Raw genomic sequence first — 72,089 nt, 5'->3', positions numbered from 1 at the left:
TGTTCCACAGAGGGAGTTGGAACCAACCTCTCTGTGCCTGGGAGGTACTGACCAACTGGTCCCTAAGTGGGTCTGGGGTTTCTCGGTGAACACTGAAAGTCTTGTATCCCAGGATAGCCCCCAGTCCCGGCCAACAGAGATGCTAACCATCCTGCCTTGGGAACGGGAACGTGGGAAACGCAGGGGTTCGATGGGATGGACCTACCTGTCTGGTTTCTTTTCCTTGGTCTTTTGATTCTTTTTGGCTTTGTAGCCCAAGCTGGCCTCAGACTCGCAGTCCCCCTGCCTCAGTTACCTGCGTGCTAGGCATGTGCTACCGTCTCATGCCATCTCTGCCAGAGCAGAGCAGTTGGAACCCTAGTTCCTGTCAGGAGGATATTGTGCCGAGTGCACAGGAAGGTGGGATGCCTACATGTACACGTTAAAATGTTCTCTGGCTGCCCTGATGCATTAGAATAAATATAACCACACAAGTCCAACGTGGTCGCTGCAGAACATTTTAAAATAGAGATGACAAGAAGGAAGTCAAAACTACTCATAATCTTACAATGCCGCTAAACCATTTTGAGACTTCAAGATTTTAATATAATCATACGCCTAAGAGCTATCTTGCTAGTCTTTTCCAGAAAAAGAATGTAGAATGAGGCTTGGAAGCAATTTTTTTTTCACTGAACGATATGAGACTGAATCCATGTCAACAAGAATACTTTTATGACATCATCATCTTAATGAGCACCACAGGATATTCCACACCACACATACAGCATGGTTTACAAAACCTACATGAAGTAGGACATTTCTGCTGCTTTGAATACTTCCGTGTTACAGATAGTGCTGAAGGGCTGGCGGTTTAGCATGGTGGCCGAGCCTTTGGCTATAGCGTGGCTCTTGAGTTTAACCTCAGTGAATATACAGGGGGCAAGCTTCAGGAACGTGCTGCTGAGTCAGCTCCCAGAAGCTTCCCACAGAACCAAGAGCAGAGCCATGTTTTATTTATTCACCAGGCACAAGAGCCAGGCAGTCTTATGATGGGGGTGTGACCTCCAAAACTCAAGTCCCACGTGCCAATTGTGCAGGGTAAGGGAAGCTGGGAGATGCAGATCGGGGCCTTTTTGCTTTGGCAAGGCCGATAACCAGTGAGCTGTAAGAACAGGAACACCATTTAAAAGATTTCTAGCCCTGTCATCCTAGACTTCTGTTGTGGAGAGCAGGAGGGTAGAGCGAGGATGAGAAAGACACCGAGCCATAACTCTCCGGCTCTCTGGGCTCTGTTCCAAAATAATGGAGTTGGGATGGATGGATGGGATGATGTAGACAGGGTGGTGTTGATTAGGAGCTGGTAACTACTGAGGCTGGGTGCACAGACACACATTGTACTATCCTTTCTCTAGCACAAACTACAAGTTTTCTTGAACAAAAGCAGTACGTTTTTAAAAGGCAGTGAAAGTGTAGAGTGTGGCTATAGTATAAAACCCTAATGCTGTAGGCATTTGTAGCTAGAGGTTTTTTTTTTTTTTTTTTTTTTTGGATTTTCGAGACAGGGTTTCTCTGTGTAGCTTTGCGCCTTTCCTGGAGCTCACTTGGTAGCCCAGGCTGGCCTCGAACTCACAGAGATCCGCCTGCCTCTGCCTCCCGAGTGCTGGGATTAAAGGCGTGCGCCACCAACGCCCGGCGCTAGAGGTTTTTTGCCTTGTCCACAGTCAGGACAAATCTCTATCACCTGCCAGTCCCACAGCCGCTCAGACCTGACCAAGTAAACATAGAGACTTATATTGCTTACAAACTGTATGGCTGTGGCAGGCTTCTTGTTAACTGTTCTTATATCTTAAATTAATCCATTTTTATAAATCTATACCTTGTCACGTGGCTTGTGGCTTACCGGCGTCTTCACATGCTGCTTGTCATGGTGGCGGCTGGCAGTGACTCCTTTTTGTCTTTTTTTTCTTTTCTGTTAGTCCTGCCTATACGTTTTGCCTAGCCACTGGCCAATCAGTATTTTATTTATTGACCATTCAGAGCAACACACTTGCCATACAGAACATCCCATAGCAGGCATTCTCTACAGATCACAGCCCAATGATGAAAGACTTTTAGCTAGGAATTATTTTCCATTTGCAACCACTGTTTTTCCCAACATTCCCCAAGGAAGGAAAGAAGTGATTATTTTTTCACTTAAAGTGGGTCAGAATAAGGCAACATTACTACACTCATAGTGTTCACTATACCCAAAAACTGTTCCATGGCCACCTACCATACTTAGTGTCTCAATAGATAGGTCATTACAGTGATTGGCTTTTCAGGGGTCACCAACAAGTGAAAACCATATAACTCCTGAGAAATAGCAAATATGTATTTTGATATGTGTGCCCTATGCAACATGTAGGGCATATTTTTGCTAAAAAAAAAAATGTTATTGATCTGAAATTCCAATGTAAGTGGGCATCCCATATTTTGTCTGGCTCCTTGACTCCAGCAGCTTATAAAATTCAGGAGATCCTGCCCGGAGGTCCCACCCTTCTCTACCTCATGCCCCATCTCTACTCACCCCAAACTGACCAGACTAGAGTCATGCAATCATGAGTCTCTGTATGTCATCACCATCTTACCTGGTCTTCCTGGAAAGGGATTCTCCCACAGCAAGATGGCTTTGAGGTGAGTGTTCTACCTGGCCCCTAGTCAGGTCTCTAAGAGGAGGCATCCCACAAATCCCTCTCACCATTCACCCACACCCAACAGAGCTGAGGTTAAGACCCTCACGATGCACAGACCGTTTCTGCCATCACAGAGTCTACATATACAGATAGGTGCTGTAGAACGTGCTCTTCCAAGGCAGCAGAGAGCGATTGCAGGCTGGAGAGCAGGAGAGAGCTGGCATCCAACTTCACTCTGGCAACTGTCTCCACCTGTCACTATCGGTTCCAGATTATTAAAGCTACGATGATGGAGCTTCTCCAGCTAGAAAGCCGTCCATTTTCCCTGCCTATCACTTGACAACTCATTAGCATCCCGACTGGAAGTGAGCCAGAGGAAGGAAGTGATAAACCACCGTGAGTCAACATGTTTCTTGCCAGAAGTTCTCGTAAAAGGAGCAAGATGCTTGAAAGGGAGAGAAATCAGTTCAAAAAAAAGTTTTAGGGGCTGTGGGGATTTCACATTGTCCTCTAAATCAGAGATAAACAAGACTTATCTCTTATAGTTGACGTCTCCAGATGGAATGTTCTAGAAAGACACTCAATTCTGTTGCCTGGAACCATAAGAAATGTCCACCATTCATTCTGTTCTACTATGAGGTTAAACAAAGATTAGTGTTAAAGGGGTAGTGGGCAAATAGAGTGACTTTTAAACTGGGTGTAAGATCCAGGTGGACCAGGATGAAGGTAACATTCTTCAGGGGACAACCACTTGGTTCACAAATTCAGTGTCAATGGGTTTGTTTGATAAGAGCAGAATATGGTCACACACACACACACACACACACACACACACACACACACACACACACACACCCCTGCCTCTGCTGTAAACTGCTAAGTCTAGCCAAAGAATGACATCATTTGCTGTACATAAAAAGAGCTGTTTGCTTTTCTTGGCTTGTCATAGTGTTTGCCTGAGGTGGGAAAGACAGTCATGGGGAAGGGTGAATCTGCTCAAAGTGTACCGATGTGCAGGCATGAAAATGTTATAGCAAAGCTGGGTGGTGGTGGCGGCGCACGTCTTTAATCCCAGCACTTGGGAGGCAGGGGCAGGCGGATCTCTGTGAGTTCAAGGCCACCCTGGTCTACAGAGCGAGATCCAGGACCAAAACTACACAGAGAAACCCTGTTTTGAAAAACAACAACCAAAAAAAAAAAAAAAAGAGGAAAATGTTATAGTGAAGCTAACTAAAAAATTAATTGAAAAATTGTAAGTAAGGAGCGTAGGGATTCAGTGGTTCCAAATAGGGGAAAGCTGAAAGAAATGAGGATCGGGGAAGGAGGAGAGCTAAGCAAACACCTCAGAGAGAAAGGTGGCCAGAGAGAAACTGCCCAAACCAGGGACAGCCCCGGAATTCTAAAATAGCAATTGCAGTGGCCATTTAAAAATTATTTATTATGGTAATTTTCAGTCCTATTCAAAAGTAAACAGACTGGTATAATGAACCTAGTATGCCATTTTGAGCTTCAACAATTATTAACTCAAAGCCTCATTTAATCAAATTCTCTGCCCACTCGCCCTTCCAGCATGGGTCATTCTGAAGGAAATCCCACACATTGTATTTCATCAATAAATATTTCAGCATGGCATTAAGATTTAACTAGCCAATTCTCAACTGCTTCTCCAAAATTAGCCAGTTTCTGCACGATCTGTTCCTACAGGAGCCTGCAGGAGGGGGCAGCATGAAGAGGAAGCCATGTTTTTCTGTATGGTTGGAGACTCCATATTCACAATCCTGAAGTGTTCGAGGCCCCCAAAATGCATAGAAACCAGTTGACTGTGGCCTACAAGGCAAGAGGAGGACAGCATAGGAGAGTGTGACCCCACCAACAGCTTCAGGAGACCAGAGGAAGACTCTGGCTCCTACAAAGTGCTGTGGTTGATCCGGAACATTCTCTCAAAACATCGAATACAGGTTGACCACCACAGCTCCTAGAGACATGCAGGACACGGCCGTCGAGTGAGACTATTGAGGCTACACGATCAGTCAAACTTCCAGCAAGTTCTTTTGTGCTAGTTAATGCTAGGCACATGTCAAACAAGAGTGTCACAGTTTGAACGTGCTCCCAAAGGCCATGTATTGTATCTGTAATTCCCAGCGACACTGTGGAGAGGTGATTAGGGCCTGAGGTTTCTGTCCTCGTGCGTGGATTAATGCCATTAATGTGGGGACAAGTTAGCTACCCTGACGGTGGACAACTGGAAGCCAGTTCAACCCTTTCTGGCTCCCTCATCTGTCGACTTCCTACCACTGAATGATGTAGCCCCGAAGGCTTTGCCAGCGTCTAGCACCCTCCCGGCCTCTGGAACTCTGGGAGATAAATTTGCCAAGAAATTATCCCAGTCTGTGATACTCTGCTGTGCAATACAGTGCAGACGAGGAGAGAAACCACCACCATTTCCCCTTATTCAAAACAAGAAACCAGGAGTGCTTTCTGTGTATTTGCTTCCTTCCTGAGAACCAACAATCCACTCTTGTACGGGGATCTATAACCATCCACAGCTAAACTCTTGCTAAACGAAATGGCCCCAGGTTCTTGGGTCAGAGTGCTTCTCCAGAAACAGGGGGTTAACTGTGCTCCCTTCCAGGGTGTACTCCATAATCCTCTACAGTGCTCCACCTCTTCTGCAAAGATCCGCTGTCAGCACTTTTCAACCAAGATCCCTTACGATTTTTTTTAAATGTCATTTCGTTCCCAAATTAAAATTCCATAATAAATCTTCGCCCCCCTCCCCGTGAGCGTTTCTGACACCCATGAAGAATTTCCCTTTCAAAGATCTGTCTTCTTACACTCTCCCTGAGAGCTCCTCTGACACCTTCCCCCCAGGTAAGACCACACCCCTTAGCTCCTCATCTTGCCCGTGGAGCCTTTAAGGTATTTTTAAAACTATGTATCCCGATAAAAATCTGTGCTCACTCAGCACTATCATAAGCTGCCGTCTTCCCTGAGAACTGGGGTTTGTATACTTGCTAATGTCTCTGTAGTGGCTGAAAGACATGGCCCCACAGACAAAGAGATAATCCTCACCAAGCGCTTCTCAGGCTCCAGGATTGAGTATACCTAAAAGGCCTGTTGGGACAAAGGCGCCAGGGTGGGGTCACCGAGTAAGACCTGCTAGGCTGGGCCTGAGAATGTGCATTGGTGTACATTTGTGAAACTCATTGACCCCTAGAAGGTTGGTAGGGCAGGTTGACATGGTAGGTTATTCATACAAGTTCTGACCAGCATTGTGCTCAAAATTAAACCAACACAGAGTCTTGGGGTACACAGGAAGGCGGAAGAGCTGGAGAAGGGAGGTTTAAAGACCCATTTCACTTCAGCTTTTACAGGTTTAGACTTCACGTCTTAAATCTTCGGCTTCAAACACCAGGCACTTGTAGCCATACTTTCTGGAACATTCTGTAAGAACACAGTCTCTCTTCCTCTTAACCTTCCTGGTCCTAATTCAGGTTTTTCTTCTTATTCAATGTGTTCCTCACCCCCCTTTCAGACATTTTTCATTTAAGAGTGTTTTTTTTTTCTTTCTGCCATACTTGTCACTTTTGAGTATAATTTAGTTTTTTTTTTTTTCCCACAGAAGAGAAGCACTTGGCATTAGCAAAGGCACTTGGATAATTTAAACAAACAAACTCTTGATGGGAGGATCAGAACTTAATTCCCCCCTGCCTCTTTCCTTACGGAGAACTTCACTGCCAAGGCTTCAGAAGCGTCGAGGGCAAGGTCTACGTGAATACTTGCACGTCTGTGCAGTCCTGTACCTCTTGGCACTCGGGCAGAGCTTAAGCCCATCATCTTATGATTTGAGTTTGCTCTGCTTTAGAATGCTCTCTAGGTCACCCATATTTCACTTAAAGAATTTATGAGGGTCATTTCAGTCATTTACACCCCCTTCTCTGGGCCTTGAGCCATGTCAGAGTTTTCCGGCATTTCTCAAGACTTTCCCCCAGTGATCCGCAAAGAAAACCAGCCTTTCCTTATGTTATCATTCCCTCCCTTCCTTCCCATTCTCCCCAAGCCTAAAAGGTGAGCTTGCCTGTGGCTAATGTGTGCACATCTACAAGATTGTTCTACAATCTTGTGCACATCTACAAGAATGGCTTTACACCATTTCCCAAATCTCTTTAGGAACAACAGACTAAAAGGGCCTCCCTCACTCCTCATCACATACTAAGACAGCACTCAGTCTGTTCTGTTAATAATCACCATCGCCTACTGCTCATGCAGACACACCCTCAAAGTAAAGCACCTTTCATTATTACTTCATTGCTAGTGTTCACAAAACTTGCGATCTTAGCCTCAGTTCCTGAGCTCTGCAGATATTTTTTCCAGTATGTGTCTCCTTCACTTCCTCACGGTGGACGAGACAGGAACCCAGGGGCTGAGGGCAGCTTGGGTCGTCTCTCCAGGTGCAGCAGTGGAGGGTCACTCTGAGCCTGCCTGATGACATAAGGCATTCGATCTGATAAGGCTTGCTTTGCACTGTAGGTCGCTGCCTGCCTTGTGTTAGAAGGCTACTCAGGGTCATTTGTGAAGCAAATTTTATTGACTCTGACTCATTGGAAAGAATGGCATGTGCTGGCATTGTGTCGCTGAACAGAGTCTTTGCCATTTAGGGCTCCCGGCTCAGATGAGAGTCAGGGAGGAAAAGTGGACATCCATGGGGAAACTGAGAAAACAAACACACAGAAGCACATGGTACCCTCTGACATGCTTCCGGTCACTTCCTGGGTTGCCTTCAAGACTCTGAAGAGGAAGACCACACTAGACAACACGGCTTCTCTCCAACAAGGGCTGGAATCATCGTTGAGAGCTATGTACTCTAGTAATGATGGCTTAGGGGTGATTTTTCTTTCAAGGTACTATTACAAGAAGTACCCAGCTATATACAGGTACAAGTACTGTATTTACTGAATCATGGCATTTCACCAGGTACCTCAAGATTGGGCCCTCTCATGAAGAGAAATGTTAATGAGCAAAAGACCCTAAAATAAAGGCTTATATAGCACGTTGTTCCTATCAGTAGAGCTCTGGTTGCATCAGTCAGGGACAGTAGAGGTGTGAATCTGCCTATTTAAGAAATAAGAGGCTTTCTTCTAACGCCACACATTTTTCACGTCCTAAGAATATAATCATTCAGCAGCATTTTTAAAAGCCTCCTAACCTGCATCTTTAGAACAAAGTTTGAGTGTGGAGGTTAAAGCCTTGCAATCACGTAAACAAACTAACACAGAATTAAACGGGGGTGGGGGTGGTGGACTGGAGAGATGGCTTTGCAGTTAAAAGCATGTGCTCTTGCAGAGGACTGGAGTTCAGACTCCAGTATCCATGTTGGGAAGCTGGGGAAAAAAATGCCTGGGCAGTAACTCCAGCTCAAAAGGATCCAATACCCTTTTCTGGCTTCTATGGGCATCTGCACACACGTGAACACATACAGACACACACAATTAAAAAAAAAAATTTTTTTTAAATCTTGTTTTAAGCTTTAATCTAGAAAGCCAAAAGCAGATTCAAAGTATTCTACTTGTTGTCTTATGAAGAACCAAGTACACGACCTTCTCCACAGTGTTCTCTGAGAACCCACCAGCAAGGCTCAAGACACCCTTCCTTCCCCTTGAAATGCTTCCAAGTCCCTCCTTCTGTGTTTACCCTTCTTGGAAACAACTGGGACCCAAAGCTGAGACTCTTTCCTAGAGAGGGCGTGTCTCAGGTCCCCATGATGCCAGTGCCTCGCATCACTGGGATGAATTGATACATGAGATGGTTAAGATTACTGCCTTTGGCAAAGATAAATAATATTGATTCTTGGTGATCCCCAAACCAAGGACCCAGTTGGAGAAATAAGGTCTGGAAATGAAATTTACGGCTGAGATGGCAACCGACATTCAAACTCACTGACAGCAGAAGCCAGAAGGAGCACTATGCATTTGTTACTTGTTGAGACTAGTGAATAAAAATGAAAACTCTGAAGGTCAGACAGGCGGGTGTAAATTCCAGTTAGCACAGAGGGAAGGTGGGAAGCTGGTTATCAAGGCCATCTTATACCTGAGAAGAGGCAGGAAGGTAAGGTTGTAGGTGGATCTTAATGCAAAGGCCAGTGCTGTGGGATCTTTCTGTATGCTGTGAATATATGTTGTTTCCATTGGTTAATAAATAAGCTGCATTGGCCTATGGCAGGACAGAATGGAGCCAGCTGGGAAATCCAAGAGGGATAGAGAGAGAAGAAAGGCAGGGTCAGAGAAGATGCCAGCTTGCCGCCTAAGGAGCAACAAGATGTCCTCAGACTGGTAACATCACCACCACTTGGCAACACATAGATGAATAGAAATGGGTTAATTTAAGATGAAAGAGCTAGCTATCAAGAAGCCTGAGCCATAGACCATACAGTTTGTAATTAATATGTCTCTGTGTGTTTACTTGGGACCAAGCGGCTACAGGACCCGGTGAGTCACAGGAAAATTTCCAACTACAGGCCAGGGATTTCTTCTCCAAAGACCAAATCAAGATTTGTGCTCCCAAAGAAGACCGCACAGAATCTAGCCAGGTGATTCTAACTCAACCTTCCTAATGCTGTGACCCTTTAATGTAGTTACTCATGTTGTGGTGATCCCCCAACTACAAAATTATTTCATGGCTACTTCCTAACTGTAATTTTGCTACTGACATGAATCATAATGTAAATATCTGATATGCAGGAGAGCTGACATGCAACCCCCAGGTTGAGAACCACTGCTCTAACCCCAGTTTTTTACGGCTGCTGCTTTATCATTGGGCTTTCTGTGCCTTGGCACACTGGTTCTGAAGAACACAGGACAAGCTGAAGTTCTGGGGAAGAACTGACCAAGAAATGCTGGGAGAGTGGATAGAGATTCCTATCAAAATGCTAATTCAGGAAGCTTCTGGGAGTTTCATTTCTTCATAGGAGGCAAAAATCTCACTATGCCACCCAGGCTGAACTCAAACTCCAGGGCTCAAGGAATCGTTTCGCCTCAGCCTTCCAAGTAACTGAGTGTACAGCACTACGCCTGGGCTGCCTGGTGTGTGTGTGTGTGTGTGTGTGTGTGTGTGTGTGTGTGTGTGTGTCTGTGTTGTGTCTGTGTCTCTGTGTGTGTTTCCTTTAAAGAAAGTAGATTAGTGGTTAGGAATAGAGAGGATTGGAATAGAGAGACAATAATATTTTCTTGAGGGAATGGAAATGCCTTAAAATTGACTGTAGTATTGGTTGCACGTAGTGCATATGAATTATGTATTAAAAAGTTGGGTCTTCTGCCTGAACAAATTATACTTTAATGAGACAACTGTATTAGTATTTCATGTAGGACCAAACATTTTCAGCATAATAGAAGGTTTTGAGATCTAAGAGGGTTGGATTTAGGAGAGAGTGATGTAGCCTTCAAATGAAAATTCTCTCTTTAAAAAAATAAGTCTGTAAATAATTAGCTATCACGTTCTATTATTGAGTTGTTTTATCTTGTAATTTCCTGGGAGGCAATTTTATTTTCCAATGCGAAACCACAGTAAAGTCACTTGTCTGTCAAGAAAGAAGCATTGGGTCTTTTCAGGGGCTTTGTTGTTTGCTTTGCTTTAGCCTCCGGCCGCTGGAGGGAAGGGTGGGTGTGTACTATGAGGAGCTTTAACACGGTAGCCTCACAGAGCCAAGAGATAAAGAGATCAGTGATGCTCAGAAGGAAAGACATCACTGGAACCTGAAGAAACAGAGATGGGGGGAAGTCACTGCTGCAGCCTGGATCCCACATCTAAAGCCTCTGTCATCCTCTGTCATCTCCGCAGTTATGTGATTTTTGTCCTGCGCAGCGCACAAAGGGGCGGTGGCATGAGTGTGTGGCTGCGCACATATCCTAGGAAGATACTGGCCGCCTTCGTGCTCTGGAGAATGGAAGGACCAATTAAGAAGAGTCAATCAGACTCCTTTCCTTCTGACAAATGCGTTCCCGCGAATGGATCGGGAACTGAATACCAGGGATTTTTCTATTCCTTTGTATAATTAGGGCACCACTGACTAGACTCCTAATTCTCAGGCATCCCTCAGATTTTGCACATGAAGCCAGCATTCTCGGGGACTTCACAAGTACCCGTTGCCTTTAATTATGTGGAATTCCAAAGAGGGAGCTTAAAAAGTTGTGCATTTGGTGACAGATGTACATTTGATTTCCAATGTAATAATTAGAATAAATACCAGAAAAAGGAAAGGTGTTTCTCAAAGACCGAAGCTTCATTGAGTGATGACTGTGCCGAATCCACTGATTATTATTCATTTAATTAAGATGGCTAAGAAACATTAACATAGCAGAGGGATCTTCTGCTGAGAACAATGCCCTGTATCATACTGTGTAAATGCAAGGACTTTCCCTTGTGAGTCCAATACTCTTAGCAACAGTTCCCTTTCCAAACATGCCAAGAAAGATATGTTGCTTTGGGTTACAGACTCTGGAAAATCAACAGACCAAAACACCCAGGAGAACTGGGCAGAGAAAGGGTTGAGCCTGGTTACCCTACAGTCCCTGGGGAGCTGCAGAGTGACAGAGCACACAGGGGCACCCTAGCAAGGCTCCCTCCACACTCCCAGCCCTGCTGCCCTGATCACCAGGCTCCCCTGCCCAGCCTTTCACACTAGTCCACCAACGTGTTAAGAGGATCTCAGCTCCAAGTTAGAAACATAGCTACAGAACCACAGCAATGTTTTAAAAATTGACTTTGGTCCACAGACGTGCCACCGGAGCCAGATTCTTCCAGATGTCAAGCGTTCACTTCTGCGTTCATTTGCAAGGATGAAACACACTGATTAAGTGGGTTAATTGGTCTCTTGTGTGCTCATTATGAATGCTCTCTCAGTAAAGAAGTGGTCGAATAAAGAGCCAACTGATTTCTTCCTCTGTGTCCCTTATTGGGAGTTCTGAACACTGCCAACATCTCGCTTGTCCTCTTAAGGCATCACACAACTAACTGTGTGTGAGTCCTCTGCACAGACTGGTTGGGTAAACCACTGTTGTATTTCTCACTCCCATATTGAGTCAAATAAATTGTGGCTGCATGACTTGCTCACACCAGTCAAAATACTTTCATACGTGTGTGATCCCTCACACCCCGAAGATGCTGACCTCCGGATCTTCACTCTCTCTGGAATTCTCAGGGAACACGACAAAGGAATGCATTTCAGGTGATCCGTGTCTTCCCAGCCACTTAAGTTCATGCGCTACGTCACCACTAATCCAAAGATTTTCACTAAAACACACCACAACAAGGAAATATAAGTTAAAATAAGAACTAATTTAGAATATGACATTTTTTTAAATTAATATTTTTGTGTATATGGGTATTTTGCTTGCATACATGTCTGTGCACCATGTGTGTGCATGCTTGGTCCCCATGGAAACCAAGAGAGGGCATCAGATACCCTGGACCCAGAGTTGTAAAAAGTTGTTCACACCCATTGTGGGTGTGGAGAGTCAAACCCAGGTCCTCTGGAAGAACCAGTGCTTTTAATCGACAAGCCATCTCTCTGGCTTACATAACAAAGTATTTTAAGTTAAACTATTATACCCAGGTTCGGAAAAGATGTACATGACATTCTGGTATTTGGGGAGGCGGATTTTTAATTTTTACTTTATTATTATTGCTATCATCATCATCATCATCATCATCCAGTCAGTTCTTTCCTGTCACCATGTAGGTCCTAGGGATCAAACTCACATGGTCAGGCTCAGCAGCGAGTACCTTTACCCCCTGAGCCATCTCACTGGCCCATGATGCCCAAACTTTCTTGAATTAGAAGTCACTCCATAGTGACCAACCAGAGGCTTCCCTGTCAGCTCTTCAGGGTCACACTTTAGTCTCTGCAGTGGGATCTGTGAGACCCTTTCTTTTGTTTTATTTTAGATCCTAGACTGAGAGAAAGAGAGAGAGAGAGAGAGAGAGAGAGAGAGAGAGAGAGAGAGAGAGAGAGAGAGAGCACATACAGTGCGAAAGCTGTGAATACCATTCATCACTGGACACTTGGCCTAACAAAATGGTAGGCTACGTCTACCCCAAGTAACCCTGCTGCTGTCTGCCTGCTGATGCCGCGCCTCGCAGCATCCCCAACAGCCCAAGCTCAGTGTGAAGGCTGAATCAGTTCACTGCAAGGGTGGGCAAACTGTAAAAAACACTGGGTACAAATCCTCTGCGAGCCCCACAGCCTTTGCCAAGACAGCAAATACTTTCTTAAACTACTAAGTAAAACTGGACAGCCATGAAGGCTGTGGACCAAATGCCACGATCAGTTGTTTTTATCTGTCATTCTTAAAATGGATAAAAGTACTGCCTTTGCGTGTGGTTGGTTTTGGGGTGTGTGTGTGTGTGTGTGTGTGTGTGTGTGTGTGTGTGTGTGTGTGTGTGTGTTATGTGGTATATGTTGGGGTATGTGTTTGCTGGGGCTCCCTGTACCCAGGGTCTGTACAGGGTAGCTAAGTGCTCTACCACTGAGCTACATCTCCAGCTTGATATCCCTTCTGCATTCTCATGGGTAAAGTTGATTCTGATTTTAAGTCTAGATCTGTTCAGATACATTAATTAGGGACCATTGTGTATGGAGTAATATGAGGTCTTAAAAAAAAATCGGTCCTTCCACACCCAAGACATGCCAGCATGGATGGCCAGGGAGTGCTTACCAGGCCTCGGTCCTACACAGGGAGCTACAGGCAGCTAAGGAAAGCTGAGAGCAGGAGCAATTGTCTTCCCCAGGGAAGAGCGTGCCAACTGGTTCTCCAAATACCAAACTGTCAACCCTGAACACATACATGTGAGTAACAGTATACAGACTGAGCAGGTGGTATACATATATTTTATACATATTGATTATATATACACAATTAATAATTTGAAAGACAGCAAAAAGGGATATATGGGAGGACTGGAGGGGAAGGGAAGGTGGAAAGTATGTAATTATATTATAATCTAAAAACAAGTAATTGTTAAAAAGGACAATTAAAAAACTGAAGGAGAAAAGAAAGCAAGGGAGAAAAAAATCTTCCTGGATCCCCCGACTCTCCTGCCTCACACCACCCCCCTCAGAGAATCTCAAGGACCTTACAGGGACCCTGGGCTTTCTCACTCACCACCTCTAGCAGTGAGTATTTAGAGCATTCTATCTACCCTGCCCGCCCTGTCCTTGACCCTTCTGTGGTCTCTTTATGATGCAGCAGGTGACCAGGAGGCTCTCTGAAAACACGAGACAGGTCTTGCCACACTGGGGCTACCCCCATCTCACTTTGAGGAAGTCCCAAATTCTTACTGTGCTGTCAGTGACCCTACACAGTCCCCATCTGACCTCTCTGAACTCTTCTTCCTGCGTGTATGAGTCGGTCTGTGTCTGCCACCCTGGTTTCTTTGTTCCTCTTCTTACCTCAGAAACCTTTCCCCGGCCAGTACCTCCTCTGGACCCATCCACCCAGGCCTTACTGGGCACAGTCTCCCATCTCTCAGGGCTCTGATCAAATGTCCCCTTCTCACTAAGGTGCCCTCTGACCTCGCCATTTAAATCCACAGTCTCTTTCCTCCCTGGGGCCCTCTGGCCTCCTTACTCAGCTTTCCTCTCCTCCCCAGGACCTCCATCTTTTAATTCACTAGCTAGCAAGCATATTCTGGTCACTTCCTTCCTCTCCTCGAGAGGTGGGATGCTTCACAAAGGGGACATGTTTTGTGTGCTGTTTTTCACGTTTCCGGAGACGGGACCGGTGGACAATGATTGTTGAGTGGTTGAGTATAAACAGATGCCAGAAAGCAGATGGCAGGTCTGATCTTTAAGCTGAGATACTGTTACTGTATTTCCAATATATACGGAAGGTGATATGTGACTACAAATGTTTCTTCAAATCTCTTCCTCGGTATGGTGGTGGCCTCCTTTCCAGTTAGCAGCTGTGATGGTAAGGGTCTGGAGAGAGCCAAGGCTGTAATGAAATAAGCACCAACGGGCACTTGGAGAGTGAATCTGTGAAGTGGGTGTCAAAGTGGCAAGGTGACCTTCAACCATGAAGCTGGCCAAGGCTTCACATGATTGTAACAGCCAGTGTCGACAAAAGAACCGAGAAAAGTAGGCAGTCAGCAAATGCTACCCTTGTGGAAAATTACTTAACCAAGTCAAAAGCTTTAAAATATTCAAGAATTAATTTGTGGGAATGTACCTTACATGTGGAAATAAAAACGGAATAGCTAAATGGATAAAGATTTTCTTTCATTTGTGCTTATTAGAGCAAAACTTGGAGTTGGGAGTGGTGGCCCACATGTGGAATCCCAGCACTTCAGAGGCAGAGTTCAAGGCCACCCTTGACTACCTAGGAGGCCAGCCTGGGCTACATCTTTCTTCGTGTGTGTGTGTGTGTGTGTGTGTGTAGGTGGGGGAAATCCACAAAAATCAAAGACAGTGCAAGACTTGAAAACAACTTGGGTAATTGACAATAGGAACATGATTAATCAAACCAAGTTTCATCAACTTGATCTGTTTTAATGACTCGTTAATAGAGTAGCAACATGGAGAATTCTAATGTGATGCTATATAACAATTCTTTGCCTATGACTTTAGGGAAAAGGGTGGGAAGGAAGTAGGTCAAACACAAACAGATGCACCCAGGCCCAGAGCTGAGAACTCATCTGTAGCTAGAGTTTTCCTGCCTTGCCCACAGTCAGGACAAATCTTTGTCACCCGCCAGTCCCACAGCCGCTCAGACCCAACCAAGTAAACACAGAGACTTATATTGCTTACAAACTGTATGGCTGTGGCAGGCTTCTTGCTAACTGTTCTTATAGCTTAAATTAGTCCATTTCCATAAATCTATACCTTGCTACGTGGCTGGTGGCCCACCGGCATCTTCACATGCTGCTTGTCCTGGCGGCATCTGGCAGTCAGTCCTTCTGCCTTCCTGTCCTTTTATTTCTCCTCTCTGTTAGTCCTGCCTATCCTTCCTGCCTAGCCACAGCCGATCAGGTTTTATTTATTGATCAATCAGAACAACTTGACATACAGACCATCCCCCAGCACAGCCAAGTGCAGACCATCTCAGACACCTGCACTCAGGCCCATGGTCCTAATCATCCTCTATACGGACCTGCTGGGTAACGCCACAAAGAACCCAAGAAGGGCTCCCACAGGACATACAGAACATCCCACAGCACTCATATGCTTGGCTTTCTGACTAGAAGGAGTGCATATTTCTGATGTCAAATTCCCAGGAATCCTAAGTATACAGGCACCCAGTGACCTCCCCTGACACCCCAGAGCCTCGGAGAACACTTATAAACTAGGCACCCAAGGGACCCTCACACCAATCACCTAGAACATGAATAGAAACAAAAATGTTAAAGTGGAGCTTAGAGGAGAGGGCGGAGGCATGAGAAGGTACCGTGAGAATCCCAGGGGGCAGCACCCACAACTCCCAGGTTCCCCGAGAAGCCTTGGCCCTGAGCTGGGAGTCGGGCAGACTCGGCAGATGAGCTGCAGTGGAGGCTATCAGGGTCCAGGTCCCGAAAGACAACCAAAAGAGCCAAGGGAGAACGGGAAGGCCAGGGGGAGCGCCGAAGAGACTCTCTCCAAAGGATGAGGCTAGCTGGCGCACATGGGCGGAGCCGCCGTGATGCGCTGTAGAGGCCACAGCACAGACACAGCAGAGGGATGGGAGGGGGCTCAGTGGCTAAAGGCATTTGCCTTGCAAACCTGGAAACCTGAGTTCGAAACCCCCATAAAGGTGGAAGGAGAGAACCAATTCCACAAGACGTTGTCCTCTGTGTACCAGGCTTTTTCTTTTGGGCCACCAAGCAGCTTCCAAATCATGACACAGAGACTTTTTATTAGTTATGAATGCTCGGCCTTAGCTTAGGCTTGTTTCTGGCTAGCTCTTTTAACTTAAATTAGCCTGTTTCCCTTTATCTACCTTTTGCCTCAGAGCTTTTTACATTTTCTTTCTGTATGCCCTCCTCTGTGTCTACTGGAGGCTGCCTGGCTGGCCCTGGGGCAGCTCCCTCTCTTTCTTCCTCTTCCTCTCCTCTCTTCTTTCTTCTCTTCTCTCGTTTCTCTATTTATTCTCTCTGCCTGCCAGCCCTGCCTATCGTTTTCCTGCCTAGCTATTAGCCATTCTGTTTTTTTATTAAACCAATCAGGTGCCTTAGGCAGATAAAGTACAATAGCAACACATCTTTACATAATTAAACAAATGCAGCAGAAACAAATGTAACACACCTTTACATCATTAACAATGACAGCAGACACAAATGCAACACATCTTTACACAGTTAAAGTAACACCCAGCCGGGAGGTGGTGGCGCACGCCTTTAATCCCAGCACTCGGGAGGCAGAGGCAGGCGAATCTCTGTGAGTTCGAGGCCAGCCTGGGCTACCAAGTGAGTTCCAGGAAAGGCGCAAAGCTACACAGAGAAACCCTGTCTCGAAAAACCAAAAATAAAATAAAATAAAATAAAAATAAAGTAACACTCTGCAGCATAAACAAGTGTAACACATCTTTGCCCAGTTAAAATACTTCACAACACCTCTGACCTCCACACACTCTCTTATGTGCAAGTAATGCGTGATGTGCTTACACACACACACACACACACACACACACACACACACACACACACACACACATTTTTTGCTTTGAAAGAAAGAAACAGCAGCAATTCTCTCAAAGCTCCTACCATACTACTGGTCTTTGACCAAGGAAAACAAAGGATTTTGTCAATGTAAATGACCTAACAAATGCCTTCTCTGGGTTGTGATTCAGTGTTTGCTCAATCAAATTCAGCTGATGGTGATGACTGCAGGGCATTTTATGGGTCTTCAAAGATCTGCACACATGCTTCAGTCTATTCAAGCATAAAATCCGGAAAACATCTCTCTGCAGACCAACATGCAGTCCCCTGCTCTGTGTGCTGAAATGGAATATAAGGGCTTCACACATGTGAGGTAAGCCGTCTACCACGGGGCCACATGTCACATCCCCAGCCCAAACCATGCTGAGGAACTATATTGAGTTTCCTTGGCTCCTGTGACTTGTCAAAAATAAAATTGTTTGCTTGATCTTATAGTCTTATCAGCACATGAAAGTATAATGTGCAAACATAGAGATTTCAAAACCAAAAATGGCCCAAAGGCTCACTTTTACAGCTAAGCGTCTCCAGGAGGGCACATTTTGAAGCTTTTCATGACTAGCTATCATGTATTCTATTTTTATTTACTTGTTTACGCATGCTTGTTTCTTTGTGATAAATGGCCCTAGATAGCCCAAGCTGATCCCAAACCTAGGATTCTCTTGCCCCCATCTTCTAAGTACTCAGATTGCAGGCATGAACTTCTATGCCCAGCCTGTCATATATTCTTTATTAAATCAAATAGAATTCTACCGTGTGATTTGTATACAGCTATAGGTTTGATCTTCATTGAGTCTAAGAAGATAAAAGGCTTATTTCTGTATTTTGCTTCTGTAACATTTCAGAGAAATAGGATGACCTGGGTTTTGGTTATAAAATTGTGGGAAGTTAGTGTTGAGGCCTCTGCCTTGTTTACTTATTAGTTTAAAAATAGAACCATGGAGGCTTCTGCCCTTGGGTCTCTCTAATGAGCTCTGATTTCATTTTTCTTGTCTTGAACCATCAAGGGGAATTTTATGGTTTTGTTTTAACCTTCAGTGGTGAAATCAAGCACACACAAAAGGGAATATACAAAATAAATGTACAGTGCAGTAATGAACATGAGAAATATATAATCACAACAAAGGCCAATAATAAAAGTTGCCAGCACCCCAAAAGTCTTATCACCCCTCATCGCCAACACCATACATCCTCTCCTCTCACTACCCACCCCAGCAGTGTGACTTCCAGGCCAGACACTGCTTTTACCCCAATTATCACTTCTTAGGGTAGCCTTCCAACATCATGGCTTAGCATTGATGTCCTTATTTTAACTGTGACATAACTAGAAATATGTAATATGTAGTCTTTGGTAACTGGTTAATTTCACAAGAGCACATTTAGACATGTACAGTCCATGTGATTGCATTTTCAGTTCATGGACTTTTCACACCTGAATAGTTGATCCGCGACTACATCACACTTTGGCAATTCTTCTCCTCAAGGGCATCATGTTTTTCTATTTTATTTTACTTTCCTTGATTAAAAATGTGGTTGTGCCCGTCAACGAAGAATGGATGAAAAAAATGTGGTACATATACACAATGGAATACTACTCAGCAGAGAAAAACAATGAAAGCATGAAATTTGCAGGCAAATGGATGGAACTAGAAAAAATCATCCTGAGTGAGGTAACCCAAACCCAGAAAGACAGTCATGGTATGTACTCACTCATAAGTGGATTCTAGATATAAAATAAAGAACAATCAGACCACAACCCATAGAACCATGGAGGCTATATATATATAGCATGGAGGTCCCTAGGACGACTGTGGCTTATAATAAATTTCAGATTTACTCAATTATTGAAAAAAAAATAGCCAAACGAATGGAAACACATGAACTATGAACCAATGGCTGAGGGGCCCCCAGCTGGATCAGGCCCTCTGAATAGGTGAGACAGTTGATTGGCTTGATCTGTTTGGGAGGCAACTAGGCAGTGGTACCGGGTCCTGTGCTCATTGCATGAGTTGGCTGTTTGAAACCTGGGACTTATGCAGGGACGCTTGGCTCAGTCTGGGAGGAGGGGACTGGACCTGCCTGGACTGAGTCTACCAGGTTGATCTCAGTCCTCAGGGGAGGCTTTGCCCTGGAGGAGGTGGGAATGGGGAGTGGGCTGGGGGTAAGGGAAGGGGGTGGGAGGGGGGAGAACAGGGGAACCCGTGGCTGATATGTAGAACTGAATGGTATTGTAAAATAAAATAAAAGGAAAAAAAGAAAAAAAATGTGGTTGTGTGTCTTTTCACATACTATGGGCTGTCTGGAAATCTTTAGGAACTATGGTTTTTTCTTTTTGTTGTTAGTGGTGTTCTTTGACACAAAGTCTCACTATGTAGCCCAGGCTATCCTCAAACTCATTATCCTCCCACTTCTATCTCCCTAGTGCCAGGAATCCACGTTTGTGCCAACCAGAAATACTTCTAACCATCTTTTTTTTTTTTTAACTTATTTTTTTAAAACATAAAGTCGTACTATTTAGCCCAGGCTGGCCTCAAACTCATTATTCTCCCACATAGCCCAGGCTGGCCTCAAACCCTCCCTGCTCCTCCTGCTTCTACCCCCACCCCCCGAGTGGTGGAACTAGAGGCTTGTGCCTCCATACCGACTACCTTGTCACAAAGAGCACAAATGTAAAAAAAAAATTTTTTTTCTTTAAATACCCATTTTGTTATTTTTGAAATGGTACACTTACAAACACTAATTTCCAACTCAAAACAGGAATCAGATGCTCACACTCTTTGGGCATTCTTCATTTCAAAACACTTTTCTGTGTTTCCCAAATTCATACATCAACATCAGAGTGTCTGAAATAGAGAGGTTTTCATAGTGAATCAGTGCAGGAGGATTTATCAGCTTCCATTTTATATCATGTTTTCCAGCTGCATCGAGGTATAATGAGAAGAAAACCGCACATATTTAGAGTGTACAGCATGATGTTTTCATTGGTAACACAAGCGGCCACGATCAAGTTACTCAGCACATGTCCTCTCACGTGGCTGTTCTTCGCTCTGTATGTGAACATTTACAGTCTACCCCACCAAATTTCAAGCATACAGTGCGGTTATTTAGGACTGCCACGACGTGATAAGCTGGCTCTGTAAAAAACCCAACCTATGATGCATCCTGCGCCCTCTAACATTTCTCATTTCCCCATTCTCCTATCTCACCTCCTCCCCATCCTCCTCCTCTCTGGTTCCATGACTATGGCTCCTTTAGATTCCTTCTGGAGGTGAGCCTGTGTCTTATTCCACTTAGCACCACAGTTTCCAGGTTCACCCACCCTCTTGCAACTGAGGGATTTCTGCTTCGTTGTTCTGTTTTCCGCTCGGGAAGGGTCTTGCTATTCTATACCGCCCAGATTGGCCTACAACTCAAGACCTTCATACTCCACTCTCCCAGGTGATGGATTATAGGCAACAATTTCTTTTTTTCTTTTTAAAGCTAAACAAGTTATTTCCTTCTATTAGGCCTTTGGATGAAAGAATCATAAATTTAATTTTTTTCAGTTAACAATTTCAAATATGTATTTGTGTAAACTGTGGATGGACTGATGTTCACTTCTACGGGAGAAACTGTACAGAGGGGATCTTGGATATTGTTTTGTGATTTTAACTTTTTTTTAAGATCTATTTATTTTATGTGATGAGCATTTTGCTCCCAAGTATGTCTACACAGCACATGTGTACCTGGTGCCTGCAGAGGCCAAAAGAACATGTCAGATCCCCTGGAACCAGACTGATGGATGGCTGGGAAGCCGCCATGTGGGTCCCGGGAACTGAATCCCGGTCTTCCCCAAGAGCAGCAGGTGCTCTTAACCCCGGAGCCATCTCTCCAGCTCCTTAGTTTATGATTTTATAAAGAGGAACTAACTGGGATGGAAACGCTGCTCCTCTAATGCCATCCTAAGAATAAGCCATACTTCCAGGTCCAGGACAACGACCTGTGCACAGTGAAAATCATGGCCCTCCTGTTTATATTCCAAAGAGCCTACATCAGTAGCTGAGCCATAACAACTAGATAAATCTTTCCACATGGGTCACAATGTCACACGCCCTCTGACCTGTCATCCTCAATCAGCTAGCCGAACAAGTCCACATTCTGATAGTCCAGCACTTCACAGCTACCTCTGTTGCTCTTCTAAACAGGTATCATTTAGAATTGTTTTTATGCAGCTGAGTCTAGGGGTCTCACGTATAATACCAGCACTCAAAAGGCTGAGGGAAGAAGCTTATTAGTTCAAGGCCAGCCTGGGCTTCCTGGCGAGATCTTGACTCTAATTGAGCAAACAAACAAACAAAATACTCTTTAAATGACAGAGGTAGTAATCATTTAATCTTGTAAGAATAATTTGGCTTAAATAAATAGTACAAATAGCGGAATGTTAGTGATACCCATCAAATATTCACTAAATGAAAACTTCCCTCTATAATTTATGAAGTCTGATTGCTGGCCATCCATCACAGGCTCAGTACAGCAAAATGGCGGAGATGTCTGTAGCAGGAATCTTAGAGAGTCTTAATGGTAAAATCAAACCTGCGGCCAGTTATTGGGGTGAATGCTGAAAGATCAGAGAAACAGAGCAAGCCACAGCTACCTCACTTCACCAGTTCCTCAGCTGGTCCTATTTCCTCAGACTGGATGCCTCTGAGTCCTCATCCAGAATGAAGCTCAGCTGAACTGTGCTGCTCGAAAGCCTGAAAGTTTAACCAGCCAAATGCTTCTAGTTCCCAGTTTTCACGCCTTATATACCTTTCTGCTTTCTGACATCACTTCCTGGGATTAAAGGCTCACTTCCTGGGATTAAAGGCGTGAGTCACCATGCCTGGCTGTTTCCAATGTGGCTTTGAACTCACAGAGATCCCAGATGGATTTCTGCCTCTGGAATGCTAGGATTAAAGGTGTGAGTGCCACCATTTTCTAGCCTTTGTATCTGGCTTTTTTGTCTCTGACCCCAGATAAGTTTATTAGGATGCACAATATTTTGGGGAACACAATACCACCACAGATGTCTGTAGCTGCAATGGAGGAGAGCATGGATAGGGGAAGAAGGGGGGTGCTTGGTGCAAGGAAGCAAGAGGAAGAGCCTTCCTGGAAGGGGCCGTCTGTGTTCTCCCTCTCACCATCTCAAAAAGGAAGAAAGCGAGGCAGCACAGCACAGTCAGAGACAAATCAGTGCCAAGGAGTGTAGCAGGCGGTAGTTCGAACCCTTAAGAGAATGTCCTCCAGACAAGCTCCAAATCTGCTCCCGGACAGAGGTCAGTACAATAAAAGCCAGCACAATGGCGGCTGATGCAGTAGAAGTGCACACTTACTGGGTGGTTGCTATTCATTAGGCACCGTTTTGAGTCCTTTATAAACATGAATCCTTCACTTCTCACTCTAACCCTCTCAGATGAAGGCTGTTGCGTCCCTGTGTAGCAGAAGGCCATTTATTTAGCGAGCCTGGGCTCTCCATCACTGCGGCACTTGCTCTCTCAATGGCCAGAAACTGATTGCAGTTACGGCTAGAATCCTGAGCAATTACAGTAAAATAGGTTGAAAATTCTCACGATCTACTACATCCATCTTGAAAGCAAGAAGTGATCATTCAAACACACACAGAGAGCCTCTGTAGCTGAACAGAACACTCAAAAAGAAAAATCTAATCAGGTACACAAACTGAAGGACTCCAGGCAGAACCAAGAGGGAGATTTGCCTTAGACAGGAAGGTCACAGCGTTCCGCACTCCCTGTGGAAGGGAATAGTGTTCACACCAGAACTACCATCTTGCTATCCCATGCACTTGAAGTAACCATTCAACCAGAAACATACAGTTCCTTCCAAAGCCCTCGCGGGTTAGCATCAGCAGAAAGGTCTGCCATTCTAAAGCCCCACGAAAAGAAGTCGCATGTAAAAAGTATTCAAGTGCAGTATCAGAACCAAGTGAACCAGGCCTGACGTGGAAGTGGGGCGGCTGAAGGAACGGTACCTTCACCCAGCCTGTCTCCAGTGTGCCGCTTCCTCCAGCGTAGGAGATTCCCACGGGGCAGCTCTGACTCGCACTTGGGGAGGAAGACAGAAGCAGCTCAGACGTGTAAGGACAATACCTGAGTGCACACAGCAACCAGTCCCACAGCTGAGAATCCAGGCCTTTCTTCCTTCTGGAACCCCAACCTGCTTGAATGACAACTTCTCCCAGGTATGATAAGCAACATAATTGACTGGTTTGCCCTATCCTCTGGGAGTTGGAAAGTTAGCTGGGTCAGGTTCCAAGCATGAGCAGATAAGGAGACAAGGCTTTTAGAAGCTGGAGAAGTAAGAATAGCTGTATTTTTTGAGCACCCAGGGTATACCAGGAATACACCACCAATCTATCCATCTATCTATCATCTCTCTATTCACCATCTATTGCCTGCCAACAAACTATCTCTCATCTATCTCTTATCTCTCATCTATCTTCCACCTATTTATTGTCTGTCTTTACTTCCTGGTCCGTTTATCTTTAAAACATCCTTGTGAGGGACACCCTGGGAGCTCTATTTTACTAATGAGAACCATGGGAGGTTAAGCAGGTTACCAAGGTAACAGTGAGTGATCCTGCATGAAAGCAGGTCCAGAACTCACCCCAGCCACATGAATCCGCCAACACTGGCATTTCACACGCCGCCGTTTGATGACACATGCTGAGGATGGCCTACCTCTCCTCCTGTCTTCTCCTGCCAACTCTCAACACCTCAGTTATCTCTCTGTTGAAATCTCCCTTTTGATGCAGGAAACCCAATCGGCCTTTGTGAGGCTCGGCCTTCTGCTGCTACATAAAGGACTTGCTTTCAATGCACTTCTCTCCTTCAGTTAAGAAGGATCAACAGGCCAAAAAAAGTGTCTCCTGGGGCTCAGGTGGGGTGCAGAATTTAAGAAAAGCAAATACCTTGCCAGCTGGGGAGGTGGCTCACCATACTAGTCACACAAGCCTGTCAAGCTGAGTTCCGTCCCTGGAAGCCATGTTAAAAAAAAAAAAAAAAAAAAAAAAGCCAGATGTAGCGGTGCACATCTGTAATCCCGGGTAATATTCCTACGGTAAGATGGGAGGGAGAGTCAGGAGAATCATCTGGAAGCTCGAGAGACAGCGAGCCTGGAATATGCAGCCCAGCAGTAGACGCAAGATCCTGCCTCAGGTGTTGACCTCTGACCTCCACTCAAGTTGTGGCATGCGTGTGAGGTTCTCTCTCTCTCTCTCTCTCTCTCTCTCTCTCTCTTACACACACACACACACACACACACACACAAAGAATATTTCAATGCAATATTTTTAGGAATCAAAATTAGGGCCCGAGTTCTATCCATAGTACTGCTAACAAACAAAACCAAAATCCATCTTAAAAAAAAATCTACTTAAAAATAAAGATGGACTCAACCCTATATTTGCACAACACTCCTACCGCTCACTTGATGCTGTCCATATTTATCTTTGCATATTATTTAACATGTAGCTTTTGTATTAATTTTGATTTTCTTTTTCAAAATTCTATTTGTACATCATTGCATTCATTTCTCGTATGTGCATGTGAACATACTGGTGGGCATGTACAAGTGTCACGGCACACATGTGGAGGTCAGAGGACGGCTTGCCGGATCAGCTGTCTTCCATCACGTGGTTGCTGGGCCCTGACCTCGGGTCTCAGGCTTGGCTGCAAAAGCGTTCATTCTCTCAGCCATCTTGCTGGCCCTAATTTCACTTTTCTTAAAAGATATCACTGAAAGATCACTTCCCTTGCTGACTTTTGCGGGTATCCTCTGATGTCATGACCGAGTTGGGTAACTACTCATCGGCCTCTCCCTGCCCCAGTCCCAGACCGGGTACATGAATGACAGAGTTGTACACCCCACACCTGGTTTTGCTGTACCCCTTTCCATGTCCTGTCTTCCCTCTTCCTCTGTGGACCGTTCTGTGCCCTCCCACCGAAAAGGAAGATCCCATGATGCACACCAGGTCACAGCTGAGCAGTCCTTGCCTGCATACATGAAGGTGGGAAAAGGAAGTGTTGGCCACTTCCCACCAGCTGTTAGGAGGGCTTCTACGGCCACGCTTTCCTTTTCTCAAAGGATGCTTTCCACACACACAGTTGAACACTTTGCCAAGAGGGAACTCCCCTATTGTCGACACCCTCAAATCAGCCCCTCCTGGGATGCAGTGACATGATGGAGCCAATATGGCTGCCGGGGTTACTTTTCATGTCTCAGAAGTGCTCTGCTCATTTCCCATCTCTCTTCAGGCATCTGCAAGCCAGCTGGCTGCCTGGGCTCAGGGCTACCACCGTGTGGCCACAGGAACAAGCAAGGAAGGGCTGGTTGATCCAAGAGCCCTTTTTGGCCTCCAGGTTATTAGAGGAACAAGCAGCTACTGCCTGTGCTCCCGTGGAAGATGCTCCTATAAAGCCCCAGTCCTCTGGCTGGCTGGCTGGGTTTTAAGTGTGCAACAGTGGCCAGAAGCTTGCACATGGCATGCTTTCATTTGCAAGAGTAGAAATAGTAAAGCGCTCTGTGCAGGAAGACCCTAGGGCCATCCTAGCTTGACAAAGATCACCCTCTATGGGACAGTGACTTGCCGCTTTCCACCTGGGAACAGATGTGCTTTATCTGTTTCTTAGGCAGCGTTGATCGTTTTTTTGCCATAAGCTAAACCCAACTAATCAAAAACCTCAGCTCAGTTATGAGACCTCTGCTAGCCTCGGGCTCATTCAGAGGGAGAGACAGCAGGTACATATTGAGATCGGCGTGAGGGAAGTTGGCTCTGCCTCCAAACTCATCATCGACATGGAACTGGCTCTCTTTCCCTTCCCTGTGGGGAGGCTGATTCGAGCCTTGCTTATGTGTTCACAGCCTCTGCTGCCTCTTTTAATTTTTCCCCACCAACGTGGTGTCTTTAATTCCTTTTTTTTCCACAATGGGCCACTCTTTATACCAAGTTGAATAAACTACTCAACAATGAGAAGGCTTGGGTTTTGCGTCTCCTGAGCAGGAGCCCATTTCCAGGCTCTTTGGGGGAAGTCAGCTGCTATCTCCTGCCATCGAGTGTTTTTTAAGTGTGTGCTGTGATTTGTTCTTCGTGTGTGTTGTTTTGGTCAAGCTTGGAGTAGCTGGCTCTTTAGCCACGAGTAACAGAAACCAGCTTGTGCTGGTTGTAGCTACAGAGGGGATTTGTCACAGGATAAAGGAACATGTCATGGAAGCCAGGAGAGAAAATGTGGCCAGCTCTGCCCAGGCCTCTCTGCCACAGCCTGTCTCTCCTTTTGCCTTGTGCTTTTTTTTTTTTTTTCTCCCTGTCTGCTCACAGGCATTTACTGCCTGTCTGCAAGGAGAAATGTCACTGTCACTCAGAGAGCAGCACTCATCACTTCCACTCAAGATGTGTTGTGCATGTCTAGAGTCTTTCAGTACCGACGGCTAGGGGAAAAGAATCTGACTGGCCAGATCCTAACAGCAGCAGTGGCTAGTGGCTCAGAGACTGCCCACGCAAATGCATGTTCCAGATCTTTCTCTGGTTTTAGAACAGACCTAATCCCCACCCTGCCTGGGATTCTGACATAAAAATTCCTCAAGAGATTCTCACGATAAATTAGATAAGAGCCACTGAATGGTGTCAGTGAATCTTTCCATTAAGACTCAAGGGAGGCCACCCTTTAAGGTTTCTTTGCTTGTAGGGGATACTTCTTACAGGGGCATGAACAACCCATTTTATTGCAAATGTACATTAGTGGGAACCCGTTCCTCAGAGCACTGGCTGTAGAACCAGTCTAGGAGACATGTGGGAAGCCAGCTCACAGTTGGAGCTGATGTTCCTCACTCATAAAGGCCTCATGGTTCAGACTCTGAGGCCAGAGTTCAACAACAGGTCTCACCAAGTGAATCTGGCTCCATGTCAGCCAAGAAGATGACGCAGGTGTGGGTCAGTGTAAGAGTCCTGACAGGTTCAGAATCTATGCCCTCCCAAGGCAGACAGGCCAGACTCCCCTGGGAAAATACTATATTAGAGAATCTAGTTGTGTTCACGTTCCCATGTTTCAGTTTCATCAAAGTGCTATTTTAGCTGCATGGTAAACAATTATCTTTTCTTTTTCTAGTATTTATTGGCTCGTTCCTCAAGATTTAGTTTGTATTTCTACTCAGAAGTTATGCCGCTGACAACCTGGCCCATCAGTCATTGCTTCCGTCCCTCTGACGTCCTCTGAGTACTTAACACTAGGACTGTAATCACCTTACCTCATCGGCACCACTTGATGGTGGCTATTTGGTAACTAAATCTGCTGGGAAAGGGGCCAGCAGGGACTCGCTTTCCTGAATAGATGCAGCAGATGTGTCTGCTACCCTGTCCACTGGCTTCCTTCCTGTCCCCCACCTTTCCACAGCGAGTCACTCTGATTCTGTTAATAAGCCCGACTCCGTTCCAGAATCCGGGATCATCCACTCTCACAGAGAACTTAAGAAACTCCAGCCTCAACCCTGAATCTAGCATGCTGTGCTCTTCGGGACAGCCTTTAGTACCACAATGAATTCTGAAGCTGTTCACGGTGCCCTACTCTGAGATCCTCTCGTTAAAGCAAGCAATCATTCCCTGGGCATGATTCAGAGGTTGGCTCATTCAGCTCCGACAATAACCCTATTAAGTTCTGTAGGGAAGCTGAGAGTTGAGAAAGATTAAGTAACTTGCTGAGGCCACACCACTGGTGTCAGAATCCAGATCAAAACATAGCCCTGACCCCAACAGCATGCTCTTAAACACGATGCTACTCTTCGATTGCCTCTGGAGACCTGCTTTTCACTGTACTCTTTCCTGCCTTACTTTCTCAATTAGAATAAGATAGTTAGCAAGTATTCCCTAGTTGAATATAAACAATACAATTATTATTGCATGCTACCGGACTGAATATTGGTGAAGTAAAAAAAAAAAATTACTAACTAATCAGAATTATGTACCTTCACATCCAAGATCCTTAAAGAATTAGAAGCCTAGAGAAGTGATTCATGCTTAGGGGAGCCATGGCAAAGAATCAGCATGAATTTGAAATCACAGTGTGTTTAAGGACAACCTGGGCTACATAGTGAGCCTCAAAAACAAACATGAGGAGATATACTTGAACACAGGGCAAAAAAAAAAAAAAAAAAAAAAGTCACTACAACGGAGGACAGCATCCAAGCATTTTCCTGCAAACTGGTCCATAGCCTTGCAGACTACAGATCGTGCACCAGCGCAATGAAGAGCCAGCACATGAGCACAGGCTCAATTAAGCAGGTTCAGGTACAGCTCTGGGAAACAAACACTTGCCTCCAGCCTCAGTAGTTAACAAGCTTTCAGTCAAAGTGCAAAGTGTAATCACTCCTAGGCGGTCTGCCCTTGCACATCCACAGTGTGGAAAGGGAAGTGCCAGCGTTGGCAAAGAGCAGGGACCTGGCAGGTTGGAGCAGCGCGAGCCAGCCCTGCCTTGGCTGTGCGTGTTGGTGGGGAGAAAGGGAAGAGGGTGAGTTGTTTCTTCATGTCTGGACTTCAAGGTGCTGGTGACAGCAGTGAACTATCCTGGAAACTAGTGGAGAAATTTGCAGACCACCAGAGGCTGCGGGAAGGGTGCGAGATAAATCTTGAGCATCACCAGAAGGAAGGAGTAAGGTGGGGACACGAGCAAGCTTAGGGAGGTACATGCTGCATGCATGAAGCACTCTGGGTCCTCTTCCACTGTAGAGCTCCCTCTGCCTTGAGAAGCTCTAATGCAGCGGTTTTCAATGCACTGTGATCGTGACCCCTTTGGGGGTCAAATGACTCTTTCACAGGGGTCACCTATGAAAACACAGATATTTACACTACGATTCATAACAGTAGCAAAATGACAGTTAGAAAGTGTGGTTTGAATAGGCATGGCCCCCATGGACTCATGTTCGAATGCTTGGCCAGAGGGAGTGGTAATATTTGGAGGAAGTGTGTTACTGTGGCGGCGGACTTTGAAGTCTCATATATGCTCAATACATGCCCAGTGGGAGAGACTCCTTCCGCTGCCTGCAGATCAAGATGCAGAACTCCTGGCTTCAGCACCATGTCTGCCTGCATGCTGCCATGTCCCACCATAATGATATTGGACTAAACCTTTGAAACTCTAAGCCAGCCCATTAAATGTTTTCCTTTTTAATAGTTGCCATGGTCACGGTGTCTCTTCACAGCAATAGAACACTGACGAAGACATGAAGGAGCAATGAAATAATTTTATGGTTGGAGGTCACCACGACATGAGGAACTATATTAAAGGGTCACAGCATTATGAAAGTTGAAGACCAATGCTCCAATGTTTCATGTTTCCTTCTCCTCTGAACAGTGGTAAATGTCTCCCCAAGCCTGGTGCTCACAACGAGCTTTGGGATAAGTGACTTTAACCAGTAGGATCATGGAAAAATGTGACAGTAGAATATGATTTTTATGTGGCTCACTACTACCTGTAACTCCAGCTCCAGGGGATCACTCACTCTCTCTCTCTCCTCTCTCTCTCTCTCTGTCTCTTTCTGTCTCTGTCTCTGTCTCTGTCTCTGTCTCTCTCTCTCACACACACACACACACACACTGGGGGTAGGGGTTGTCTAACAAGGATAAAAACCTGTGGTTTCTAAGCATAAGATTCTTATATCACCAATCTCCATATTTAAGCAAAGAATCACATAACATTCCAAATCATTACATTGCAATTTTCTTATACTTCATTTTAAAAGGCATCGCTTCCTTCTTGCCTCTCAGATCACTAAGTGGTAAAATTCAAGAGTTACCTGAAGTAAACAATGTAGGCGTTAATGGATTACGACTTAAAGTGTCTTTATTAAATTTTACCTGTCTCTCCTGAATTTGAATCAATGTAGTGTTTGGAGGCTGCATCGTCCTCGCCAAAACCAAATGGATGAAAGTTGCCTTGTTCTTCACATATTTCAGGGAAGGCAACAGAGTGTAGCTCAGTTGCAAAAAGACAAAGGTCAGCAAGTGATGGTGAGCTGTTCTGTTCCACTACTGCTGGGTGTGCATGGTTTTCACCCCGCTCGGGACTGAGTAACCTCCAGACAGAGGTAAGGTGAATGCTCACAGGCAGGTGTGCCTGACATCAGATGAAAGAACCCAGAGGCTGGTGCTGGCTCATGAAGAGACTTCATGACATTCATGAGACAGGGGCAGGTTAGTTTCCATTCCGCCTAGAGACTCCTCACCTATTTTACTGTTGTTCATAAAGAAGTCCTCGGTAAGAGCTCTTATTGAATGTAAATTCAAAAAGAGCACCCTGAACAAGCAGACAGACAAAAACATTTTATGAACATATATTAAGAATTAGAGGCCGGGCGGTGGTGGTGCACACACCTTTAATCCCAGCACTCGGGAGGCAGAGCCAGGTGGATCTCTGTGAGTTCGAGGCCAGCCTGGTCTACAGACTGAGTTCCAGGAAAGGCGCAACACTACACAGAGAAACCCTGTCTCAAAAAACCAAAGAAGAAGAAGAAGAAGAAGGAGAAGGAGAAGGAGAAGGAGAAGGAGAAGGAGAAGGAGAAGAAGGAGAATTAGAAATTCAACGCTGCACCCAAGGTCTCCATGTAGGGTATGTCTATATGTAGGGGGTGCTGAGACATCTTCTAAGGGACTCCACGGAAGGGTAACCTTAAAGGAATTTTACTCCACATTCTCAACTTAAAACACATGCACATGCAAAATCCAATGCATCCTGTCTACAAAACCAAGGCACACCACTCACTCGGCTCACTCCAGGGGCACGGGCCTGAGGCATTAACTCTCCTGCACAAAGACGGGGAGCTCAGCAGTCTCTCAGACATCTGCCCCATTTCAATATTTTAACAAGAGTACTGGGGAAACAGCTGAGTGGCTAAGAGACTTGTGCTGCAAGCATGAAGATCTGAGTTCAAATCTCCAGCGCCACAGAAAAAGTTGGGCGTGGCCGCATGTTCCTGTGAGATGTCCTGCCATGGTCTCTGCATGCATACCCACATGTTCACATGTGCATGCTCTCTCTCTCTCTCCCCTTTCTTCCTCCCTCCCTCCCTCCCTCCCTCCCTCCCTCCCTCCCTCCCTCCCTCCCTCCCTCCCTCCCTCCCTCCCTCCTTACTAAGAGGAATTAGTAACAGGGATATTTGGGGATCTGTCAGGATGTTTAAAATGTGGATATCTAGAAAAATAGAGCAAAAATAATTATGATTTTAATTAACAAGTTGGCCTCTTTCATCTCTCAGACCCCTACTCAGAAACACACCTTCTTTTTTTGTCTGCTTGCTGTTTTAAATGGGGTCTTGTTCTGTAGCTCTGGCTGGCCTGATACTTTCTACAGCACACACGGAACTCAAGCTCATGGCAATACCTGCCTGCCTTCGCCTCCCCAGGGCTAAGATTACAGGCATGTGCCACCACCCCACTTATTAAGTGCATCAGGTGTTGTCACTTGAGGGCTGTCGTTCCCCCTCTTTTTTTCTTATTGAGACAGGGTCTCCTAGTGACCTTAAATATGTGTGTGTGTGTGTATATATATATATATTTATATATTAGAATGGCTTGCTGGCCAGATCCCAGGAATCTTCTGAGTCCACACCCCCAGTGCTGAGGTTACAAGAATATCCAGCTTCTCTTCCTGGGGATTGTACTCAGGTCCTCCTTGGCCCTTCACCCTCTGAGCCGTCTCCCCAGCCTCCAAAAGACATCCTTTTATTTTCTGAAAAAAATGTATTTGTTTATTATGTGTGTCAGGGGGCTGTCAGTGTGCCGCAGCACTCATGTGGAAGACAGCTTTTGAGAGCTGGTCTTCTCTTTCCACCTGGTGGCTCGGGAACCAAACTCAGGCCTAGCAACGGACACCTTTATGTATCATTCCTGGTAAGCTCCACCAGCTGGGCAGCAAACAACTATAAGAGATACTGAATGCTATAGTGTTTTACCTGAGTAAAATTGTCAACTGTTTAGAAACCAACCAGAGCGTTGAGCTGGTTCAGCAGGCAAAGGCACTCGCTACCAAGCCTGATGACCTGGTCGCCGGGTCCCATATGGTGCAGGGAGAGAACTGGTTCCCTCAAATTGTCCTCAGACTGCCACACTTCATGCAACCCCCCACAATATGAATAAAATTTAATAGTAATAAAAGCATTTAGGACAATGTCCAGTACAATTAAGGGTACAATTAATGTCAGGTTTTTAAAAAACAAAAAAACTCATTCTTAATGGTTTCACCCCTACGTGTATTTGGGTAGCACAAATTGGACCTGGTAGTTATAAAAAAAAAAAAAAAAGTAAGAGACAGGAATTGGGAGGGGCTGAGTCAGTCGGGCTGGGTTCAAGAGTTAGAAGTTTCCAGGTGAATATGGTAAAAGTACATTGTGTATATGTATGAAATCCTCAAAGAATAAAAAAAATCATAGAAAAAGTTATTCTTAGGACAATAAATAAAATAGTAACTTTGGGCCATCAAAATTATATTCTGGTAGTTTATTATTTTTATTGTAGCATGGAATATTTTTATAGACTATCAAAATTTTATGAACTGAATAAAACCTATACACAAAATGTTTCTGAATCACACTGTAAAATATTTACCCCCACAACAAATAACAGTTTACTTAAACCTTGTAAAATTATTACTACCATCTCCTAGCAGAAGACAAATTAGACGCCAGCTGCCAGATCAGTTTGTTTTTAGCGGCATACAGTACCTGATAAAGTAAAACTGTTCACATTTACTTCCCAATTCTACCAAACATCTCAGTTCAAAACATGCACTTTTACTGAAAGAAACCATCTCACCTTGTACCTACCTAACTTGCTTACTAAATGGCAATTTCATACAAAGCATTGCCTTGTTACAACTTAAGAGAAACAAAACATTGAATCTTGTCTGGTAAATCCACCAGAGTTTAAATCCTCACTGCTTTATATAACTTTTTTTAAAAAAAGGTTTATTTTACAGGTTCTGTCTGAATGTATATATGTGTCCATGTGTGCCTAGTGCCTAGGAGGTCAGAACTGGAGTTATGGATAGCTGTGAACCACCATGTGAGTTCTGAGGCTCCAAAGCAGGTCCTCTGCTAACGCAGCAAGTGCTCTTGACCACCAGGCCTCTCTCCAGCTCCTTTGTCTAGTCTTTTCACCACAGTCTATACTGGTTCTTGACGGTTTTCATGTCTTCAGAATTCATCAGCACATTTTATTCACCAGTCACTCTTTCTGCCAAAATTAGTCCGGTTTGGTTGACTTACTATGATGGTTATTTTAACTTGATTTTATTATATGATGGATATTTGCTATATATAAAGTCAGGAGTATATAGTATAATAAAAATAATCCAAAGCACTAATTATATAAAAATACTATATATATGAACAAAAGGTATTTTGAAACTAACAGGTTGGACTATCCTAATTCTTCTTGAATACACGGGATTAGGCAGTTTCCCTAACTGAGGACCAGCAAGTCCAACTAATATGCACATGTCTTAGTAAGACTCTTTGGGTTTCCATTCCCAAACCCGAGAATATATAATTCTGAGTAACAAACACTTCTAACAGTCTATAACCTACAACTACTTGTTTTCCACAAGAATAAAAGACCAAGAAGCGAGTCATAATTAACTGATTACTTTTTAAAAAACTCAGTTTTGAAGACAGATCACAATGCAATCCTTGGCATGGGATTTAAGAAATTGAAATCAACTGTCCTGAGAGTTATTTCCATTCCTCCTCCTCTTTGTGTAGGGGCTGTAGTCACACTTACATGAATACAAGTTTTTTTTTTTTTTTTATTTATTATGTATACAGAGGAGGGTGCCAGATCTCATTACAGATGGTTGTGAGCCACCATGTGGTTGCTGGGAATTGAACTCAGGACCTCTGGAAGAGCAGTCGGTGCTCTTAACCTCTGAGCCATCTTTCCAGCCCGAATACAAGTTTTAAGAACTAGACACAGAATACTAGGTGCTCTTTCATGAATTCTAACGGTAGAATGCTTGACTAGTGTCATACATGAGACCCTGGGCCCAATGCCCTGAACACCCTGCCCCCCAAAGGAGTACTCCCCCGTTTTCATTTCTTTAATATCAACTATTTAAATCACGAGGTCTACCGGTCCAATGGGAACGGCTCCTGCTCTCCAGCCCAGCCGCCGTTCTCCAACACAGGAGCGGAACACAGGAGAGAAAGCATTAGTCGAGAGACAGCCCCGGGGACCTCCTAAGTGGAGGGAATGGCCAACTCTTATGTTTCACTGCTTTCACCACAATGTAAAACAATTTTCATTCATTTGCGCTAATACAATCTTACATTTTCATCGAACTTTTAGGTCCAACATGGGCCTTTTTAGTGGTTTTACTGTATTAGAAAATCTTGATGGGGTCGTTGAAATACCTATGTAATTTAAGAAAGAAAAAGACGTACTTTAAAAGTTTTTATTCATTTTCTGGGTTGTTTTTTTTTTTTTTTTTTTTTTTAAAATTGCGTGTATCCCTGTGCATGTGAATACAGTTGCCATGAAGGCCTGAAGAGGGCGTCAGATTCCTTAGAGCTGGAGTTACAGGCAGCTATGGGCCACTCACATGGTTGCTGGTATTGAACTCTTAACCACTGGGTTATTTCTCCAGCCCCTCCCTATGCATTTTCTATATGGATAGTGGAATTAATTTCTATAGCATTTAGAGTCCATCAGACATAAAGAATGATGCCTATTATAACATGTGAATATTTATGCTAAGGTGAATATTCTATCTACTGACAACATTAAACCTGGGAAATTTAATGTGCTTTATTGTGCAATGGAGCCAAGGTGTGGTAGCTCACATCTTTAATCCCCATCTCAAGAAACTGAGGCAGGTGGGTCTCAGGAAAGTTCACAGCCAATCTAATCCACACAGCAAGTTCCAGGCCAGCCTGGACTGCCATCATGAGATCCTGCCTCAAAAACCAAAAAAAGTGAAATGGAATAGTTTCTATCTAAAAACTTTTTTAAAAAGTATTCATGAAAACCAAACAAATTGAAGAATTATTGTTCTAAAACAGAAGGGAAGCAATGCATGACCTTTTCAAGGTCAAAGACACACGGAGAGGGTTTACAATCAGCAATACAGAGACAGAATAGGAATGAATTTCACATCTGTTTGCTTTTTCTGGCACCTAGAGGGGAAGGCGAGTATTCATAGGGATTAAATATTTCTGACTCTGAGATTCAGGGTTCACAGGAACAAGAAAATGGAAAGCTCTGGTGGTGACTCTCTATCCAGGCAGCTACTCTTTCTTCAGAGTCGTCAGGATTTAAGTCGTTCACCTTCTCCAGTTCAGGAAGAGGTACAGACATTAAGGAATATATTTCACCATGCCTATTTTCAATTATACATTGTATGTTAGAGTTTGAGGACACAATATTTAAGTCTATGAAGACGAAATAGTGAATATGAACCTCTGGGGCACCAATCAAGGGCCCAGTGCGTACAGAAAACACATCAGAAGACATCATCAAAGTCAGGGTAGGCTGGGATCAAAGATGGTTCATAAGCAAGAGACCAAGCTTGACGGCCTACTTTCTGGGGACAAAAGGAGTGTCACGTGACACATGTCAGGCAGGGATGGTGATTGGCCTGGGGCAGATGGCCACCATCAAAACTGGAGAATGTAAGAAACTCAGACTGGAGAGTCTAAATGCCGGGAGACTTGACTTTTATTGAATGAGAAAAAACAGGCTTCTGCGGTACAAGTGCAAAGCATGGTTTTAGAAAGATATTTGCGGGAACAGATAGGAACAGACAGTGTCTCCTGGTTAAGCCTCCGCTTGACCCAGCCCGGTTACCTTAATCAGTCAGGCCTGTGGGCCTATCTGAGGCTTTTCCTTGATTGGTAATTAATAGAGGAGGGCGTAGCCACTGTGAGTGCTACCTGAGGCATTTCCTTGATTGGTAATTGACAGGAAGTGTGGGCGGTGCTACCACTATAAGGCTTTCCCCACACTTCCTGCACCTGCTTGAGCTCCTGCCCTGACTTCTCACTTGTTGGGTAAAATACGTCCTCCACCCTCAAACTGATTTTGGCCATATTATTTATCACAGCAATAGAGAAAGAAGTTAAACTAGAACACAGCACTGCTTTGAATGCATAGCCTAAAGCTCATGTCTTAGAAACCCCTCAAATTCCTATGTTAATGGTATTGAGAGGTAGAGCTTTTGGGAGGTAGCATTATGGGTACAGTGATCAAAGCTGGTGTACTCTTACATTTTCTTCCCATTTTCTCTACATCATGCTGACATGGCAAGAAGGTCCTTCCCAAATGTACCACCTAGGCATTGACCATCCCAACCTCCAAAACAGCAAGAAAGCAACTTGTTCTTTATAAAGACCCAGTATAGCCGAAAGGTTTCTCCAGTACTGCCTGGCTACACAGTCCCTCAGCTGCTTATAAAATACTCATTCAGAGGATCAATATTAATGACTAATTGCATGGCCTATGGCAGGTTTCTTGCTAGCTAGCTCTTACAACTTAAATTAACTCATTTCTATTAATCTATGTTTTGCCACGTGTTCCATGGCTTACCAGTCTGCTGGCATGCTGTTCCTTGGGTGGCAGGCTGGTGTCTCCTCCCCTCTACCTTTCTTCTTCCCCTATATCTGCCTGGATTTCCCGCCTACCTCTAAGCTGTCTTGCCATAGGCCAATGCAGCTTTATTTATCAACCAATCAGAGCCACACATATTCACAGCATACAGAAGGACATCCCACAGCAGCCCAGTGTGTGGAATTGTGTGTCAAGATCACAAAATGGACGAAGATTGTGAGACAGTGGTCAGATAAATTTATCAATGGTTGAGGATGTGATAGGTCAAGGATGTGTACCAGAGCAGGGGAGAAAGGACCAAGAGTTCCGAGCGGTTCAGGACTGAGTGGTTCCACTGACAAAGATAAGTCGATAAAGAAAATAAACTCAAGGGCAAAGGAGGAGCGAGGCAGCAAGCAACAACAGCCCTCTCTGCGATGGAGGGCAAAGTCACATAGCAAGCTTAGCAGTTATTTTGTCCTCTTGATCAACCTGGAAAGGACTTGTGTCTAAAACTGTCACCGATCATACTACATGGATCCAGAATGGTCAGTATTACCTCAACAAAAACCAAAGCAAACTCCAAATTGACAGACCTGGAGAACACTCCCTAGGAGGTGTGAAATTGGACTGTATGTAAGTCTCAGAACTCCCATTCTTGTACCCAGGCCTTGACACACAATCCACAGAAATGACTTGGTTCTCTGAATCCAAAGGCTCTTCAACTACAGCTTCAATGAACCAGACTGAAAAAATAAAAGGTGGAGACATGGGTCAGCAGTTAAGGACACTTGCTTTTTTTGTTTGTTTGTTTTGTTTTTTGAGACAGGGTTTCTGTGTAGCTTTGGCGCCTGTTGCTAGAGTTTTCTGCCTTGCCCACAGGGACAAATCTTTGTCACCCACCAGTCTCACAGCCGCTCAGACCCAACCAAGTAAACACAGAGACTTATATTGCTTACAAACTGTATGGCCGTGGCAGGCTTCTTGCTAACTGTGCTTATAGCTTAAATTAGTCCATTTCCATAAATCTATACCTTGCCACGTGGCTGGTGGCTTACCGGCATCTTCACATACTGCTGGTCATGGCGGCGGCTGCAGTCAGTCCTTCTGCCTTCCTGTCCTTTTATTTCTCCTCTCTGTTAGTCCCGCCTATCCTTCCTGCCTAGCCACAGCCGATCAGGTTTTATTTATTGATCAATCAGAACAACTTGACATACAGACCATCCCCCAGCACAGCCAAGTACAGACCATCTCAGACACCTGCACTCAGGCCCATGGTCCTAATCATCCTCTATGAGGACCTGCTGGGTAACGCCACAAAGAACCCAAGAAGGGCTCCCACAGGACATACAGAACATCCCACAGCACTTCCCCTTTTCTTTTTTTAAAAAGGAAGGTTTTAACTTTTACACATCTTTAAAGCCAGCTTGGTATATTTGGGAATTTGGGCGTAGCTTCTCTTACTACTTCCTGCTGGAGGGGGGCGCAGTATCTTATGGGGATACAAAGAAAATTTTAGGTTCATGGAGTAGTCCGTGAGACTGTATCGTCTGAGCCAGTTGCCTTGAAACGATTCTGGATGTTGGATCATCTGGGCCATGGTGTCATCGGAGACCTTTCAGGGTGTCTTGGCTGGTCAAATCTGATGTATCTTAATCTGGAACAAATCCATAGCCTCTGGCTTTCTGTAGAGACAAAAACAGAGCCTCTTTTCCAAAGCAACATATCCTTACATCTAAATTTTGAAGTCAAGGTACCTTTAAAATATACATTTTGGCATAACTCAACAGCTTTTGCAATCAAATGTTTTTCTTCAGCTACAAATATCAAAGAGAACATAATCCAGATTCTCTGTGTGATAGCCATCTTTATGTGGCTTATTTTTTATATTACTTTTACTTTCTCTTTAAAGACTTTATTTTTTTAAACTTTCTATTTCTTTATATAACTGTCTATGTTCCTTTTCCTCTCTCTTCCAAGCCTATGTACATTTTTACACACATTGTAAAGCATCTAAAGTCTTGTTCCATCTGAATCTGTCTTATTGCAAACTTATTGCTTTAAACTGTAGCCTTCTAAGCCTGAAACGGCTCTGTGGCTGCTGGCTCCGCCCCCTTCAATTTCCCAACTTGGCGGTGGTACGTTTTCCACCAGCTCTGGGAGCCATCAAGTCTCAGAAATAGTGGGTCTACACTTTTATCCAAGCAGCGTGTAGCCCAGAAACCTTTTTTTGTTTTGTACTAGCAAAGGCTAAATCCGCCACGCAGCTTAATGTTCCATTTGCAGAGGCCTCATTCCCGCCATACTGCAGGTCAAGCGCACACGCCAGGAACCCGCCAGTAACTCAAACCGGCAGCTGCTGCTCATTTGAGAGAGACAATTAAGAAGCTGTTTTTAGTTCCATTTTAGAATCTTTTTTCTCAAGTTTTAGGGGGAAACTCTTGCCCCACGTTGGGCGCCATTTGTTGCTAGAGTTTTCCGCCTTGCCCACAGGGACAAATCTTTGTCACCCGCCAGTCCCACAGCCGCTCAGACCCAACCAAGTAAACACAGAGACTTATATTGCTTACAAACTGTATGGCCGTGGCAGGATTCTTGCTAACTGTGCTTATAGCTTAAATTAGTCCATTTCCATAAATCTATACCTTGCCACGTGGCTGGTGGCTTACCGGCATCTTCACATGCTGCTGGTCATGGCGGCGGCTGCAGTCAGTCCTTCTGCCTTCCTGTCCTTTTATTTCTCCTCTCTGTTAGTCCCGCCTATCCTTCCTGCCTAGCCACAGCCGATCAGGTTTTATTTATTGATCAATCAGAACAACTTGACATACAGACCATCCCCCAGCACAGCCAAGTACAGACCATCTCAGACACCTGCACTCAGGTCCATGGTCCTAATCATCCTCTATGAGGACCTGCTGGGTAACGCCACAAAGAACCCAAGAAGGGCTCCCACAGGACATACAGAACATCCCACAGCAGGCACCTTTCCTGGAACTCACTGTGTAGACCAGGCTGGCTTTGAACTCACAGAGATCTGCCTACCTCTGCCTCCCAAATCCTGGGATTAAAGGCATGTGTCACCACCACCTGGCCACTTGTTATTCTTATAGAGGACCCAGCAGCTCACAACTATCTGTAAGCCCAGTTCCAGGGAATGTGATGCTCTCTTCTGGCCTCTGAGGGTACTCTAACTAAAAAATACATCTTAAAAAAAAAATGTATCTGCATTGATCATTTTCAGTGAAAATGAAATGCAGACATTTTCACCCAACAATAGTGCATACAGCATTCCACAGCATTCATGAGGGTGTTTACAAGAGATCTAGAGATGACTTCAGGTATATGAAAAGGACAGGCTCTTTGCACTATGACAGCAGACAACATAGGACTGTGCATCCTGACAATTAGTTATCCACAAGTGACTCTGGACACCAAGGGCTGACTGACAGTACGCTATCCCCTATCCCAAGCTTAAGCCTTTTAGCTCCTGTCTCAGTAGACATACCATATTAACATTCTTCCCAAGAATATTGGGGTAACTTTTAAAAAGCCTGTCTCCCCAAAGACTCAGAGCCTGTTCTGTCTGAAGAGAGAATCAACTGCTCTAACAGTACTCATTGTTAGGTGTAACTTTAACTGTACTCTAACATTCTGCTCTAGGACTGCTGTGGGATGTCTTTCTGTATGCTGTGAATATATGTTGCTTCCATTGGTTAACAAAGAAAACTGCACTGGCCTATGGCAGGGTAGAATGGAGCCAGGTAGGAAATCCAAGAGGGATCGAGAGAGAAGAAAGGCAGGGTCAGAGGAGACACCAGCCTGTTGTCCAAGGAGCAACAAGATGCCAGCAGCCATGGCAACACATAGATTAATAGAAATGGGTTAATTTAAGATGAAAGAGCTAGCTAGCAAGAAGCCTGGGCCATAGGCCACCCAGTTTGTAAAAAATATAAGCCTGTGTGTTTGCTTGGGACTGAGCAGCTGTGGGACCGGGCTGCTGCAGGACCAGGTGAACATGGGAAAACTTTTGACTACATAGGACTCTCACACTATATCAATCAGTTTTTCATCTACTGAGGGAGCTTAATAAGGCTTTCAATCAGGAAGAGATCAACAAACATCTACAGAGGACTAAGCAGCTCGCTGGCCAGGTTTCTGGTGAATATTCATCTCAGGTGCTGAGGTACAAAAACAGAATGCAGGCAAATAATTGGGATCGGGAGCTACTCACAAAGCTTTATTTACACCATCAAAATTTTATTTCCCAGAATTGCCATGCTACTGGCCACCCTTCATCACAGGCATGGTAGCACTTACCTGTAATTCCAGCACTGAAGAATTTGAAGCCAGTCTAGACAACTCAGTGACATCTGTCAAAAGCAAACGCCCATACACACAAGTGCTCTTTTGATTCTGATCTGCCACTTGGCCATCAGATCCGGCCCGTGGTTACAGTTTACTGATCCCTTGCTCTAGAGTGAGCTGGATGCTATCTGGAATGCAGGTCAGCACTAAGGACAAGACGACACTGACTAGGACCACTCGTACCAACACTGGAATCAGTTCTGCATGAAAGCATCTCAACACGGGAAACCTCACCCGGCCCGGACACGGACAGGATTGACAGATTGATAGCTCTTTCTCGATTCCGTGGGCCTTCACCAAGGAACTAGCCTTCTCTACAGCAGCAGCTCCCAAGGTCTGCCCTTCAAAGAGGGCACGCCCTTCACAAAGGACACAGCCAGTTCGCTTCTGAGGTGGTGACCCTCTGGTGCTGCTTCTTCAGACCACTCATCCTCCTTCCCTAGAAATCTTACTACCCACCTTTCCTTCCCTCCAAATTAGTCTCCAAATTAATATTTTGTAAGGTAACATTCAGGAAGATGGACTAACGATGTTTCACCTTTCCAGAAATTACCATTTAAAGAAACAACTCAGTGACAGTATCTCCCTTTACTAACATGTTAGCAACTCCCAAAGGTCTTTTAAGCTAACCCAGTTGAAGAACTATTGCTATAGCAGGACAAACAAGTCTCTAAAGGAAAAGAACAAAAGAAGAAAAAAAAAAAACCTTCATTCCTTTGTTTGATCCAGTCAGAGGGAAAAGTGGAGCGAAAGAAAAATATTTTCAGTCGATGTCAGTATTTAATACAAACATGAGACAAAAATCTGACAAAATATAGCTGAGTATATACACCAGTTGGTGTGGATTTGGAAATAACAGGCAGATAACATCCCAATGTGTCCAAGCAAGGAAAAGGAAAGCAAGGAAATTGCGTGGCTACTGATGATGAAGGAGAGCACAAAGGCTCTAAGTAACTATTAATAACTATCACCATCAGTGTAACACGTTCTAGCAGTAACAACAGTCAAATAGTACAAATAGCTTTACACACAATGGCAGCCATTCCTCAGCATTTTCCTCCCAAGAATGGCTTGGGAGGAAACACACCATCACTGCAGAAGCCAAATCAAATCAGAGGTTGGCAAAGACTCAAAACCTGGGTAAAGATGGCAAAACACTTAGTAGAGCCAAAGGAATTTAAAAACTTGTATTGTTGGAATTCTTAACAACAACAACAACAAAGTAAAAGGTTAAGTAAGTACTTGATTACTTGTCAGGAAGAAATTTAAACAGCTTGATTTAGAAAACAAAAATTAAAAAACCCAGGAAGGTATTAGTATTTCCTGCCATTCTCCAGTTTTCCAACTGTAGTTTCAGCTATTTGGTAGCAACTATGCAATCAGGTGACAAGCAATTCTTTTTCTAGGGCATGGGCCTGCTTATGTCAACATGGCTTACGTGGGAAAATCACCTGAAGGAAGAGTAAGTAAGCGGGCCTCCTGGTACCTGTCACAGTGACGTGCTATTTTCCATTCTTCTCCTTCAAGACAGAAGCTCACTGGCTCAAGAAACCACAAGTCTGTGGAGGGAATTCTTATACTACCAAGCACATCTACTGTCCTTTCTCTTATGCAGTTAAAAAACATGATGAAATCAATCTACTTGATTGTATTAACCACGGAAATAATGTGGCCTCACAGTTACTATTAAGGGTTAAAAACAAACAAACAAACAAAAAGCAATGTCAGTGAAATTGGTCCATGAAAAACTTGAGAGGAGTTTAATTCCAAAAGTTCACACTTTCAGCCTCTAGATAGAATTTTACATTATCTCCAAAGCACATTTTGATTTTAGAAATAGGATTTTTTTTCCCAGTATATACTGGTCTTTCACTAAGACAAGCCAGGTACCTTTACTAACTATGGCACATAACATTTAACCCCACAGTACTGAACACAAATGTCAATGCTCATCATGAGCTGTAAGTCAATCTCAAAGTGGGGCAAATACACATTCACAAAGGAGAGAAGCTAATGTACAAATCTCTAAACATTCCCATTGATTTGTATCTTATAGCTCTTATAATTTCATTTCTATTTTTTACTGACACTTTTTGGAGTCGGGTTTGCGTATGTGATCCAGGGTGGCCTCAGATTCATCTCTGTCTTAACTTCTGAGCATTGGAATTACATGTGCATGCCACCAGGCTGGTTCTTCTAATTTTTCATTAGTCAATAACTAGGACTTTTTTTTTTTTTTTTTTTTCCTGAGACAGGGTTTCTCTGTGTAGCTTTGCGCCTTTCCTGGAAATCACTCTGTAGCCTAGGTTGGCCTTGAACTCAGAGATCCGCCTGGCTCTGCCTCCTGAGTGCTGGGATTAAAGGTGTGTGCCACCACTGCCTGGCATAATAACTAGATTTTTAACTAGACCCTGTAATCTATGACAAGGTTTCCAGTTATGAGATGAAACTGGCAGATGTGCCCCAGTACTTTATTACATTTTGCTTATTTGTTTTGGAAGTACATGTATGTATATGTGTGGGCTCAGTTCTAACAGTGTGCAAGTAGAGGGTCAGAGGACATCCTTGAATTGATTCTCAGTCCACTGTGTGGCTCCTAGGATCAAACTCTGGTAGTTAAGCTTAGTGGGAGACACCTTTGGAAGCAATTACCTGTCCTGAATACATGCAATGTTCCAGAAAGAACTACCCGAATTTGCTGCCCAGCAAGCACTAAGCTGAGCGGACCAGATGTGTAATGCACAGGACAACTACTGTCGCCCCCATCACCTCAGACCTAGTTTGGTTCCAGCTAGTGCTGGCTGAGCAACTTCTTTGTGTGCTATGTGGTAAGGCCTACTGTGGTTGTGTGTGCACCAACTTGTATACTTTTGTTCTTGCCACTCACCCTAAACAGTACAACTATCTTCATAGTTTAGTAAGTATGCTATCTAGAGACTGTTAAAATACACAGGAGAATATGTGTAGCTTATATATAAACATTATGCTCCTGGAGGGACAGAACGTGAACATCTGTAGAATCTGGTACCCACACGGCATTCCTAGAAGAAATCCCTCAATGATACTGAGAAGAAGACTGCAGATGAACTTCACCTACAAACTTCAAAAATGAAAAGGACTATGATGTACGTAAAATCCAATGGGAACATAAACACTACTTTTCAATCCTTTCCACGCTTCCAAAAACATATTTAATTTAATGGTGTTAATGTAGAAATTCATTTCAAATTTCAACATCAGGAAGACACAACATTCAAGGAGTGAACCAATAAAACCTGGCATTTTAAAACCAAAGGAACACATTTTGGACATCTTATAAAGTTCAGTTCTAAGCAGGAATGGTTACTGTGTGACAAATACTGCTCCTATCAAAAGTGCTGGTGACAGAGAAGTCATTGTGTCCTCCCACACAATGTTTGCATACACCCCCATCTATCTGTAATTGTAGTACAGTTTCAAATGTTTAAGGTGCATGAAGGTTGCACTAGAGCCGATGCATTCCTCAGCTACCTCTTCATTTGTAGAAATGGATCCAGACAAAAACGCAGCTACTTTCTGCTGTGTGGCATCTGTGGAGCTGGAGCGCCCTCTACTGGTAAGGAAGAGGACACACTCATCAACTGTCCTCCGTGCATTTTTTCATTGATTCGAAGTTCACATCCATCCTGAAGCATCCGAACTGCTATTCTAGCAATATTCTTAGAGTCATCAAGACCACTGTGAGGCCGCCCATCATAATCCATTCCTAATTTTTCCAGCATTATTGTCAGTTTGGTTTGGCTTCTAGGAACCTGGAAAATAAACAGCGTAGTAAGTACTTTAGGCACTCAGAATAGTTAAATTAAAAAAGAAGAAACAAAACAGCCAGCATCCTATTCTCCTTTTCCCAGAGAAAAGCAGTCTCCCTAAGGCACAAGACAAGAACTTCAAGATGGCAATTATGAATAGGCTCAAGGACCTTAACAAGGATAGGAATAAATGCCTGTATGAAGAACAGGAAAACACAAACAGTTGAATGAAATAATAAAAACAACTCAAGACATGAAAATAGACTCTAACGGAGAAACAGAATCATTGAAGCCCAAATGTCGGGTGTGGTGGAATATGCCTTTAATCCCAGCACTCTGGAGGCAGTGAGTGAGTTCAAGGCTAGCCTGGACTACATAATAAGTTCCTGGACAGCCGGAGCTACAATATTAAGATGCTGATTCTAAAAGACCAAAAGAAAAAAAAAATAAATAAATAAAAATAAAATTTGATGCAGTAAGTCAAAATAAAAAACTCAAGAGAAAAACTGAGGTGGACGAGAGAATTTCAGGTCATAAAGACAGTGTAAAAGAAAAGATTAATCAAAAGAAAATTAAAAGATAAATCTTTAAAACAAACAAACAGAGCCGGGCGGTGGTGGCGCACGCCTTTAATCCCAGCACTCGGGAGGCAGAGCCAGGCGGATCGCTGTGAGTTCGAGGCCAGCCTGGGCTACCAAGTGAGCTCCAGGAAAGGCGCAAAACTACGCAGAGAAACCCTGTCTCAAAAAACCAAAAAAAAAAAAAAACAAAAAAAAAAAACAAACAAACAGGCACAAAAATACCAAAAACCAAACCAACACAACACAACACATAACACACACACACACACACACACACACACACACACACACACGGAACAAAAAACAAAACAGGCACAAAACATCTAGGAAATCTGGGATGGGAGACTATGAAAAGACCAAACCTACAAATACTGACACAAAGGAAGAAGAAACCTAGGTCAAAGGTCCAGAAAACATTTTAACAAAATCATGAAAGAAAAGTCCCCAAATCTAAAGAAAGGGATTCCTATCAAGGTTCAAGGGACATACAGAACACCAAATACACAGGCTCAGAAAAGAAACTCCCCATGGCACTTTAATAACAAAGAAAGGCTGTTAGTCACATAGAGAGGCAGCCACTAGAATAACCCGACTTCTCAATGGAATACAAGCACGGAAAGACCACAGGCACCAGCAGACCACCACACCCAGCTCAACCATCAATCATAATCACAGAAGAAAGAAAAACATTTCATGGACACCAGTATATAGGTGTGGGCCTGCGTGACCTTGTGCTAAAGCTGGATATTCAACATCCAGTCGTAACTTTGTGGTACTAACCAGTGGGAACAAATTAAAAGTGTGATGTTGAGGTGTGCCCACACTGTGAAACAGGGAGGCAAGCTGAGACTGAATCAACTCTCAATGGTCTGGGCGGAAGACAAGACTGCTGGATCCTCTTACATGGTGTCAGCAAGAACAAAGGCACCACTCAGGGAAGAGGAATATTCTCTCTCCTTCTCCACCTCGTTCAGCCACCATCAGAGAAGCCTTATTACAGCAGATGGGAATTAACATACCCACAACTGGACACGCGCAGAGTGAGACCTGGAACACTCAGTCTTAAGTGGGATGTCTCCATCACAGTCCGCCCTTCAGGGCTCAGGGAGGTATGTGGAAGAGGTGAAGGAGCCAGAGGGGAAGGAGGAGTCCAAGGAAACAGTGCCGCCCGGACAAAAGGACTGATGCCCACACGAACTCAGACTGAGGCAGCATGTACAGGGCTTGTAAGGGTTCAAGCGAGATGGGGTCCCAGTACTGAGGATGAAGTGGACACAGGTTCCCACCTCTAACCAAAACTACCTGTAACTGATACCCGCTGGCAACAGAAAAATTAAGTTTTCTCCAACGGAGTCTCACTGAGTATGGCATTTTTGTACTTTCTGTCTCATTTGGGGGCATTTTTTTGTCTTATTGGCCGTTTGCTCAGATGCTTTGGTTTGCATTGTTGTGAGTTTGTGAATTTGTGGGTATTTTAGAGAGAAAGGGCATTAAGTTAGGTGGGTGGGTGGGGAGGATCTGGGAGCAGCTGATGGAGGGGAAAATTGTGATTAGAAAATATTTATGAAAATTGTTTTCAACTAAAAATGGAAATTCTAATAAAAATGATAGAATAGCATTCAACTTTCTACAGAGATGGAGGTACTACTGCAAAAACTAGTGATGGTTTTATACTTAGCTTTATAAACCTGGGTATATGTGATGTTTAAACATGGGGAAATTCTCTCAACTGAGAACCAAGCAAGACTCACCTGGCATGTTACAGGCAGTGCTTAAATAAGGAAGCACTGTCTCGACTATACCAATTTATATGATCTTATATTACATGAAACTGACTAACTGTACAGAAGAAATAAAAATAGAGCATAGCAGTCAGGAGAGCTATTCCATTTTTTACTTCAAAAACAGCTTTTAATGAAGATAGGGCCCATAAAAGATACATTTATATAATTTTATACATACTAAGTCCACATTTGAGCCTGGTATACTATGCAAAAGAAGAAACTGGAAGTTTTCCCTCGAATCTTTGAAATGTCTGTAACTCCAGTTCCAGAGCATCATTGCCCTCTTCTGGCCTCTGGGCACCTGCACACATAAACATGTGTGCACATGAGCACACCACATGCACACACACACACACACACACACACACACACACACACACACACAAAATAAGACAAATTTTTTTTAAAAGGCTAATTATAAAGAAAATTTTTAGGCTTATATAAAAATATCAGTGGTTCACTGTAAGGTAAATACATCAATATAATTATAAAGTTGCATATATATAAAGCAGTAAATTCCTAGTGTTCTTGAGTGTAGAATTTTATATATATATATACATATATATGTATATATATATATATAAAATTGTGCCTGAGGCTGTATTTTTTTTAGCCTACTTTTAGAAATATTAAATCCTATTTTAGTTTAAGCCAGTTGATTAACTGATTTGTAATGTCTACCTTGTAAGTTTTTAAATCTATGAAGAGAGAACAAAGAGATGAATACATTTTAATTTCTGACGAACACTCTTGAGAAAAACTGGGTTAAAATTAATGGGGGGGGGCACTCAAACTGTTGCACAGTATCTTATACCACTGACTTCACCATGAGACTTTCAGGTCTACTTGGAGAAGGCAGACAAAACAAGATGGAGAAGACAAAACAAGATGGAGAATCAATATTTGGTATGCAGCCCAGGTAGCCCGGAACTCTTGCCTCAGGCTCCAAAAGAACTGGAACTGGGCATGTGCTACCACGCTCAGCTCAGAGGATCCTGTTTAAAATAAAGGATCTGACACTCTTCTACTGCTCACATGGGTGCTATCAATACAAAGGAAGGAAAACCATACACAAAAGATCAGGCAAATAAATAGACCAAATTCTACACTCAAGAACACTAGGAATTTACTGCTTTATATATATGCAACTTTATAATTATATTGATGTATTTACCTTACAGTGAACCACTGATATTTTTATATAAGCCTAAAAATTTTCTTTATAATTAGCCTTTTAAAAAAAAATTTGTCTTATTTTGTGTGTGTGTGCATGTGATGTGCTCATGTGCACACGTGTTTATGTGTGCAGGTGCCCAGAGGCCAGAAGAGGGCAATGATGCTCTGGAACTGGAGTTACAGACAGTTCAAAGTCAAGTAATGAGGGGTCTGGGAACCAAGATTTTATTAATATGCCTTAACACAACAGGCAGAAGACAGTTAAGTCTGCAACTATAGCAGGACACAACCAGTAAAGGCCATACTACTAAAAAAAAGTGCCAGGAGTGGCAGCCTACACCTTTAATCCCAGCACTGGGGAGGCAGAGGCAGGTGGGTCTCTATGATAAGTTTGAGGCCAGCCTGGTCTATTTAGCTAGTTCTGGGCCATCCAAGGCTACAGTGAGTTCTTGTCTCAAAAAAGAAAACCAAACCAAAACACAAAACAAAAAAGATTTTAAAAGGTAAAGTAGCTGCTAACGGAAGGGGTCATGGAGAAAGGAAAATGACAGGTTAAACACCTGGAGAGGCTGAAGAGACTGGGGGGCGGGGGGGGGGGGGGGGGGGGGGGGGGGGAGCACTGGCTGCCCTTTCAGAGTCCAGCACCTGTAACATCAGTTCCAGATCAGAGATCTGATGCCTTCTGGCCTCTGCAAGCACCAAACACATGCATGCAGGCAAAACATCCACACACATAAAATTAGATGACATAAATTTAAGACACAATCTACTGAGATATATTAACTTTATAGTGATTTGGGCTCAATACACAAAATATATAATAAAATACAATGATGTTTATGGCAAACAGATTACAAGAGGAACTGCGGCCACACACCTTCTGTGTAGTATGGCATCCTGACTATTCTGGAGACACAGTGAAGGATCTACAGATTTGCTGCTGTTTTCTGATTCAAAATAGTAAAGTGAGGATGTCCCTGAAACAAGACTGACCGTGAACTTACAAGGGCTGGAGCTGAGTCATGGCTCATTATACCTTTTTCCTCTCAGTTATGTTTAGTATTTCCCGTAACATTTAAAAAAAAAATTTTTTTTTAAATTCCCAGAATGTGTGACAAGAAATACACACACACACACACACACACACACACACAAGGGGTAAATTATGAAATGTCATCAAAGGACTAACAAGCCATAACCAAACCATGCTAAACCAGTAACAAAAAGCCAAGCCCCAAGTGGAAAGAAAAAAGGATGGATAGGTAGCGCCCAAGTGCCTGGCAATCACAGATGGCGGCAAAGATATGGATCTATTGTAAGCTTGCTGCTCACGAGGCAGCAAGTGGAAGAGGCCCTTTGGAAAATTATCCTGGTGCCACCCAGCAATGCCAGTGATGCACACACCCTATGACCGACCATCAGTTCCTCTCCTAGGTTTGTAGCCCAAGATTTTATTAATATGCCTTAACACAACAGGCAGGTGAATCCAAAGGGTACCTGAAGACACGTACAAGAACATTCACAGCATCAGCGTGCAGAGAAGGCCCAACTAGAAAACTCCAACACACCCCACCACTCGGCCAAAAATAGCTTTCAATAAAGCTTTTAAGAAAAAGCACCTTAAAAAAAAATATCAAACTAGTTAAGGACATACTTTACTAAAAGATGTTGTAAAGGGAGAAAGAACACAGAATCTGGGACAGGATAGAAAGCGAATTCTCAAGGCATTTTTATAAGACTGAAGGACAAATAAGTTACAATTATAAGACTAATGGCTCCGAGAAGGAATCCTGACAAGTCTGACTGGTGAGTAATGGAGATCTCTGGTCACCAGGGTGGGGACACAGGCCTGCTGTCTCGCACTCTGCTGGCGCAGCACAGGCTACACGGTGAGCCTGCCTCCGTACCAGCAAACTGAGCAGGAGAGAGGCTCTGTGAGCAGTCTCCATCCTCACAGGCCATCAGCATCCAGCAATGACTGACTACAGAGATGCAGGGTGGGAAGGACACTTGTAGACGGGGTTAACGGAGCTGAAACATCAGTCACTGTAGGAATTCAACAGCTAGGTCACTTGTCACTCTGCAATGCAGAGCACCGTCCACAACTCTAGTTCCAGTGGATCTGACACCATCTTCTCCTCCAGGGGCAGCAGGCTTGCATATGGCACACATACATACACACAGGCAAAACAATCACAACACACACACACACAAAAACCCCCAACATTGTAAAAACCTAAAAAATGTTCACTATACATACAAAGTCAAAGCTGAATATATATGTAAAATAGAGCAAACATGATCAAGGGCATAAATAATTTTAAAAGTACAATTTTTACCTTATAAAAGTTTCCGTATGACTTTCGAATATTGATCCACTTTTTAGCAAAGGGAGGGTATTTGAGCCTGCTGAGCTGGCACTGGATGTTCAAGAACTTACTCATATCCCAGGAACTTATCAAAAGAGAAAAAGGGCATAAAGTAAGTGCTAAACTATTATTACAAACAATACTTTAAGTTGTTCTTTTATTTCTTCTTATGTTGACCGTCTCATATTCACACAAAATACCACGCTTAGAAAATTAACCTTGATTCCCAGGAAATACTTTAAAACTCTAATCAAAAACAAAAACAAACAAACAAAACCAAAAAACCCCCGCAGTATCTTCTTCTTAAACCAATTCTTCCTAGGCTCATCTTGATTGCTTTTGTAGTCTTGGTTCCTGCCAAACTGTCGCCTTGCTGTAACTCCTCGGCTTGACTGTCACACCAAATTTATCATTGAAGTTCTTTAAGAGTATGCCTTGACATAAAACATGTAAGCAACTAATTTAGAGACAAATTTTAGGGTGAAATACAACCTGACCTGCTATTTCTCTACACCGTGCTTACTGCGGGACAGTGTGCGCTGCACTCCTTAATCCCAGCACCACAGCACCTGAAGCAGCCAGAGCTACACAGCGAGGCCTTGTCCCAAAACCAAGCCAGGGAAGTACTGAGTGCGCAATGTGGAAACCAGTGCATTCAAGTGTGGCTTTTCTTAGGCAGAGTAAAAAACAGGAGTAACTAGAACCTTCCGTGGGAAATTTCACAATCCCTCAACTCGGCTGCTGTAAAAACTACTGCACACCCGAGGAGCCTACTGCTGCCCCCGTGCACTTTTAACAGCCCTCACCCACCTAAGCCTATTCCCCGAGCTGCCTGGGGCACGAATTACTGGTTTTGCTGCTGCTCTAATTAAAAAACAAACCAACCAACCCATACTGATTTTGAATACCTGTGCAGGAATTTAAGATCATGTGTAAAGATCTCGAAGCCCTTCTATGTCAGGACCGTCCTGACAGGGGAGCACACACCACCACAGCATCAACCAAACCTGAAGCTCGTCAGGGCTTCTTCCTTCCCCTTTAATGGCACTGTGGTCTAGTGACCCTGGGACAATGTCTGTAACCCTGTCAACCCTTCAGACCTTCCTATGCAGCTCTTCATTTCCCCTTTTCTTTTTTGGAGAAGAGGCCCAAGTAGGTTTTTGAGATAGGGTCTCAAAAGACAGTTGAGACCTGCCTCAAATTCACTATGTAGGCTGACCTTGAACCCTGATCCTCCTGCCTCCATCTCTCAAGCGGGGAGATTACAGGAGTGCCCCCACACCCAGCTCTCACTCCCCTTTCCATAAGACAGACACCTCTGGACTCGGTAGGCACTAGAGGAAGACTACGCAGTAATAAAAGGACTGTTCTGAAAGGCCTTGCAACTTCCTTACAAAAAGATCACACACCAGACAGTCACATGGGCCGACATCGTACTGGCTGAAGACTTTCACAAGAGATGGAAAGACCAACGTGAGTTGTGGTGCCAGGGTAAAGCAAAAGGAAAAGCAGGTAAAGAGGAGAATCTCCCAGAAGAAAACAGGAAGTGGACAGAGAAAGGTAAAGCCTGAGAATGAACCGGCAGCCTAAAAAATGGCGGGTGAAGCAGGTGTAGGTGTGTCTGTGCGTGTGTGCGTGTGTGTGTGCATGTGTGTACGCCAAGCTGAAGGCCTCTGAGAGCAGGTAAATGTCATGATGGAACACAGACAAGCTGTTTCAGCGTCCTGTACAGTATGTATCATTCTGGGTCTCTAGTCACAGACTTGATGATGGTGGCCTTCCCTCCTTCCTTCCATCCTAGGAATTCAAACTAGGAAAAGAACATGAAAAGAAAAACACTGCCTTGTGGAGTGACTCCTGGGAACTTTTAATGAGTAACACTGGACATTCTAGCCGTTCAAAGAGTAAGAGCCTCTTCACTGTTAAAAGGATTTAAACCTATTCCCTACTTACCCATCTGTTAATATGCAGTACTTGTACTTAGTGCCCAGTTCCTTTGACTTCATCCACTCAATTACTTTCTTCAGGACCTGAGGGAAAGCATCGGCTCTGTCTACCTGATCCTGAAGACACAAAAGGAGAACAAGTTTAGGGCAGCTGCTCTTATAGTCCTACAACATGCCCAGGCATGACCTGGAGAGAGACAAACACACGTGAACTGTGAAACTCTGTGATTTCAATGACTGAGATCTACTTACCACCTAAATGTTCATCTGAGATCACTGAACTCGTCTTATGGCCAAGGACTAAAGCCTGCTTTCAAGTGAGTGTGCAAGTCTCCCAAAATCAGGAGCTAAGATTGCCCTGGTTTTGTCGGCTGGCGCCTGGAGTCACCAGGAAGAATGGCCCTCAACAGAAGGATTACTAGATCCCTGGTCGGCCAGTGGCCCGTAGGGACTTCCTCGACTGCTGATACAGGAAGGCCAAGCCTCGCTGGGCAGAACCATCCCTGGGCAGGTGGCTAGGGATCCTGGATATATAACAAAGCCAGGTCTGCTTCCTCTCTGCCCTGACTTCCTTCAGTGATGGCCTGTGATCGGAAAGCGCAGGATGAAGTAAACCATCTCCTCCAAGGAGCTTTGGTGGTGGTGTTCACTACAGCAGCAGAAGTGAACGAGAACAAGGACCGACCCCGGTGGCTCTCTCTGTGATTAACTGAGTCTTCAGACAGCAGCTGCCCTAAACTTGTTCCTCTAGGCTACAGCCCTGAAGTATTCTATCTCGCTCACTTCTCCACACTACACTACAGTACGGGGCACATCGTACCACACTGCCATGAGGCTGGACTTCAAACTGTCGATCTGATTCACTGCCTCTCTCTTACACTTGCTTTCAGGATGGGGACCCTTTATGATTGGCTTGCCTCTGCCGAGCTCAAACACAGTCTCAAGAATCCATAGATTTGAGCCATCCCGAACTACACCGAGTTCTGCCACAGCACACCTAGAATGTCCATTCTGTCCTTTCACTTATCAAGATTCCGTCCAACTTCACCAACCTGAAGACATGTCTCGGGGCAGCCCTACCTTCCAACACAGATGTAAGCCTCCTGTACAGATGTCTACACAACCTAATAAAATACTGACTTGTCACTCTTCCTAGCCAAGCTGTGACTACTGGCTTATTCTGTCTGACCCCAACTGAGACTTGAAATATACAGTGGGCACTGAACTATGTGGAGAGTCAGCAAACTAATGAAGGATCCAAATAATTAAAAAAGGCCTACACATGAAAATATAGACAAAACCAGAGACGGGCCACCAAAGGTATATAGTCAATACTGTAACCAGGCACGGTCTAAATCCTGTCTGTGCTCCATTTCTCAGCTGAAATCTTGACTGCATCCTTACAACTCCATGGGTGTGAGGGGGAGCAGGAAGTAACAAAATGCTATCAAGTGTAGAGCTGACTCCTGGGCTTTGACTTCTGTTTCTAAGTGAGGCTCCGTCAGTGCTGCCCAAGCTGCCCTCAAACGTCTGTGCTCAAGAGCGCATTCGGCCTCAGAACTGAGGCCCCTATTCCCTTAGCATGTGAGACTATAACACACACCACTGCACCAGCCCTAAGACCTTTGGTTTGTTTTAAAAAATTACTATTTTGTTGTTATATACAATTAATTTATTATTTTTTAAAAAATTCTTTAATTTTGTGTATGTAGGTATTTTGCCTTTATGTGTACCATGTGCATGTTCAGTGCCTGTGGAGGCCAGAAAAGGGCACTGGATCCTGGATCTGGAGTCACAGACAGTTGTGAGCTACCATGTGGGTGCTGGGAATCGAACCCATGTCCTCTGAAAGAACAGCCAATGCTCTTAACTGCTGAACCATCTCTACAAACCATCTCTTTGTTGTTGTCTTAATTACAGTATGAAAGACTTTTACCAAGCAAGGAAAACAGCACGTTAAATTGCTCATAATGATATTCTTTAAACTACCACAATAAATCACGGATTTAAAGATTTCTTTCAAATTCAAAATAAATAACCACTCGCCACCCAAACTAACAGAAATGAAGAGAGAATTCTCACCTGAGTAATTCCAGTAAGATTGATGCAGAAATCTGAAAGATGTGAGTTAACCTCTGGCCTCACGTACTGCTGGAACGTATCTTCCTGCAAGGAAGGACACAGTGAAAGTGCTGTGTGTGACTACAGTCCATGACACATGGGAAACAAATCCAGCCACAGCAGAATTACACAGGTATCCATGGCAGAGTATTTTAGAGCGCCTAAGGACAATTTCCCAACAAAAAGCCTCTGATACCCAAATGTAAAGTCACAGTTCATTTTGATTTTTAAAAACATCATGTCAGCAGGTGTCTAAAAGCAAACCTTCAAGGTTGTGGCAAGTGTTTTCCTGGTATGTAAAATATTGGTCATTTTGCTTGATCTATGTTAAGAATATTAAGCCTATTAAGTTGGTCCTTTACAATAGTGGGTTTTTAAAATGATGCATTCTTTTGAGGAAATGAGGCTTCAGTCACAGGAAACCAGCTCAAGACTAAATAAATAAATGGGTTTAATAATAAATAAATACATAAAAACAGGAGACAACTAGAGGTAAGAGGAGGCTAGGTCATACATGGAATACGTGTTTGATTTAAAGTTAGGTCAGGAGTCATGGAAAGGTTTTGAAAGGGTTCCATGTGCCCCTGTGTTGGAATCGGCTGGTAGCAGGATAGAAACAGACCTACTGATGAAGAACTGCCCAGAAGCTCACAGGCCAGCCAGTCTGCAGTGGGTAGGCAAGAGAACTAAGAGATCACACCAAACAACGTGAAAGGAGAGAACCACCTCCCCAAACCACCTCTGACCTTCACACGTGGGCTGTGGCATGCATGCGTGTGCACCCTCACACACACATCTTTGTAAATATTTAAAAAGAATACACAGCTTAAACTTGACTGAAGGAAGTGGGTCTAGGAGATGGTGGGAAGAAAGCACATGAAGACAGAAGTGTATGTACCTTATCTGAAGAGTTCTTCCTAAAGAGAAGAGGGGTAGCCGGCAGTACAGTGGAGTAAAAGGAGGATTTCCCTGTGGTGGGACAGCACGTGATGAGAACACACCAGAAAGTGATGCACCCTAATGTCTAAGTGCTATCAGTGCCCTAAACTGCAGAAGGAAGGAAGTCCTACAAGTTATCCAGGGAATCTGCCGTCACAGCTGCCGTGTGTCCTTTTTGACCATTAATCTCTTGGGAGAAGGCGACTTCAGAAACAGGCTCAAATATGCAGGTGGCACAACTAGTAAGAGACCCACTTCAACATGGCATGGGGAGAGAACTAAGTCCCGAAAGCTGTCCTCTGCCCCGCACTACCAAGGGGGATGGCGAGGAAGAACAGACTAAACCAGGCTGTGAACAGAAAAGCCATGTGTTGCTGTGGGACGGTCTGTATGTCAAATTGCTCTGACTGGTCAATAAATAAAACAGATTGGCCAGTGGCCAGGCAGGAAGTAGATGGGACAAGGAGAGAGGAGAGTTCTGGGAAGCGGAAGGCTGAGGCGGAGAGACAATGCCAGCCGTCGCCATGACCAGCAGCATGTGAAGACGCCGGTAAGCCACCAGCCACGTGGCAAGGTATAGATTTATGGAAATGGATTAATTTAAGATAAAAGAACAGTTAGCAAGAAGCCTGCCACGGCCATACAGTTTGTAAGCAATATAAATCTCTGTGTTTACTTGGTTGGGTCTGAGCCGCTGTGGGACTGGCGGGTGACAAAGATTTGTCCTGACTGTGGGCAAGGCAGGAAAACTCTAGCTACAATGTGTTATCATGTACAAGGCCTTCCTGACGTTAAGTGACTAGATAGATGAGGCATGATGATGTCTCCTCGATCACACTTTATAAGGTAAAAAAGTATTATTTCGAGGAGTACCTTCTACCATGTTCTAAACTAACAATGCAGTGCCTATAATTACTTAAGGCATACACATACACAGACTGGGAATTAAGGTCCAGCTGCCTGCCCCCCCTTGTAGAATATGATTTGAAGGTGTGTTACTTTTGTTTATGTTGCATTTGTTTAACTCTGTGAAGCTGTGTTACTCTGCCCGTCTAAAACACCTGATGGTCTAATAAAGAACTGGACGGAGAATAGTAATGCAGGAGAAAGGATAGGCAGGGCTGACAGGCAGAGAGAACATACAGAAGGAGAAATCTCAGAGGACTCCAGGCACCAGACACCCAGTTACACCTCCAGCCAAGGAGTAAGAGTAAGATTTATAGAAGTAATAGAATAGGAAAAGCCCAGAGGCAAAAGGTAGCCAGGATAATTTAAGAAAAGCTGGCTAGAAATAGGCCAAACTAAAGCCAGGCATTTATAATAAGAAGCCTCTGTGTGTAATTTATTTGGGAGGTGGGTGGCAGGCCCCCAAAAGAGCAAAAACAACAATCAACACCCCCATGCCATCACCAACTATTTCTACAAACTACCCTCCACCCTCACAGAACATCAAAACCATAAGCTGATACGTTCCACAGAACTAGACTCTTATCTCTGGGACCAGGGCCAGGCTCCAGGGTATTTTTTCTGTTTTATCTGTCACTTCCCTAGAGATTTGCCATCCACTCAGATCTTCTAAGCAACAGAAAAAGCACAATTTCAACTCATGGAGAGGAAGAAAAGCAGGAATTGCTTCATTATGATTTTACTGTTAATCATGCTGATAGGGAGCTCACAGCAATATGCAAAGATCTCCTTTTGGAATTTTATTTCCAGCTAAAATGGCAAACAGGCGCTTCCAGCTTCCTATTGAACACTAGAATAGTTCCAACTAAAAATAAGATGAAAATGCAATTTTCATTTCTTACTTACTATTTTTTTTACTTACTATTTCTAAGGTGTGTATATTCAACAGAACAACAGGAAACTCAATGATTTCATGTAGAAAATCAGCTGGGTTTCCCTCTTCACAAGTAGCCTCAAAGTCAATAATACAAATGTAGTCATAGTAACTGTCCACAGAATTGCTTTCTTTCAACATCAACTTCTGCTTCTTGTAATAGTTTTTCAATCTCTTCTTTAGGACATCCTTGACTCCTCTAAAAAACAGAAGATTGGGCGAACGTTATAGTCAAGAATCCCAGGTCCTAACTGCTGGCACTGGTTGAAGAGCCGCAGGCACAGAGCTGAAACAAATGGAAGGAAAGAAAAACTCAACACTAAGTTAGCAAAGAGCCAATGAAAACAAAATGCTCACTACGACCAATCTTCCTTCACAAGAGAAGTCTTTTCTTCATTATATCTAGTATTTCAAGCCATAACCTTGCACACACACACCTAACACTGCCCTATATGCTATAATATATGATATAAAAATTGAAGATAACTGGACAAACTGTAACATTGAGTGAAAAAATGCAGATTGAACACATATTTTTTCTTCTGGCATTCATGGGTTAGACAACTAAATAAACGAAAAACCTCTTAAGGGTATGAAAGCATTACGGCCTCAAGTGGAATGTCTTATAGCTACTTCAAAAGTAATTTAGGATAAACCCCCAGAGCATGCTTTGAGAGAACACTACTATACTCACAGTTCTCTTAAAAGTAGGTTGTTTGATTTCTTGGTCACACCGCCAATAGGGGACTTAAAACTGACACATTGTAAGCCCTTTGTTTTCCTTTCTAAACTGCCACTGACGCACTGAACAAGTATCCTACTTGTGGAAACTGAAAATCAACCAGCTGCTTGTTTTAAGACTATTTTAGTGTTTTCTTCTTTATGAGACAGGGTCTCATTATATAGTCCTGGCTGTCCTGGAACTCACTGTGTAGACCTGGCCGGCCTCGAACTTGGAGATCTACCTGCCTTTCTGCCTCCCAGTTACCAGAATTAAAGTCATATACCACCATGCCCAGCATTTTAGTGTTTTCTTTACACATTATCCAAACCTAGAAAAGTCCCTCAACCCTTTCCATATTAAGACAGCGAGCACCCTGTGAGACGTGACTACCTTGTCTGTCACTTTATTTACTGTTTCCCTAAGGAAATGGCACTGTGTACCTGACGGCAGCACAGATATTGAACCAGCCGTCCTGTTGAAAAACTTCTCCCTCTACCATCTGCCCGGCTCCTTCTTATCCAAACACAGTTTACCAGCTCTACCTCTGCACACTACTTGAGCCAGGCTCTCCTCAATCCTCTCCCCCACAGCTTCTCGTAGTTCTTGGACTATGGCAGAAGGCCCCCCACCCCCACCCCCGAGATCACAGTCTGCAGCACACTGCTTCACCTCACTGAAGAACTGAGCATTACTTCAATTTCCCATGTAAGCCATCTCAGTGGCTTCCTTCTATCCGCACAGGGTTCCTTTACTTTGCCTCAACTTACCATTTCAGTCCCACTGTCAAACACTCCCTCTTCCCACAGCATACCGCCACACCCTGAGTTATGGACAAAGCACACTGTGTGCCGTAACTGGACTAGACAGCATGCTTTTGAATTCTTTAAGTTTGACTGTACAACAAAGACAAGAATATATGACTGAAAACACACAAACAGAAATTGCAAGGTTTTCTGTTTTAAATTTCTTTTTACCTGAAATATGCTCCTTCCCTGTCCTATCTGGCGTCATTTAAATGTCGCATTTCTGAACTCCTGGGACACACCGCTCTGCGCCCTCAGCTGCACTGCAGTCCTCAGCCCTCCACCACCACCCTGACCGCTCTAACTGTGACATTTGTGTGTTTTCACGAGACTGAGGTTTGCAGAGTGGGGGAATGTGTCTGTATTTACCTTTATAACGTCAATGTCTAGTGTAGTGCTTAGAGTTCAATACAGGCTTGTTGAATAAATGTACAAGCATACATCTAGACCTCTAGCTCCCATGTAAGCCAGGAGTAAGCAACTGATCTTCACACCTGGGAAGAACAAAAATTTTTCTCAGACATCTTCTGTAGGCCGCAGGTTGTACTTTAATAACAGAAAGAGTCAAGAGAAAATAAAATCAAAACGTTCCTTACAAACTATGATACAGACAACCTGGAAGGGGAGAACAGGTAGGTGCTCTTTTGAAAAGTACTACAACAGTTCCATCTGAAAACCAGTGGAGGCAGGCCACTTAGAAGGAATAAGAATTCTGACTACCCTGAAACAATGTTTTCAACTATTACATACAGTCAGTTTTTTTTCCTTGATATCAAACACTGTGCATATTTCTGGACGATAAGAGCCAGAATGCCACACACCCCAAACTTAAAAAAAAAAAAAAAGTGGGAGGAGCTAGAAAATAGTTCTGAAAACGCATGTGTCTGTTTCTTAGAAGACAGAGGGTTCATTAAGCTACACTTTTTTATTCAGTACAGTTAAATGTGATGGATACAACAGCTCCTTCGGAAACTAAAACAAAGCGATTGACTCTAAGTGAATGATTTCTACCTGATTTCAGACAAACTTCTGTCATAAAAATATCCTCTATCATGTCAACTAAACGAGCAACTATTATGCAAAATTTTCAAGACCAGTATGGTGAAACAAGCCTTCCCCCAGGAGGCAGAGAGGAGGACTGTATGTTCAAGGCCAGCTGCTCAGACTACACAAAAGCTCGTGTCAAAAGTAAAAAGTCAACATACTTGCTATAGCAAATGTGACTGTACATCTATACAATGATGGTACATTTCTAAAATAGTCACAAACTTTGATTCTGAGACCTTCTTTTGCTATCTATAGGAGAAAAATACGAAGTTGCATGCCAAGACTCATGTTAAAGAATATAAATTATGCTGGGCGGTGGTGGCGCACACCTTTAATCCCAGCACTTGGGAGGTGGATCTCTGTGAGTTTGAGGCCAGCCTGGACTACCAAGTGAGTTCGAGGAAAGGTACAAAACTACACAGAGGAAACCCTGTCTCCAAAAATATATATATAAATTACAGTTGTGATTTGAATGATCTCATAGTAGGAATTTTTTTGTTTTAGTATTTTCAAGATTTTCTAAAATGAGCAGGTACTACTTCTGTAACTGTAAGGTTATTATGGTTTTGAGAAATACAGTGTATTAGCTGTTTTAAGCAGCAGGTTAAAGTTAGTTTTAATTACCTTGTTTCAAGTTTAAATTCTGAGAGTTTGGCTTTGAGTTCCTCCTTACTCATTCTGTTAATACAACCATTTGTCATTGCAATCTCTTTGTAAACTGGGTCACTGAAGTCACTTCCATTGGAGGTAATGATCTTACATCCATCTGTTTCCTTGCCATCAAGTCTACATCGCTGCTTTTTCTATGAAAAAGAGAGAGAGGTCATTTGTAATCAGTGCAAATACATTTTTAAAGATGCAAACTCCTAAGCGTTCCCCCTTGACACCAGAGGAGGAGGACAGGAAGATGAGAGACGTGTTTCCAAGATAATTGGCCCTGCTCTGTTCTGAGTCATGAGACTCCTCAGAGGCAATGAAGCTAAGTAAAAAGAAGACGGATTATAGAGTCAGGGCCATGACAGTCTGGGGCCCCAGCTGGCCAATTACAGCAGCATGGCCTTGGGCATTTATTAGCCATTCATCTGCAGTTCTCTCACCTATACAAATATACTTGTCCTTGATGGTATTTGGTAATGGTAAACAGTATTTAGGTAGCATTTATTCTAAGTATGAGCTTGCGTACACAGCAGGCTAACTACTAATGAAAGATAATTTTACTTACAATCGTCAGACTATAGACAAGCCCTTTCACAAACAGTATCCTGAAACTTAGAAATAAGCCAAGTTTAAGTGACTTTTTATACCATTGTCTGTGGGAGCCCGTTTTCAGGTTCCTAGTGGCTTTACCCAGCAGGTCTGCTCTGCATAGAGGATGACTGGACCACAGGCCTGCATGCAGGTGTCTGAGATGGCCTGCACTGGGTTGTGCTGGGGGCGGGGGGGGTGGGGGTGGGGGGGTGGGGTGGGGCGGGGGGTGTCTTTTGCTCCATCCCTTGGCATTTCTATAAATACTCTAGGGCAGAGACAGTCAAGGCCCATTGAAATAGATTCCAGGCCCTCTCGAGGCTACTCTGTATTTTCCATCTGTTTCTCCCCCCTCTAATCCTAATATTTCCTGCTGTTCCTACTCAAGAGCACTCTGAAGAAATGTAAGGGTGGTGGGGAGCCCACCAATTGTGAATGTATGAATCAGCGACCTCCCTACTTTTTAGCTTGGCTTTATTTCACAAAGTTAACAAAACCTACCCCAAATGAAAAGAAAACAGACTTCCAGTCCAGTACTAAAACTTCCAAGGACTTAAAGCAAACAAATGCATTCTGCTTCAAAGCTCCCATGTTAAGTCCCACATTTATCAGTTATTCAGATCTACAGTGTTGCCGTTCTGTCACATGACTCCACTCTATTTTCCCCATAGGTAGACCTGAACCACAAACACACTAATTTCTTTCTTCTTCTTCTTCTTTTTTTTTTTGGTTTTTTGAGACAGGGTTCCTCTGGGTAGCTTTGTGCCTTTCCTGGAACTTGCTTTGGAGACCAGGCTGGCCTCGAACTCAGAGATGTGCCTGGCTCTGCCTCCCCAGTGCTGGGATTAAAGGCATGTGCCACCACCACCCAGCCTAATTTATTCTTTATATTTAAACTTACAAAGAATTTTAAGCTCCATCTTTATTCAGGTTACAAAACTGTCAACATTAAAGAATATTTATTTTAACCAAAACTGTTGTCTTAGTTAATTCATACAAATTTTCTTCTTCTAATAACTCCATTCTGATACACTTGAAGAATTCTTATAGAGCTTTGAAAATTTACTTCTTCTAGACATATAAATAGTAACTTCTATAAAGATTTATCTTTGCTACTAAGGACAATTCCATCCTTGATTTTGGGGAAATTGTTTCCTCCTGAATTTGAGGCCTACACTACAAGTTCTCCCCCCAAAAAAAGAAACCTACAAAGGAATAGAAGGAAATATTCAAAAGCCCATATGCATGAATTATCTACAACTACACATTAATTTACTAAATTAATGCCCAAGATTAGCACTAGCATCCACTCCAGTCTCTAGATCCATCTGTGGTGTCTCATACAGGACTGGCCAGATAAGAAACGTGGAGATGAATTCACAACACGGAAAGAAATACTCATTTTCATAGAACCTTGACATTCTGGAATTTTCATGTACCCAATTAAATACATGCCTAGTTTCTATTACCACAAATAAGACATCCTTTTACATTATGGGAAATGATCATCAACTTCTACATTAATTTGCTATAACGTAGAGAAGTACTTTCAAGTGTGGAACTTAAGAATGGGTTGCACACTTTCCAGAATAAAAATCTGAGTACCTAAAAAAATGGCTGTTCTTTTTCTATTGAGAAGGGGGCTCTAGCTTGGTCTTTGAAAGCCCTTTTTAAAGAACACGACCTACTGTTTCTGAGGTGAGACTTTTATAAAGTATAACTACTGCTAAATAAAACCTGTTTCCACATCTTGTTGCCAAAACTATGCACTGTCTACTTACAAAAGAAAAGCTTTTGCATCTGCACACCAAAACAAAAGTGTTCAAACATTAAAATGTTTCCTCTTCCTTCTGCTGGTTTACATCAACCATTGAAATTAGAATCAATGGAAATTTACTAGATAAATCTCAAAAACAACAAACAACTTTGTGTGGCTGAAATCAAGGAAAACATATATACACTCATTTATTAAAAGCACTTAACGGTAAGGTTTCTTGTTTTTTGTTTGTTTTTTCGAGACAGGGTTTCTCTGTGTAGCTTTGCTGATCTCGCTTTGTAGACCAGGCTGGCCTCGAACTCAAAAAGATCCGCCTGCCTCTGCCTCCCCAGTTTAAATCCTGGGATTAAAGGCGTGCGCCACCACTGCCCGGCAACAGTAAGGTTTTAATGAACAAAATAATCCCTAAAATCAATGCAAACACAGACCCAGGCCACAAAACATTTTATTTCAAAGTTTCAGGACTTTGAAAGACAATTAAGTTTATTCGGTTTCTCTCATGAAGCTTTGCAAATTAGCTCTAAAACTGACTTAGATGATGTTGCTGACAACATGTATTAGAACGAAAGGGGCATCTTTCCAGAGGGCGAACTTAACAGAGTACCAATTTAACAATGGCAATAAAATCCGGAGGAAGAGTGGCCAGGACAAGGGGAACACAAGATCTTTAAGGAAGAAAACCCTCCACCACAAAAGAACACGGAAGTCAGAGCGGACAGCAAAGATGTGCACTACGCAATAGGCAAAGGCGGCGGGGCGAACTGAAGGCACGGAATGAGGGGAGTAAACGAGCTATATTCAGACCATTACAACATCACTCTAGAGCAATTTCTGCTCTTGCAAGAGGCCCAGAGTTCGGTCCCCAGGACCCATATCTAAACCTCCTATTCTGGTCTTCGCAGGCACTTGCACACACGGGAATCCATTTACACACATATACATTAAAAAAACACATTGAGCCGGGCGGTGGTGGCGCAAGCCTTCAATTAATCCCAGCACTCAGGAGACAGAGCCAGGCGGATCTCTGTGAGTTCGAGGCCAGCCTGGGCTACAGAGTGAGTTCCAGGACAGGCACCAAAACTACACTTAGAAACCCTGTCTCGGAAAAACAAACAAACGAACAGACAATAACATCGTAAAGGCTATTCTGGCTACTACCGCACGGTGTAAATGGAAAGAACAAAGGCACTAAGGGAGCCTCTTCATCACACCCACCCACTTTTCGACATCTTGGTTTGGAGCCTACACTTTCACGGCTGAGCAGATCCAGATCCTCTCTCTAGCCCCTGCCAATACCCTCGATTCCCAGCGCTCCACTCCGACCGACGACGAAAAGGGGACGGGCCTGAGGCCATCTCATTCACCACCCGCAGCTAGCTAGCTCATCAGGATGAATCCATACATTTAGGTCTGGGGATCCGGCTTACAAGCCTGCCGCTGTCGCGAGGACGGGCCGGTGTGGGGTGTGGGGTGGGGTGGCGGCAAATTACTTAGAAAGCCGTTCGTGGCTGGGTTCTGGGAGTGACAGCGGGGGACAGAACAAGACAGGGTGGGTGGGAACCGGGGCAGATAGAGCTGGCAGTGGGGGTCGATCGTCCGGGGCTGGGGAGGCACAGGCGGCGGCGCTCGGGAAGCTCACCCGGGGTTGTGGGGGTTGGAGGTGGGGTGGGGGAAGCGCTGGGGCCCGATCAGCCAATCAGCGCCGCGGGGCTGATTGGAACCGGCCGGGCGCCCGCGCGCACCGAATGTTGACGCCGCATTCTCACTCGGAACTTCCCGCCCGACCTCCGCTCCCTCGCCCCGCTGGGGCCGGGGACAGGGACGGGGCCGGGGCCAGCGCGGCAGCCCCGCGCGAGCAGCCTCACCTCCACGCTCAGCGGCCGCGGCTCCTCACACTCCGGCCGCCGCGTCTTCTGCTGAGCCGCGTCGCCGCCGCTGCCGCCGCGGTGCCGGCCCCGCTGGTCCTCCATGCTGCCTCTTCACCGCCGGGAGATGGCCGCCGGCGCTCGCTCCTGCTCCGCCGAGCCCCGCGCGAAGCCGCCTTTTCTCCCTTCAAAAACAAAAAAACAAAAAAGAAAACTACCGCGCTCCCGTTCCCGCGGCGGCCGCCACACAAACTCCGCCGGACGCCTCCTACTTCCGGGAGCGTGGGGCGTCGTCACGCCGCGCAGGCGTAGTGGGCGGGACCAGGATCTCGCGCGCGCGCGCGCACCGGACCGGCGGGAGCGGCCCGGGGAAGTGGGCGTGGCCGTGGCCGAGCCGCGCTTTCCAAGGCGTTGCCCGCTGCCTAGGCGGCGTCTCTGAAGCCGCCCTAATTAGCGGTTGCTGCGGGTTCTCAGATCTTTTTCCCCAGGAACTCAAAACGCCTGCTTATTTCCCTCCGGTAGCCGAAGTTGCTTTGAAATCGGCCAGGGTGAGCCGGGCGGTGGTGGCGCACGCCTTTAATCCCAGCGCCTGGGATGCGGAGGCAGGTGGGTCTCTGTGAGTTCGAGGCCAGCCTGAGCTACCGAGTGAGTTCCAGGAAAGGCACCAAAGCTACACAGAGAAACCCTGTCTCGAAAAACCAAAGAAAAGAGAGGGGGAAAAAAACCAAAACCCAAAAACGGCCAGTGTGATCTTTGCCCTTCTGCAGATGTGTTCATGTCTAGACACCGCAGGTTTCCTTTCGGCTAGTTGCTCGCTTTTTGTTGCTGTTTGGCATTCTCTGGCATTTTTAAATCATTTCATTTAGGGAAATTTTCATTCATCATGTGCTCCCCACTTTGTGTTCATGGGTGTTTTACCTGCAGGTATGCCTGCATCTAGTGTGTGCAGTACCCCAGGAGGACAAAAGAGGGCGCGGTATCCTCTGGGATTGGGATTGGAGTCAGAACCAGTTGGCAGCTGCCACATAGGTGCTGGTGTCTTAGAAGTAAGTTTGAGAAGCAAAGGAAGAGACCACCGTTCCAAATGAAGTGTCTGGGCAAGGCAAACTTTACTCTTGACCAAGCGGGTGTGCTCAGAAGAGTGAACACACAAGAGACAGGAAGTGTGTTTGGTGTTTATTCTAACTTTGGTGGTGGTGGTGTTTCTTCCGCGTTTCCTGGGGTCCAGGCTCACAGGCTTATTCAACTGGGTAGTCTGAAAAGAACTGGAAATGGAGGAAGGGGGAGAGGGTCACTGTGCCAGGTCATCCAGGTCCTAGAATAAAAGAGCAGTTCTTTGTGCAAACAATGGTCTTTCTGGTTCTGGAGGATTGAAACATTTGCATTAAAGTCTTAACAGGTGGGGGAAGATAAAACAATTAATTCTTTGTCCTAAACATAAGTTTTATAGTATTTATAGAAAAAACTTATTTATTTTATTCTGTGTGCATGAGTATTTTGCCTACATGTCCATCTATGCATACTGCATGTACGCACGTGCAGTATGAGAACCCCTGAGATTGGAGTTTCAGAAGGTTGCCAGCTGCCATGTGGGTGCAGGAACGGAACGCTTGTCCTTCGCAAGATCAGTGCATGCTCTTACCAGCTAAGCTGTATTTCCAGCCTCTTCATTGGTTCCTGATGTGTAGCTTCCTCCAATTCTTTTCTGTCTGGGATTCATAATAGCGATATTAACACTGTTTCTGCCTTTCATGTCCTTACTTCTTAAGTTTCTATTTCTCGTATCTTCGTTTTCTCTCTCCAAGCCATTGGAGGTCATTTATGATAGACTCCTCCCCCACTTCAGCAGCAGCAGCTTGTAAGACCAGAAACTGAAACTCCATGACTGTGGTTCCTACTCAGAGGACTGGAATCTGAGCCATGCCTCTAGATTAATATCTGCCTCACTCAAGGCCTTACAGAACAAGAGCACACCTCCATTCCCTCCTAATCCAAATGGGCTTGTCAATCACCAGTGCAAGAGGGGGGGACCCCATCCCCTAGGAGAAGCTGTATTCTAGAGACTAGAACTGGTCAAAAGCATAACTAGAACACAGGCTGGGCATGGTCTCTTTGGCCTTTGTCCAAACTCACTCATTGAGTGTATGTCCTCTATAAGGGTGCCTTTGGTGACTGTCTGCACACCTTGAAAGTGCTCCATTTTCTCTGTCATAAACCCAGGAGGGATAGAGGTGGCCCAGTGGTTGGGAGCACATACTGCTCTTGCAGAAGACTCAAGTTTGCTGTCAAGTACCCACATTGGGTAGCTCCTAACTGCCTGTAGCTCCAGCTCCCGAGGATCTGACACTGACTGCTCTGACCTCCTAGGGCATGTACACACAGACATGCACACACTAAATAATAATAATAATAATAATAATAATAATAATAATATTTTTCTATACTATACTTTTTCCCCTCTGAATTCTTTCCACAGAGTTCACAAGGACTAGGGAGCCAAAGGGACTCCAGCGTGAGATCTCTATGATAGTGTCCCCTGGAAAAGTTCCATAATCTTGATTCTACAAATCTCTCTTGGGGTTGTTGCTATGACTCAGTGGGGAAAAGGTGCCACAAATCTCTACCTTATTATCCAGCTGTTTCTGCCTGTTATTTTTCTTATTTATTAATTTTTATCTTTGTGGGGTTTTTTTTTATTGAGCCAAACAATAACTCAGGGATGTTCCGTTGATTTACTTCAGAAAATTGATCCCATAAGAAAGGCAATCATGGAGCTGGAGAGATGGCTCAGAGGATAAGAGCATTGGCTGCTCTTCCAGAGGACCTGAGTGAGTTCAATTCCCACCACTCACATGGTGGTTCGCAACCATCTGTAATGAGATCTGTTGCCCTCTTCTGACTTGTAGGCAGAACACTATATACATCTGGAATCAACCAAATCCCAAGTGCCTGGGTACATTTTTTTCTGTTGTGTGTGTGTGTCGGGGGAGGGGGTAGTTCTTCATTGGATCCTTTGAGGTGGGAAGAGCCCACTCCTAAGCCTGGGTCATGCCCTCTAGTGGCAGCCTACATAAAAGGACATGGAAAAAGGAAGATTTTGCTCTTGGCCTGCTTGCCTTCACTCTCCATAGTAAGTCCATCTGTCCTGCTGCTGAGGTGTTCCTTCCCTGGTCAGGATTCCAGCGAGACTGAAGACTCACCGACATCAAGCCTACTGGACTCTTGGCCTTTCCACTGGCAGACAGCCATTGTTGGACTAAACGGACTAATTGGCCTGTAAGCCATTCTAATCAATTTGTGCTCTCCGTGCATGTGTGTGCGTGTGTGCGCGTGCATGTGCGTGTGCGTGTCTGTGTCTGTGTCTGTGTCTGTCTGTCTCTCTCTCTGTTGTGGTGATATTGTGTTCCCCAAAATATTGTGCACCCTAATAAATTTATCTGGGGACAGAGAACAGAACAGCCACTAGATACAGAGGCTAGAAAATGGTGGCACTCACACCTTTAATCCTAGCATTCCAGAGACAGAAATCCTTCGATCTCTGTGAGTTCAAGGCCACATTGGAAACAGCGAGGCATGGTGACACACACACCTTTAATCCCAAAAAGTGAGCCTTTAATCCTAGGGAGTGATGGTAGAAAGCAGAAAGGTATATAAGGCATGAGAGCCACCATTTTCTAGCCTCTGTATCTAGTGGCTGTCTGTTCTCTGACCCCAGATAAATTTATAAGGGTGCACAATATTTTGGGGAACACAGTACCACCACAGTGTGTAGCTGAACTGAGTCAGTTTAACCAAGGAGGCGACTTCCTTGAATGCAGGCAGCAGCATCCCATGAGTTGGAGTCCTGAATGGAGTAAGTGGAGAAAGCGGGCTGAAGACTGGACGTCATCTCTCTGCTTCCGTCCTGCCGGGTTCTCTCCTACTGCACAGCTAGATCCACAGTGTCACACCGCTCGACGATAATGTGCTATACCTCCAAATTCTTCCAAAATAAACAGTGTTCATAGGACACTTCGAGTGATTTGGGAAATTACAAGTTGTCTCTGGTTGCAAATTCTGTGCATGTGCACTTAGAACATTAAGAAAATAGAAGTTAGGCACGGTGGCTAACATCTTTAAATCTCAGCATGTGCTGGCCAGAGACAGGCAGATCCTTATGAGTTCAAGCCCTAGCCTGGTCTACATATCGAGTTCCAGGCCAGCCAGAGATACATAGTGAGACTCTGTTAAAAAAAAAAAAAAAAGAATTCTGTATTGTATTGAAGTTTACCACCACCAATCTCTGGTTTTGCTGTGCAGGAAGTTAGTTCTTTGAAGTGCCAGCAGAGGGCAGTCGACCCCAAACTTCCTGCACATTGTGTTTTCATCATTGAAAGTACTAACAGATTTTCAGTTTTAGTTCGAGGAGATAACAATTGAAAATCGATAGGAACACAGTTATAGAACATCTGGCTAGCATGCATGAAGCCCTAGGTTTAATCTCCCATACTCTGCTCCAAAAAAAAAAAAAAGTACTAGTCAGTAGGTTTAGCTAGTAGAAAATGTATATGAAAGTGTTCAATTTTTTTTTTCGTTTTTGTTTTTTTTTTTGTTTTGTTTTGTTTTTCGAGACAGGGCTTCTCTGTGTAGCTTTGCGCCTTTCCTGGGACTCACTTGGTAGCCCAGGCTGGCCTCAAACTCACAGAAAGCCGCCTGGCTCTGCCTCCCAAGTGCTGAGATTAAAGGCGTGTGCCACCACCACCCGGTGAAAGTGTTCAAATTCTTAAAAGGATTGTCACTTATTTTATATCCTTATATTAGCAATTCTATTGTTTTTTGTTTTGTTTCTGTTTTTACTATGTATTGTGGTGGATGCTGTTATTTAGGAGGGGGTTGCAACCTTTTCTTCATATTTTGCCATTCTTATTTTGGTGGGCAGGTGGCATACATAAACAAAATAGGATCAAATATGCTTTGTATTTCACTAAAAATCTTGGAAGGACAGGATTAATTCTGCTGAAGACAGATAAGTCAAAAGAATGCTCCACAGCAGAACAAGATCTTACCAAAGAAGTTTAGTGCTTTAATTTCTATACTAAAGTGATGAATTGCACTTTCGCATTGTCCTCCCCCCATCTTAAACACCATAAAATAGAAGTTATGTTTTAAAACCTAATTCCCCAAAGACTAGACTAAACGATAAGAGACCACGATCACATTTTTTTTGGAAGCTGGGGGTGGGGAGGATCTGTAGTCTATTTAACAGACCCAAGAACCCCAAATCATGAGCTAGCAGCGGAAAAGCCCAGCAGATCTGTGTCATATAGCAACGTCTTAGAGCAGTTTCTGGGGTTTTAGGGTATGCCCAGGACTGCAGGTGAATGGAGAGGGGAGCTAAGACAAGGAAGACTGGGAGAGAGTGGTTTGAAAAGAAGCAGGAGCACCAGAGCCTTGCTGACCTGGCAGGGTCAGGGTGCTTACTCTTCCTGAGGGGAATTAAGGGATCCCCCCCACACCCCTCCCCCAAAGCTCTTACCTAGTTCCCAGAATAGAACAGCTAGACTTCACCCTCCTGGTAGAAGATGGAAAGGCTCTTCCCTTAGGGCCTCTGGCCATCTATAAAGAAAATACACAGGCTGTTTAACTGTTTGAAGAACAGGGTCAGACTATGTAGTCCAGGCTGGCCAGAAACTCATAAAGCTCCTGCCTCTGCCTTTAAGTACTGGCATTACAAGTGTGACCCACCATGTCTGACTTGTTCATTAACTCTCAAAAGAGTCCTCAAGCCAATATAAATTGAAACTGGCCTCGGTTAGTAATGCCTACTAAACATCCCAGTTGAATCCAGCTTCCGCAAACCTTTTCAGAACCCCTTTGATTAACCTACAGCTGGCAAAGTCATCTAAGCAGAATCTACTTTATAATCAAGTACTGGATAGCTCATATAATCTGTAGGGAGAATGAAAACCCCTTCCCACCCTCAGTTAAAAATAATCTTTGAGGAATGTCCGGCAGCAAGTTTCCCAATCAGCCTTCTCCTCCATGCCACCCTCTTCTGAAATACAAGCTTTAGAAACAGGAATGTGCTACTTAGCTCTTGTCAACTTGTCAGTAACTCAGGTCACCCAGGAAGAGAGAACCTCTGGAGGAAGTGCCTCCCTCAGATCGGGCATGTCTGGGGGGCATTTTCTTAATGACTGACGTGAGGGCACAGCCGGCCGTGGGTGGTGCCAGTCCTGGGCAGGTGGTCCTGAGTTGTATAAGAAAGCTGGGCTAGCCAGTAAGCAGTGTTCCTCTGTGCCCCCTCCAGCTCTCTGCCTCTAGGATCCTGACGGAGCTCCTGCCCTGGCTTCTCTCAAGGGTGGGATGTCACTCGTAAGCTGAAGTAAAGCCTTTCATCCCCGGGATGCCTTTGGGCATGGCGTTTATCACGACAGAAAGCCAACTAGAACAAAGCATGTTCAATACCATTACTGCAAAGCTATTCGATATTATGGTATATGCTGGGCAAGATGTGAGTAGAGTCCAGGGAAGCTGTCTTTGTTCATCTGCACTTGCATTGTCTTAAGCAAGACTTGATGAAATTCTTGTTTTTCCCTCTGAGTCCCGCTATGTGTCTTTGAATATCGTCATTATACCCCAAAACATACTCTGCTTTGAGCTACTCGAAAGGTAAAGGCAAAGCTTGGCAAACTAAGGAGAAAATCTACTGCAGCCCATTCTGTCTGGCCAGGTCTCTTCTCCATGTCTGACGCACCATCTGTAGTTCTGTGAGACATGCCTAAGGGGCCCAGTTCCTGGGGAGGGACTTAC

The 72,089-nt window shown here is 44.2% G+C and overlaps 1 protein-coding gene across 3 annotated transcripts; it reads right to left on the bottom strand.

The window, feature by feature from the left end:
- Window positions 1-43,029: 43,029 nt before the first annotated feature.
- Window positions 43,030-65,579, bottom strand: Eri1 (exoribonuclease 1). Of its 3 annotated transcripts, none has more exons than XM_006973959.4 (7): window positions 65,298-65,579; window positions 61,035-61,213; window positions 57,825-58,035; window positions 55,019-55,102; window positions 52,944-53,053; window positions 50,961-51,075; window positions 43,030-45,083 (listed from the first exon to the last, which is right to left on the bottom strand). In XM_006973959.4, the coding sequence occupies exons 1-7, from the start codon at window positions 65,400-65,402 to the stop codon at window positions 44,841-44,843; spliced, it is 1,047 nt and encodes a 348-aa protein (XP_006974021.1). In that variant the 5' UTR covers window positions 65,403-65,579; the 3' UTR covers window positions 43,030-44,840. The 3 variants fall into 3 exon arrangements, with proteins under 3 accessions (XP_006974021.1, XP_042118557.1, XP_042118558.1); XM_042262623.2 differs by lacking the exon at window positions 65,298-65,579 and adding an exon at window positions 59,733-59,857; XM_042262624.2 differs by lacking the exon at window positions 65,298-65,579 and having other exon boundaries at window positions 57,825-58,122.
- Between the last annotated feature and the right edge of the window lie 6,510 nt (window positions 65,580-72,089).

The sequence above is a fragment of the Peromyscus maniculatus genome, chromosome 17, assembly GCF_049852395.1.
Source record: "Peromyscus maniculatus bairdii isolate BWxNUB_F1_BW_parent chromosome 17, HU_Pman_BW_mat_3.1, whole genome shotgun sequence".
NCBI classification, from domain to species: domain Eukaryota; kingdom Metazoa; phylum Chordata; class Mammalia; order Rodentia; family Cricetidae; genus Peromyscus; species Peromyscus maniculatus.
This window is presented reverse-complemented; position numbering and strand designations above follow the sequence as displayed.

Coding starts and splice junctions, on each gene's coding strand:
- Eri1 (XM_006973959.4), bottom strand. CDS start 65,402: ATGGAGGACCAGCGGGGCCGGCACCGCGGCGGCAGCGGCGGCGACGCG. Junction 53,054..55,018: donor ATCTTACTGGAATTACTCAG/GTGAGAATTCTC, acceptor TTGTGTCTTCAG/GATCAGGTAGACAGAGCCGA. Junction 45,084..50,960: donor CATACGGAAACTTTTATAAG/GTAAAAATTGTA, acceptor TTTATTTTCCAG/GTTCCTAGAAGCCAAACCAA.